This window comes from Rhinopithecus roxellana, chromosome 2 (assembly GCF_007565055.1).
Source record: "Rhinopithecus roxellana isolate Shanxi Qingling chromosome 2, ASM756505v1, whole genome shotgun sequence".
Taxonomy (NCBI): Eukaryota; Metazoa; Chordata; class Mammalia; order Primates; family Cercopithecidae; genus Rhinopithecus; species Rhinopithecus roxellana.
Genome location: NC_044550.1, coordinates 170010854 through 170082942, shown reverse-complemented (window position 1 = coordinate 170082942; position 72089 = coordinate 170010854). Strand labels below are relative to the sequence as shown.

The 72089-nt window shown below is 39.1% G+C and overlaps 1 protein-coding gene and 1 non-coding gene across 4 annotated transcripts; one reads left to right on the top strand and one right to left on the bottom strand.

Moving 5' to 3' along the window:
- Positions 1 to 16172: 16172 nt before the first annotated feature.
- SEPSECS (Sep (O-phosphoserine) tRNA:Sec (selenocysteine) tRNA synthase) lies at positions 16173 to 56518 on the bottom strand. 3 transcript variants are annotated; one of them, XM_010362984.2, is made up of 11 exons: positions 56193 to 56518; positions 54879 to 55033; positions 52794 to 52912; positions 52303 to 52461; positions 51271 to 51424; positions 48229 to 48331; positions 40959 to 41088; positions 40736 to 40827; positions 22853 to 22946; positions 21297 to 21387; positions 16173 to 19534 (listed from the first exon to the last, which is right to left on the bottom strand). In XM_010362984.2, exons 1-11 carry the CDS (start codon positions 56304 to 56306, stop codon positions 19240 to 19242), a joined length of 1506 nt encoding a protein of 501 aa, XP_010361286.1. In that variant the 5' UTR covers positions 56307 to 56518; the 3' UTR covers positions 16173 to 19239. The 3 variants fall into 3 exon arrangements, with proteins under 3 accessions (XP_010361286.1, XP_030780082.1, XP_010361287.1); XM_010362985.2 differs by lacking the exon at positions 56193 to 56518 and adding an exon at positions 55368 to 55536 and having other exon boundaries at positions 18890 to 19534; XM_030924222.1 differs by lacking the exon at positions 54879 to 55033 and having other exon boundaries at positions 56193 to 56457.
- Positions 56519 to 70334: 13816 nt separating this feature from the next.
- On the top strand, positions 70335 to 70396 carry LOC115896154. The gene has a single exon (XR_004056098.1). It is a non-coding gene; the product is annotated as a U7 small nuclear RNA (small nuclear RNA).
- The last annotated feature ends 1693 nt before the right edge of the window (positions 70397 to 72089 follow it).

Here is a 72089-nt window from a genome sequence, read left to right as displayed (position 1 = left end):
AAGGTAAGCTTCTCTGAAAAATCTAAAAGCAGACTTAGTGTGGTTCTAGTCTGTTCTGGGCTTCAACACTTACACTCTAAATGATAACAGAGCAGAGTGTGTCGGGCGCTGTCCTGAGAGCTCTGCTTATAGGACTCACAAGGAATCCTTGCAACAACTCTGTGCAGTAGATACAGCTGTTTACCCTCTTGTGCAGATGAGAAAACTGAGGCACAAAGAGGGTAACTTTGCCAAGGTCACACAGCTCTTAAGTGGCAGAGCTGGCATGCAACCCCATCCTGAACCGCCATGCTACACTGATCTGTTCCTTGTCACTTTTTTTGAGCTTAGCTTGAAAAGTCCTTCATGATTGGCAGGCGGAATTATGGGAAATGATTTTCTCTTTTCTGTTCAAGTGCTTTGCATCAAACGGTTGTTTTTAAAGCCCTTCGAGATAGCTCTAGCACCCCAACTGGCCCCAGCCTTCATGGAACCCGAGCCTTCCTCTACCAGCCCCTGGCCTCCCTGCCTCCTTCAGGCTCTCCCTGGTTGAGAGTGTCAGTCACGGGACTACTGCCTCCTTCACTCTGCAGTGGCAAAGCCCACCCGGCTCCTTGTCTGCCTCCTGACTCATCCCCCATCAGTCCTTTTGGGAGCCACAGGCCCAATGGAGCTGGATGGTAAGGACCAAAGACTCTCCCCTGGAAACATCATGACTCCAAGAAAAGACTTGATATTATGAGTTGAATTCTGTCCCCTCAAATTCATATATTGAAGCCCTAACTCCCAGCTCCTTAGAATGTGACCTTACTTAGAAATAGGGTCATTGCAGATGTAATTAATTAAGATGAGGTCATAGTGGAGTTGAATGGGCCCAGTCCAATAAGACTGGTGTCCTTAGAGAAAGAGGAAATTTGAACACAGATCTACACACAAAGAACTCCATGGGAAGATGAAGGCAGAGATGGGGTGATGCTTCTACAAGCCAAGGAACACCAAAGACTGCCAGTAAACTACCAGGAGCTAGGGAGGGGCAAGGAACAGACGCTGCCTCACAGCCTTAGAAGGAACCAGCTCAGCTGACACGTTGACCTGGGCTTCCAGCCTCCAGAATTATGAGATAATACACTTCTGTTGATTATACCACCCAGTTTGTGGTACTTAGTTACACAACCCTAGGACAGGAATATACTGAATATCACATGATAAAGAGGAAAAAAGAAAATTCCAGCTAACAAAATCCTCCAGCTCTCCTCTTAGATTCCCTTCTTTTGGGAAACCTTTCCAGAGCCCTTGACCGTGGCCCTACAGAAGAGGGGACTGGTGGAACTTGCTGGCAGACGAGAAGACCAGGATGTGGCATTGATATGGTGTTGCAGGGATAACATGCTAGTGTGTTTATTTGCGGTGCCTTTGGTGGAAAGCTTGTGAGGCTAGGAGGAAATAAAGGCACCTCCGAGGCCCCCATTAGGCTCCATCCTGCCCCAGGTCTGGGTAAGGTGCTCCTTCCGCTTGTTTCCTGCCTTAGCTTCTTAGGCTTCTTCCATCCTCCCTCCCATCGCGTGGCCTGAAGATCGTCTCTTTCTTGGCTCCCCCACTAGATTCACCCTCAGGACCAGACTGAGGTCAAGACATGCCCACTGGCTTCCCATTGTATCTGCATGGCCAAGCGACATGCCGGGGCCACTGTACACATCTGTTAGGTGGATGGATGGATCATATGTGTATAGGAGGAAAACAAGAGCCAAAGAGCTATGAAGATGAAGCCAGGTGTGGTGGCTCATGCCTGTAATTCCAACATTTTGGGAGGCCAAGGTGGAAGGCTATTTTGAGACCAGGTGTTCAAGACCACCCTGCGCAACAAAGCAAGACCCCGTCTGTGCAAAAAGTAAAAAAAATAAGCCAGTTGTAGTGGCATGCATCTACAGTCTCAGCTACTTGGGAGGCTGAGAAGGGAGGATTGCTTGAGCCCAGGAGTTCAAGGTTACAGTGAGCTATGATTGCATCACTGCACCCCAGTATGAGTGACACAGTAAGACTCTGTCTTAAAAAACAAACAACAGCAACCATAAAAACTATGAAGATGAAAAGCAGAGAGGGAAGGTAAAGAAGCAGAATGTTTTAAAAATAAGAGGAGGAGTGAATAGGGAGAGAAAAGAGAGAAAAAGGACAAAGAATGAGAGAAGGGCAAGAAGAATATGCATTTTTCTGATATGGATTCACAATTCCTGGTCTGATCCTCTTGGGACCAGGTGTTTTCCATATTCAGAATCTGGGGATTTTTAAGGAGGGTCCTGTGGGGTACAGTACCCACATGCGGCAGCCTCCTGTACACAAACACGCATTGGCATTTCTGCAGCAAAAATGTACGTATATTCACACAATTGTGAGATAAACAAAGACTAGAAAGAGCCTCGCGTAGTTGGAGTCAGGTCAGATTTTCTTAAGCTTTAGGTTTGCAGAGGATTTTGGACTTACGAGGATGTTCATGGAGCGTGGCTCTGTTATGGCTCCTCTGCAGCCCAAGCCTGGCTAAGATGGAGTCTGCTCACACTTCTCGTCTCTAAGAAGGAAAAATGCCTGGGGCCGAGAGCCTTTCCCCTGCTGCTGTGTTCTCAGGTCTCATCCAAGGTGAGTTTTGGGCCAAGGGTTCCCAAGAAAGCATTGAGGACAAACCATTTGTTCAACCTAGAAACAGACAGAGCTTTGTTCACAATCAGAGCAAGATGAAGAATGAGAGGGAGAGAAGTCTTCGTATGGAAAATCCAGTCCTTCTTTTATTTCCATACTCCTCACTTTTCCCCACTAATAAGCCCCATTTTCCATTGTTCTTCTCTGGGAAATGGTTCCACAGTCATTTTCCCAGCGGCTGGCCCCAGCTGTCCCAGCTGCTGATGGTCTGGGCAGTGTCTGGTGGAACCCCCATGGGGCCTCCAAGCATTGAGAGTGCTCCCCTCCTACAGGATTTGTCCTGGAACCAGCTGAGCTTACTCTTGAATGGCCTGAGGCAGCCGCAGACATATTTCTGCTGTCACTCAAGGATCCTGGAGCGTGTCCAAGCCCAACTCCCAGTGCTGTATCTAGAGGTGAGAGTTAGGATAGGGCAGAGAAAAGAAAGTAAGATTCACGGCCAGGCAGGTTTGGCTTTCAGGCTTGTCCCTGACACTTGTCATGTGATCTTAGGCACATGACTTCATCTTTCTGAATTTCAGTCTCCTCCTCTGTAGAAGGTGAATAGTGATATTCTCTTGCAGAGCTGTTGTGAAGGTGAAAGGAGATAACGTAGGATAATACAGGAAAAGCCTAGGCCCTTACTGAATAGCAAGTGTTCCTATGTTTGCTGTTCCATGAACCATCTGTTGACTCTTCTTGGGGGAGTGGTTTCCTGTTTCCTAGGTGGTGGTTGGGGTGACGGCTGTGGGAGAAATCGGAAGACTTTTGGAGCAAGTCCCTGAGTTTCTCCTGCCCTGGTCCATACTCCCCAGACCTCAGGCAATTCCACAACTTTTGGGACCCTCCAGAAAGCTGTCCTGCAATTGGGCCGGTTCCTATAAAGGGAAGTTGACTTCAAAACCTCCCTCTCTAAGATGTCAATGGTTAGAAGCAATCCACTGAGGATCCCACCAGCTCTCTTGACCTGGCCTACCTAGGGGCCAGTGCAGCTCCAGGGCCGCCCCTGCCCCACGCAGACACCTCCACCTGCCTGGGCACATCTGCCCTGGACCAGCCCCTTGGTGCTTCCCAAGTCAGCCGCTGCAATGATCGGCAGCTCACAGAGCCCTCATAGACAGGGAGGAGACCCAGCCAGCACTGACCACTGGTATGGATGCCCAGAGAAACACAAGGCCTCCTCAGTTCCCAGCCCCTAGGACTCAGCCGCATCAGGTTGAGATTCCACTCATCGTGCGTGGTCACTACTGTCTGTGCAGTGCTGTTGGCTCCTGGTGTCTGTCTGTGGAGTCCTCATGGTCCAAGATGGTTGCTTGAGCTCCAGCTACCATGTCTGTGTTCCAGTTGCTTTCTAGGGGCCTCCCTACCCAGTGACCATCACTGAGAACATGTCTGATTCATGTGATGGTTCTAAACAAATCTATACATTCTTTGAGAAAGGCGGGAGTCTGTGTCCCCTCCTCCTGAGACTGGGTCAGCCTTTGTGACTTACTTGTTACCAATAAAAGGCAATGGACGAAAGGCCACGTGCCTCACCCCAGAAAGGTCATGCAGTTTCCAGCTGGTACTCTTGCCAGGCATGCTCTTGGGGACAGCTACCACTAAGTCTCATGTCCCAGGATCATCATGGTTGAAAGGTCACACCTGAAGGGAATAGTGTTGTTATAAAGACTACTGGATAGGGTCAGGCGCAGTGGCTCACGCTTGTAATCCCAGCACTTTGGGAGGCCAAGGCAGGCAGATCACTTGAGGTCAGGAGTTTGAGACCAGCCTGGCCAACGTGGTGAACCCCCTGTTTCTACTAAAAATACAAAACTTAGCCAGGCGTGGTGTCATGCATCTGTAGTCTCAGCTACTAGAGAGGCTGAGGCAGGAGAATCATGTGAACCTGGGAGGCGGAGGTTACAGTGAGCTGAGATTGTGCCACTTCTCTCCAGCCTGGGCAGCAGAGCCAGACTCTGTCTCAAAAAAAAAAAAAAAAAAGACTACTGGGTCAGAGTCAATGGGCCCAGCGCTGGTCAGGCCATAGTTTCTGAGAAGTAGTTCCTTTCTCTACCCTGCTATGGAAGCAGTTGGGGGAGCTGCTAGGAGTGTGAGCTCTGAAGGTTGAGTGCTGGGAGTCACATGCTGCTTCCTCTGCTCATTGGCGTGTGTCCTTATGTAGGCAGTGTTACCCACCCCCCAGGCCTCCTTTTTCCTCTGTAAAATGGGTATGATATCACCTCACAGAACTGATATGAAAATTAGATTAGTTAATACATGAGACAGTCTCAGAACTGTGTCTCACTCAGTATCACCTGTTTTCTTTATTCCATGCCACTGATTATTTCATAGAATTACTGTTTCCTCATATATAGCTTTCTCTCCACTAGAATGTGGCTGTACAGGGCAGGCACCATGGTCACTGTGCTGGGGACCATCCTATCCTCACTGCTGGGTCACCACAACCTCAAAGAGTGTCTGTCACACAGCACGGACTTGAATCAGTTTGGATCAGGTTTTTTGCTTTTTCTTTTATTTTTGAGTTTGGATCAGGTTTGACTATGTGTAACAGATCAACTCGAAACAACAGTAGCTTTAAAAGGGAGCAGTTTATCTGCCTCTCAGGAACAAGACGTGTCTGGAGGTGTATACCCCAGGAAAAGTTTTGTGAAACTGTCATCATCAGAGGTCCTGACTCCTTCCACCTTGCTCCTGCAGCAGGTTTAGTGTGTCTACTTCACGGTCCATGATGGCTGCTTAAGCTCCAGCCATCACATTTGAATTCTGTGTCAGGAACAAAAAGGCATAAAAAGGCATACCACGTTTCTTTTAGGGAAAATTTCTAGCAGTTCTATACAATCATTCAGTTTACATCTCATTGGCCTAACCTTAATGCATGGTTACATCAGCTAGGAAGCTCATCCTACTGAGAAGGCTAGTGTTATTCCCCCTGGGAAGGGCAGTGTTATTCCCAGTTAAAGTTAGGATTCTAAGGGACAGGAGGAAATACTGAGAAGAAACGAGCAGTCTCTGGCCAGTGCTCAGTACATCTCAGACAGATAGATAAATGGTCCAGCCAGCCTCCACCCTTTCCACCCATGCCCTGGGGGTTCCCACTGCCCTCCAGGCCAGCTGACCTGTGATTTGTGCCAGCTTCGTCTCCAGAAGGCTGTGACTACTGCTTGAGAGGGAGTCAAAGGGTAGGAAGGAGGCTGGCTCAGGAGAGGGGGATAGTGCAAGGCAGAAGGAGCCACTCTTCCATCCTTGGCATACCCGTCCTTGACAATGACAGTCATCAGTCATCCCTCATGCCCAGGGCCTGCTGTGGCAGGGACTTTGGAGGCTTGCTCCAAGGGAGTGAGGATGGCTAAGGACAAGACCAATCTTCTTTATTTCCTAGGACTTCATCACCCCAGGACTTCATCTGCTTGGTTACCAGATGGTTATCACCATCTACCCCCACAGGACACAAGCTGTCACCTTGTGGCCACCGTCAGTGGGAGTCAGCAGTCCTCTGGGCAGGTGCGAAGTTTCCAGCTGATGAATGGGAAACTTCAGGCTGGAGAGGGAGGGCAGGAGCCCTACTCAGCCTCTTGGGTCCCAAGAGCCCTGCATCCTCTTTGGCTCAAGGTGCAAAATCTTCTGAGAAGGTTGGGCCATAGTGGGTTCCAGAAACAGGTGCCAAGTCACAAGCTTCTGCTTCTGAAAGGGGAGCGCAGGGAGCCGGATTTGGGCAAATCTAGGCCAGGTTCACACATGCTGAGTGGACAGACTCTGGCTACTACCTGGATCCTGCTCCTCTGCAGCTTGCTGTGCTCGCAGTCATTGTCCACCTTGCTCTATCCTGGCCTCTTCTGCTGACCACCAGAGCCCCACAGACCATGACTTCTGGCCTGGGCTGAGTCTTCTGGCTGCTAGGAGTGGAGGATGCACAAAGTTCACAGTCTCATTAGTCCTCAGGAATAAAAGGTTCTTCTTGGCTACTAGATGATTCCTCACCGCCATCACCAACACAAAAGCCAAGATCAAGGGAAGACCGTCACGGGTCTCTTGAGGACCTGAGCATGGAGGCGGGCACCAATGACGTGCAGAACACTGAGTTCTTCATCGGCCTTGGCAGAGTGCTTGTCCCATATGCTATGTGCTTTGCACCTAGCATCCTATTTCATTTTCCCCTCAACCCTGTGCTGTCGAGACCATTGTTATTATCCCCATTGCACAGATGAGGAAACTGAGGTGTAGAGAGGTAGACTTGCCCAAGGACCTCACCTACAGGGAAGCCTCACTGACCCTGTGCGGAGGTAAAAAAGGACATCTAGAAAATGTGTGATCTCCCCTTGGTGGCAGGGGCCTTGCTAGCAATAGTAAGAGCCTTGCAGACATGAATTCTGGATCTAGATATTTTGGTTATCACCTGGCATGACAGAGTGTTAGAGGGGGACTGACCTGGGGGAGGACCGAATCCAAAATTCTCATTATACAGAGGAGGAAACGGAGGCCACAGTGGGGAAGCACCTTGCCCTGGCTTCATGTCAGCAGTTCCAATGTGCAGCCTGCTCTCATTTAGTTTGGGCATTTCTTGTCCCTGATAAGTTGCTATTTTTAAAAAAGGCTTTTCTTTAGTTTTAAAAAAAAAAAGTATTTCTGTCCTGTTGGCATGGTTGGATTTTCCCTCAACTTCTCACTAGCAATATGTGCAAAAAAGGCTGAGGTTGTTATACAGTGACAAGCCCCCCTGTCAGTGTATTTTGGGAGGACAAACAACTTGAAAGGACTCAGCATCATCTTATCATGACACCTCCCACTCCCAAGAGCGATCTACGCAAGTATCATGCTAAACACTTCACAGTTATTCCATGGTATCCCTCAGTCCCTGCCGGAGGAACTCCTCCTTACTTTTCCCCTCTTGTAGCTGAGGACACTGAGGTTTATCCAGGGAACCTATCCAAGATTACACACTTGATAAACAGCAGAACCAGCTCTAAAGGAGGTTGGCAAACCACAGCCCACAAGTGAGATCCAACCAGCCGCCTATTTTTGCATGGCCCGTGAGCTTAGAATAGTTCTTACACTTTTAGAGGATTGGGGGGGAAAAAAGCAACCAAAGAAGAATATTTCACGACTCATGAAAATTATACGAATTTCAAATGTCAGTGTCCATAAATAAAGTTTTATTGGGACACTGCTATGGCCATTCATTTACAGATTGTGGCTGCTTTCGAGTAGTTGCAACAGAAATGGTATGGCCAGCAAAGCCTAAAATATTTACTGCCTGGCCCTTTACAGAGAAAGTTTGCTGACCACTCCTGCTCTAAAGCAAAGGCTGCTACCCCATGTTTTAATGTTCCAAGAAAGCTCCAAGGCTGGCGTCAGAGCTGTGAGTGTCAGGGTTTCCAGACCTTACCCTCGGAATGACGCCAGACAAGCCAAGCCATGGAAGTCACCAAACTTCTCTGGGGCTTAACTGCAAAATAAGGATAATCATCACGCCCTGCCTGGCTCCTAAAACTGTCAGAAGATGAAAACAAAATAATGTACATGAAAGCATTTTGTAATCCAGACAGCACTCTACAGAAATGGGAAGGATCACCTGCATTATTTGATTCAGAGAAAGAGGGCTGGTATGAAGGAAAGAAGCCAACTGGAGGAGGTGGGGGGGGGGGTTGCCTTGCTTTTGCAGGATTCATTAATAAAACAGACCAAGCCTGTTGGGAATGGCCTTTGTCATAAACCCTGTGCCCCTTGCTCCCCCATGGAGTGTATTCTCTGACCCTGAAGCATGGATTCATCTCTTAAACATTTACATGTGGGGCCAGTGTCACTGTCCCAGAGAAATGGCTTGCAGGGCATTCACAGGTTTGGGCTTCTTTCCAAGGTGTGGGCTTCCTCCACAAGGCAATTTTAATATACTAGGAAGACTTCCCTGTCCCCAGATTCACTCTGCTCTTTTCTGCTCACTGATTTGCAAAATTTCACAGAGATTCATTTCTATGATTATTCCAGATCTGTTAAAAAAAACAAATATTTCTGGACTAGGCTATCATTAAACCCTGTTGGTTACTTCTAGAGTGTGAACAAACCGGTTGATCATTTGTTCAAGAAATATTTGCTAAGGTCCCACAAGATGTAGGAGACCAATGGGCATTCGAGGGACAGACAGGGGAAGCTAGGAGGGTGAAACCGAATCAGGTGTTGTCACTCCTGTGTCCAACCAGCTCCATTTTTCAAGGTGTTTAAGAAAGGGAAGGGAGAAAGAAAAGAAGGTGTAGCAAGAGTTCCAGCAGGCACGGTTAGGGCTGGAATCCTACGATGGAGAAGGGTGAGAGGCAGCAGAGCCCCAGAGCTAAGTTTTGTGGAGGCACATTTTGATTGTGTGTGAAGGGGTATTTGGAGCTGCTGCCTGGTAACTCCGGGGTGGAGTCCACTGCTGCCATGAAGCCCCTCCCATTTACAGGGGAGCCTGCTGTTTTTGACTGTCAGCACAAAAGCCAATCTGAACCCGACAGCTGCCCAGCTCTCCTATCGCTCCCCACCCCCAGCCGCAGCCCCCCTGCTGGCACCATGGATGCCTGACACTCAGCTGATCTTTTAAAAGTGAGAAACAAACAAAACTGTGTGCAGAATTGGATGTTTATTTCCACCATCTGCGTGGCAATACAAGTTCAAGTTATAATGGCATCCGCTCTCCATCAGTATTAGGCAACCATTTAAACATCTACAGCCATTTACTGATTATAAACACACACTAAAAAAAAGGCGGCAAGTGGCATGTGGCCCCGCACCTGCTGCCTCTGTGTGCGTCAGTCAATTTCATGCCTAGGAAGCTCTGTGCTCCATGGGGATGGATCTATAAAGCAGTTTGGTTGGTTGTGGGTTTTACTTTTTTTTTTTCCCTGTGAACAGCATAAACCAAGTTGGCTCTAAAATACACTTATTGCAAATAGATAGGAATAAATGGAAAATAGACAATGATCATAAATGCAAACCCAAAAAATGCTGAATTTCCTAATGTTAAAAGGTCCATTTGCTTTTCATTAGAAGATAAAAACTGATGAGTGTTTTTACTGGCCTTCAAGAAAAGTTAGCAGGGATTACTGTTCAAAAGCTCCTGCCGGCCACCACCCCCACCTCTCCCACTCCATGAAGGTCTGAGTCACCAGGCAAGGACAGAACAGCACATCAACTGGATGTGGTGAGAGAGGCACTGGAAACTAAAGAAATCAATGAATTTTATAAGGAAACAAAAGAAAAGTTGATCTGAAAATGGGGAAAACGTTTTCTGGATCAACTTTTTGTCTTGCAAAAGGTTTCTCTACCTCCTTTAGACCTGCCCCTGGCCATCACGGGCCTGTGGCTGGCTGCAGCCTGAAACCTGCCTCAGTGCTGTCGTGAAGGGGCTGTGTGGCTTTGGGTTGTCATTATTAGAATCTGTTTTATTACCTGGGAAAGCTAAAATGGGGGATTTCATTAGACCAATGGATTCCTAGGGACTCTGGATCTTACACTTCCAGGTTAACGTCTCCAAGGTGAGGTTTGGTTTGGTTTGTTTTCTAACTAAAAGTACCTTCTGCCACTGTGGTGTAAAGGACCCACTTATTGCCCATGACCAAGTTTTTTGGAGGGAGGAGTGGGAATAGATCTCTCTCAGCTTCTGATCTGGTCAGAAGCTCCAAGTTCTCCCAGAAAGCTCCTTCATCTCTCTCATGTGATCCATGAAGCGCATCAGATGGACTCTTCCACCAGGAGCACCACAGTCAGCTCCTCTGCTCCACCCCGGGGGTGCCTCTCTGCCCCCGTTTGCTCTGAATGCTGGTTTTGAGATGGCACTCTGCCTTCTCGGCTCATTGAGCCTAGCTGGTGGGAGCCCAGCACAGCTTGCTTTGTCTTCAACCCATTTTAGAATAAAAGTTAGCTCTATATAGCTACAACGATTACTACCCCACCACCAGCATATTACAGACTTAATCCTATTTGGGGTTCTAACTTAAAGCCTCATGTTGGGAAACTTGGCATTGAAAGTGAATTATTACACACCAGTGTGGACTCAAGTTCATTTCTCATGATAACCAGCGAAAACTTGAAGCATGTCAAACTGTAATTTCTCCAGCATCCTGAAAGATCTTTGGGAGCCTGTGTGCAGGTATAAACACCTCCTGTAAATCCAGTATTAACCCAGGAGAAAGCTGTTTAAAAACAAACAAACACTGTCTCAAGTACTTTCAATCTCTCCTCTCTGCACTTCTCTAATTGCCACTGGTTCCTAATGCTTCCTGATTCCCTCCTTTTATACTTTTTCCACTAAAATCTACCCTTAGGTGATCTTATTTGGATCCTGACTAAAGGGTAAAAGAAAGGTCGTTACAGAAATGAAACTGACAGCATATTTTATGACATCAAGACATTATTGTTAAATTTTTCAGGTGTGATAATGGTATTGTGACTTAAAAAACAAAAATTAGTCCTTTCCTTTGGTGACATGTATTGAAATGTGAGCCACACCCAGAAATGATGAGATTTGCTTGAAGCGATAGAGGGGAGGACTGGCTGGTGCTGTAGGTGAAACAAAATTGGACTTGCTATGTGCCCAAGCTGATTAATGGATACTAGGCGTCATCACATTTTTTGGCATATGCTTGAAAGTTTCTATAATAAAAAGTGTTTTGTTTTTTTTTTAACAAAAAGCCCACTCTTAAGGAAACATCTGATAAATACATCCAAAGTAAGATGTCACCAACTAATAAGGATAAATAGCAGTTATCTATTTCCAGAGGCATGTGCATTTAACAGGAGAAAAAGCCTTAAGACAAAGAAATGAATCCAACAGTGCAAGTCAGGCAGGAGCAAAGAGGAGGGGAGCGAGTGGCCACCTCTAAAAAGGCCACTGAAGCCAAGCGCTCTGAAGACAGTTCCAGGCTCAATTTTCTTTCTTTATCAGAACTAACAGGATTTAATAAAGATCAGGCCAACAAACACAACTACATTTTCCAAAGACTGTTTATGGTGCTATTTTATTGAAGATCTTTCCCAGCTTTGTTATTTTTTTAACAACCATTTAATAATTTTAAATAAGATTCATTTAATAACAGCTACTATCAGACCACTTGCTATATATGAGACTTTTTGCTAAGTACTTTATATACGATAGATTCTTCCATTTGATCTTTATTTCGATCCTGTGAGATATTATCCCCATTTTACTGATGAGTCAAAAGTAACTTATGCAAGATCACTTGGCCACTAAGTGGCAGAGCCAGGATTGAAGTCTGGCCTCTCACTTTGTGATCACTGTAGTGCCCAGGAGAACCCTCTTCCTGAAGGGTGGTCACTGAACAACTGATTCACCGTCTCATGGCATATGACCACTTACCAAAGGTGTGCTAAATCATTAAGTCATGAACCATTCCTCAAAATAGTAGTATTTAAAATCATAAAATAGCTTAAAAAAAAAAAAAAAAAGCCAGATGAAAACAATGGCATTATCTGTGATAGCCAACACAGAAAAGATTCATGAGGCTAATGAACCTTACTGAGGATTGGTGTCACTGGAATAGTACCAAGTGGGTGCGATTGGGTTTAGCAGACATGTTTAGAGCAAGGGAGAGAAGAATGAGTAGAAAGGTGTGTAGAAGAATGTAGGTCATTCTGTTGGCCACGGTCATCGAAGGCTGGATTCTCTGGGAGGTACATACTGAGACAAAGTTAGGAGAGCAAAAGGTTTGTTGGGGAGTAACACCTGAAAAAGAAAAGAGGGGACGCAGGCCAGGGCAGGGGGAGCCCTCGGACTGTGAAGCAGACCCAACCAAGTGTCTGCTAGTCCAGCAGGGAGTTCCAGAGCCGCACTGGGTGGAAATGGCTGGGTCCTTGTATCTGGGCCTTGCTCAGAAACTGGCTGAAGGCCATGACTTTGGCTCAAAGACAGGCTTGAGCTAACCTTGAAGGTGCTGAGAGCAGGAAGGCTATCAGCTAAGCACACTCCTTGCAACTGGGTAGTAGTCTTTCTTTCTGTGCAAGATCTGAACAGAACCTCTTTGTGTCTACCACCCAAGTAAAATTTTCAGAGCTCTATTCTAGGAGAGATGGAAAACCACTGAGTAGTTTCAATCAGACATGATGGAATTTCATACATAGTTACATAAATATTTAATAATACCTATTGAATCATTCATGCAATAAATATTTGAGGGTCTGTCATGTTCCAGGTGCTGTTTAGGTGCTTGGGATAGAGTGAACAAAACAAAGATTCTGCTTCAGTGGCGTTTATGCTATAGCCAGAGAGGGAGAGACAAACAGTACAACATAAGAAGTACGTAGATGACACGGTATGTCGGACCTCTGCTTCTCTGTGTGCTCATGGGCCAGCAGTGTGGGCATGCCCTAGGGATTTGCTAGAGATGCTGCCCCACCCCAGACCTAGTGAATTTGAATCTGCATTTTAACAACTCCAGATGATTCTTATGGGCCCCACCCTCTATTTTAAGACCATTTTTACACAATGTTAAGTGGGAGTAGGGGGAGGGGGAGACAGCTACAGTATTAAAAAGGGTAGTCAAGGTAGAGCTCATTGAAAAGGGAGAACTCCGGTAAACAGTATGAAGGAATTGAGTTAGCCAAGCATCTGGGTTAAGAGATGTTTCCAGACAGAGGAACTAGCTGGAGCCAAGGCTCTAAGGCAAAGCATGCCTGGAGTGTCTGAGGAACAGCAAGATGGCCAGTTTGGTTGGAATGGAGTGGGCAAGGATGAAGAGTCGGTTCAGAAAGATAAAGGGGGAGTGGTTACTATGGCCAGTGCTGTGGGGCCTTAGGGGACACAGCAAGGCCTTGGGCTTATTCTGAGTGACATGGGAGCTACTGCAGGAGTTTGAACAGACAAGTGACAGGACCTATGTTTCCAGAGGATCACTCTGGCTGTGAGAACAGATGGTAAAGGGACATGGGTAGAACCAGAGGAACCAAGGGTACTGTCATAATCCAGACTGGGAGTTCAGAACTGGTTGGTTACAGAGTAGGTGGGAAATGGCTTGATTCTGGATAAATTAGTAAATTGATACAACATGATCTCTTGATGGATTTGGCGTAGGATGTGAGAGAGAAAAGTGGAGGATAACTCCAAGGTTTCTGGCCTAATCAACTGAAGAGAAGTGTGATCTGAGGTGAGGAAGGCTGTGGGTGAACAGATTTTTAGGGGAGAAGATCAAGGAATAACCTGTGGCATGTGGAGGTTGAAATGTCCATCAGACACGCAAAAGATGTTGACTAGGCAGTTGCATACAAGTGCGGGGTTCAGGAAAGAAGTCTGCTAAAGATATCCATTTGGGAGCCATGATCAGCCATTCTACTATAAAGTCATGTAAGAATAGGGCTATATATACTGAACATTTGCCATGCCTGTAGCTCTACCTATTACATCATACATTTTGGTCAGATAATATAATCAATATGGAAGGGATTGTGATGTGAACTTCTTCTGTATATCTTTCCTGGGTTGTGATCTGAAATTTCAGGTAATTAGTCAATGCACTTTAAATACGGGTTTAAAAAAATTCTCAAAAATGCAAAACAAAAGGAAATCTATAAAAGCCAAAATAGAAAATCCCTGAAAATAAAAAATAACGGTCATCTAAAATCAACCGAATACTTTTAACTTAACTTCCACTGGCAAATGGACAAAATTCATTGATGATTCCCTTCGAAAAAAGTTCTACTGAATAAACTACACAATAATGAATACATTTAAATTTAAATATAGTACCACTTAGGGCAGTATAGCTTTTTGTGGAGTATAATAGCAGTTATTAACAGTAAGTACTTTATGCATAGATACTGAGTTAATCACGTTGCCATATATTATCTCATTTAATCTTCACTTCTATAAGGTTGTATCTATTTTACATTTGATGAGACTGAGACTCAAAGAGGCTGAATATGTGACCTCACATGGTTAATAAGTGCTAGTGCAGAGATCAAATTCCAAATCAAAGGCTACTACCTGCAAAATTCAAATAGCACAATTTAGATATGAAATCTAAAGGAGAAAGTGATATTAATCTACTTTCAAATAAAGGACAGTATTTCTTTTAGAAAAGATTAAATGCTTCTAAGTACTTTCTACAGTCAATAGATCCTTTGCAAAATGGTTGCTGGAATATTGTCTCTTTTTTTTTTTTTTTTTTTAATTTAACCCCCAGCCATGACTCATGCTTCTCATTAAGGTATGACTTTTCTTGCTGATTTCTAGACAAGCTGATACTGATGACTGAATCAAAAATGGGCAAGTAATTTAGTGTCAGTTATCTGTACTTACAGATTTTATCTATCATAATGATTAGGTAAAATAATGTACTGTCAGTGACTTATTAAAAATTTATTTCATGTAACAAATTATATAATTTATTTTTATCTTTAAACAGTCTACACCGAAAACATTTTTGGAAACATCTTTTCCTTTTGGTAAAACAGGTTAGCAGGCTGACATCAGCTTCATATTCTCATGGCTAAAATCCCCCACAATTATACAGTTAAGCATAGCTTTTCTTTGTATTTCTCAAGTTGACACCACTTGATAAAAAACAAAACAATATAAACATTTCTAGATTCTGCCTAAGGCCTTAGCTTGAACTGCAGGGTAGTGAGTAGGAAATTATAAACATATATTCATTAGCCTTAAACTTACCATCTTACATGTGCACATACCAAAAGGGCAAAAGGAAAAGTAAAAAGTAAGGCACAAAAGGATGCAGTGAGTGTTAGGTCTGTCTCCTAAGATTGGCCATAAGAGACATTAACCAACATAATATGACAGACAAGGAAAAAAGACTAATAGAACCTTTTCTTAAAAAGCTGTTAATAGCATATTCAATTATTATCAAATTATTCAGGTTATGAGACTTCTAAAATGACCACATTTCTGTGCATGCAAAACTGGACTTTTTTTCAGTTACAAAATAAGGTTGGCCTCAAAAATGTAAAACATAACAAAATCATTTAAGGGTTTGGCAGAAGTTAGTACATCTCAGAAAGTGGGAAAAGGAAACCCAACTCTTACATGCACCAAATGTGTATGTATTCCAAAAACTTTCTCCGAGTATGACTCAGACTCACAAGAGTTTTATTGTTGTTGTTTTCAGCTGTTGGTTATTTTTTTTTTTTTTTTTTTTTTTTTTTTGGAGACGGAGTCTTGCTCTGTCGCCCAAACTGGAGTGCAGTGGCCGGATCTCAGCTCACTGCAAGCTCCGCCTTTTCGGGTTCACGCCATTCTCCTGCCTCAGCCTCCCAAGTAGCTGGGACTACGGGCGCCCGCCACCTCGCCCGGCTAGTTTTTTAAATTTTTTTTAGTAGAGACAGGGTTTCACCAGGTTAACCAGGATGGTCTCGAGCTCCTGACCTTGTGATCCGCCCGTCTCGGCCTCCCAAAGTGCTGGGATTACAGGCTTGAGCCACCGCGCCCGGCCTTGCTGTTGGTTATTTTCTTCTGTGAAATATAACTCTCAGGATGAACTACTAATTCAACATTAAAGTAACATCAGCAGTAAACACAAATTATCTCTGTTTAAATTTTACTAAAATCTATGGAAGCCATAGACGTAGTCTAAAAATACAAGCACAATCTGTAGCCCAGTCCTCAATGACAGTTCTTATTATGAGGTGGTGAAAGACACAGAACCACAGTGAAGTGCTGACCATAATATTAGAAAAATTTAATTCATATTTAAATTTACCATTCTGTATATCAAGTGCCTACTGGCTGAACAGAACTGTATTCAATAATTCATATTCTGTAACTTCACTCAACGAATACAAAAAGCTAAATAGAAAGATTTACAGTTGAACACCAGGTTCCTAAGGCTGGCGTCACATACTATTCCCTGACAGAGCAAGAATTCATCAGCAGAGGACCTAAGAACCAAACTGCGAGTTTGATTTAAAATTCCTTTCCCTGCCATGTATAAGTAACACATTGTGTAGTGACCAAAAGAATATTCTGTTACACAATTTTCTTTTCTAGGCAGGCTGCCACAGCCCAATGACTTTACAAACCTAACTCCAATATTTTACCTAATAGTTTTAATAAGGGTTGTTGGGTCACAAAGATAGAAGAGGTTATCTTCGGATATGATTGGTAATGTATCATCCACTGCCTTCGTCACAGAACAAAGACAACAAAGGCCAATTATGAGGCTTACCAATCAGTACTAGCAAATTATAATAAACACATCCTTTTTAATACTTATGTGTGGAAATGGGAGTGAGTGAAAATGACACTAGGATGGGGACAAAGGAAAGCCTGAATAGACAGAACTCTTCAAAAACTTGTGAATTTTATGCCCTCAGAGTCAAATTTTAAGCCAGGAGGAATAGAGCTAGAATTCCAAAACCACTGAGAAAGAAAGGGTTCATAATAAAAACCACAGCTGATTTTCTGCATCAGGAATGAAATGTTGTAACATATCTATCATTCACATGTGAGTTCATGTAATTTATCTTCAATTAGAATTATTACCTATTCAGCAGCTGAAGCCCAAGAACTGCTGATACACTGAAGATGAGAAAACATTTGCTACTTTCCCAGCTCTGGCCTTTCTTAAGCTAAGTGATGATCACAACAACATAGATCACTTGTTCTATGAAACAATTTTGGCTTACATGTACAGCAAGCTGCGCTGCCAGCATTTACATTTGCAACAACATTTCATCCCTTTTTTTGAATCTAGAGGTTGCAACTCTTCAGCTTTACTGGTCCTGCAATTTAGTCCTAAATTCTCATTAAAAATGTACACTTTTTAATCCAGCATTTATTCCCTTGAAATGAGTTACTATAGCTATGTAAATTTTTTTAATGTTTGAACCCCAAAGATAAAATAAATACATTTTAAAATAACCTTTATGATATTCATAGTTAAATCCTTCATCTCAAAATAGTCACTGATTTCCAAGGTGCTCAAGCCAGTGACTACAGGAGTCTACCTTACACATTAAAGGAAGTAGTGTCTGTCTGAGTTCATGTTTACAGTTACAATGTACAATGTCGCCAAAATACCAGAAAATCCCTTTCTCATACATAGGTTACAATGCCAAATCAATAAGAAAAATGCAGCCCAGAAGGCAACACAGCATTCTCTACCATAGTGTTTTTAAAAGTATGTTCAACAGGCTGTTAACAAGTATTTCACTTAAAAAAAATGAGTTTCTCTTTGGATAAGGATATATTAAAACTGGTTATTTAGTGAAAGAATTCTTAGAGCCTTCTATATGCCAACAGGCAGGTTTGCAAAGGCGGCTCCCAAAATTATTTGTCTGTAAACATTTTCTCCCCATGAGCATCTTTCAGGAACAGGAGCCACAGAGCTGGTTTTGAGAAACACAGCTTTGGCATGGTGGCATGTTTAGAAGCTTCAGTAAATCTTCAGGCTACGACATATCAGTCTATTTCTTAAATTAACTACAAAATTATTGTTAAAGCCAGTAAGTCTAGAATTTCAGACTCAGAAAAATGAGCACATGGGCAAGGGGGGGAACACACCTGTTTATTATACTATGTGATTTTTACCTTCCTAGCAAAAATATGTTTAAAAATACTCATGTTAGCTAATTTTGATGATGTCTGTGCACAACATCTGAACAAACTAACCAATATACGTAGACTGCTTAAAGCAAAAACAGTAAGTGGAATAATGTTTTCCCTTACCCAAAAGGAAAAATGCACCAGTGCCATATAAAACAACTTACAATGACATGTTTGGAACCTGTGACTCTGGTTATCACTTAAGATTCTCCATATAGTATAGTTTGATGACATTTATAAAGCTATCTTCTTTGAAGTACTACTGAAAGTTGCTATGGTAACTTTCTCTTTACTCAAGGAGTTTATCTACTTTAGAGGTGTATTTCTCAGCCTCAGCACTAATGACATTTTGGGCTGGATAATTCTTTGTTGTGGAGAATTGTCCCATGCATTGTAGGATGTTGAGCAGCACCCTGGCCTCTATCCTCTAGATATTAACAGCATCCCACCAGTTGTGACAACCAAAAATGTCTGCAGATGCTGTTTAGATAAGCGAATCAACCCCAGTTGAGAGCCATTGCTTTTGGGTCAAAATGGAAGTTTATACCTTGACTCTGCTTCCCTGGGGAATGTCCATTTTACAGGCACACTGTGACTTACACATCTCAACAAACAACTAGTAACTAGTGGCATAAGAAATCTTTCTCAATTCTGTGTGATCAGAAAAGGTAAAGAATGGTTAGGAGGAAGCACTCTACATTTCAAAGAGAATTGAAGGTAATTTTACTGTCGTTACACTAGTAAAAATTATCTGAGTCATGATGCTTAATTGACAGATATTCTAACAATTAGAAAAATGCTAGTTGTATATTATAACCTGTTAAGGATCACAAGGATTGATGCAGTCTAAGAACGGGAAACTTAACAATCATCAATGGCTAGTTCAGACCACAGTCTACTCCTTGACTGAATATTCTCCATGAAATTCTCAATTCAAAAATCTCAAGTCTTATCTTTAAACTGCTTGCTTGTACTACAGCCTTTATCATCTCTTTCGAATACACCTTTGCATGTGTATTTGCAAAGATCAAGAAGAAACTGTTCGCATGTCACGAAGAAGCATCCTGGTATGTGTCAAGAAGTACATTATCTGGTTTTAAAGCCATTTCTTCAATATCCACATCTTCAGTTTTGTCATAATTGTCATCACTCTCTTTACCTTGTTCTTTCCTTACTGCCTTTAAACACTTGTCAAGTCTCTTTATGAACAGGTCTACATCCTGCATCTTCATTCCGATGGCTGATGCAGCATTTAGGTAAGCACAAGGGTAATTATTTGTATGTGACATAAAGCCTCTGAAAGTATAGCCACTCACAGTTTGCACAGACCCAAGAGGCACAACCCTGAAAGAAGAAAGATTTACCAATTTAATATGTCTGGTAATGGTAACACAATGTCACCCATAAACAAAAGATATGCGTTACAAAGTCTTACACCACTTATTAAGAAGTTTAAAACAGCCATAAATCATGGCCTACGAAAATAGACTGTATCAACTTTAAAATGAAATTCTATAATACACTGCTTTTTTACTGCTTTTTTACATAGAAAAGTCCTGCCTATCGTTTACTTATCTGATTATCATTTACTTATCTTCTATTAAAGACCTATAAGCTCTAGGAATCTCTTTTATTTTTGCCAGTATATTTTTCTCTTTACCTGAAGCTCTAGGAATCTTAAACATCTCTACAACTTCTTTAAAGAGGTAAAAAGAAAATGATTTGGTTTTGTGTCAAATCTGGAATATGACTTCATATATACACCCTTTACTGAAATACTGAAATTTGCAAGTCAAACCACTGTAATTATCATGTGTTACCTTAAATAATCAACAAACTAAAAGTCTAACTATCTGATCAGTGCTATGCAATGGATAGTTTTAAAGCAAAGACACAGAAGAAGTTATGTAACTGTTTATAGTGGGGTGGTGGTCAGCAAACAGTAATATTCAGCAAAGGCACCTGCATTTTTAAAGCTTGATTTCACTGGCATGTTAGATATAAGCAGATTTCTAATACTCTAATCATTTAGCTATTTTTAAAAGAAGTCAATGAGGCTCAACTTAAACATAAAGACAAATAGTGGTAATACTAAAAGCAATGTCAAGAAATCCATTTTAGAAGTGTTCAAACTATATTGTATATAGATAAGAGTTCATCAGGGTAAAAAGTAAATTAATCTAAGATTTTACTTTTAAAAAGTTGTACTGTGATATAAAATCTCTATCCTCCGGTAGCTACAAATTCTTTTTTTTTGAGACGGAGTCTAGCTCTGTCACCCAGGCTGGAGTGCAGTGGCGTGATCTCCGCTTACTGCAAGCTCCGCCTCCCGGGTTTACGCCATTCTGCTGCCTCAGCCTCCCAAGTAGCTGGGACTACAGGCGCCCGCCACCTCGCCCGGCTAGTTTTTTGTATTTTTTAGTAGAGACGGGGTTTCACCGTGTAGACCAGGATGGTCTCGATCTCCTGACCTCGTGATCCACCCGTCTCGGCCTCCCAAAGTGCTGGGATTACAGGCTTGAGCCACCGCACCCGGCCCAAATTCTTTAATAGAAGCACGTAAAGTATTTACAGCAACATATTTTCAAGTCATTTTTCTCTGACCTCATCAAATCTAAAATGAAAAACGGGATTCATTTTTCAGGCCATATATACAGAAGAGGAAAAAGTACAATTTTCTGAGGCAGTTACATAGGCAAAGATTGCATACTCTTTTTTTTTCAGTTTAGGAAGAAGGCTTTTCCTTAACAACACTTTCACTTCAATTTAGTGATGAAGATGGCTTATTTCTAATACCATAATGTGACTCGCCGAAGATCATCTAACAAAGGAAATAAAGACAAAAAAATCCATATAGAGAGGTAACAAAATTTTGTTTCTGTACATCTATGAAAACAAACAAGATTCATGTCTTTTTGTGACTATTTCAGGCATAAGCAGTCAACAGGTGGGCATACAGTAGCCTTACAGATTCTCTAACTTATCTTTCTTTACTCCATGATGAATTCGCAGCATATACTTGGGGGACTATTGTTGAGGAAAGGTATTTTATCGGAGTTAACTCTGAAAAGCCAAATAAACCCACATCTATTTTAAACATACTTACCTGGCTCCAGAAACCTGTCTGGTAAAAAGCATCGAGCCGAGCTGAGTGACAGCTTCCTCATGGTGTTCATCTAGTGTTTTAAGTGTCACAGCTGAAAAAGAAAAAAGTACCCTAATAAGCCTTGGTTTACTGGCATAAAAATCATTCAAATAATAATAATGATGATGAATACACTACTTTTGATTCATTGTCAAGTGGCACAATTTCACTTTAACGTACTTAATACATCATAGGGATTTCTTTATATATCAGACAAAAATATTTTAATGTAAATTAACATCTCAGAATATGAAACAGAATTTCCATATCATCCTTCAGGAGAGTACATTTTTCCAACTAAAGAGATGGAACAATAACATGATCAGTATGGCTGTTTATTCAAATTCAACCAAGTTTTAAAAACTTGTAAAGTGAGGATGTGGGATTTATTTCAGTACATATACAAAACTAAGTAAGATCAACTTCTACATATAGAAATGGAATTGATCATTGAGGCTGTGTGGGTAAACTGGATTGCATACATAGCACTACTCGTAGCTACCATTTACTAAGGACTCACCATACTAGATGCTTCACAAACAATCTCAACCAATCATTAAACAATTTTGCATGTGAGGGAAAAGGAGGTCAGAGGCTAGGACATGGAAGATTTGGAATTCAAGCTACACAATATCACCTTCTATAACATCTACATAGATCATAAATTAGCAAAGGACTAATTGGGGTGGTTTTTATTATATATTGGTGTTCAAACGGTATTCCACAGAAGCCCATTCCTAAAAAAGGCTTCGGCTACAAATGATTCACTTTCCTTTCTTCAGATATATGTGAAATATGAAACATTATATTACATATATTCACAATTTAAAAGGGGGTAATTATGAAGCTTAAAAGATAATTAAGTTCATAAAAGTCAATATTCACATTATTGTTTTTAGTAACCCCTATATTACATGACAAAAACATAGTCCTTATATACACAAATGAAAATACCATAAATACAAATTTCTTTAACATCCATAGGCTAAAGAAAACAAGCAATAATGACATTAAAAACAACATAAGACTTAATTTCTGATATGTTGGGGTTTTGTTAACTGCAGAAAGTTCTGTTTGTTTAGTTTAAATAATAGAGACAAGGTCTCACTATGTTGCCCAGGCTGGTTTTGAGCTCCTGAGCTTAAGTGATCTCCTGCCTCAGCCTCCCAAAGTGCTAAGATTACAGGCATGGGCCACCACACCCGACCTGGAGAAAGCTTTAATTATTTATAAATAGAGTTCTGGTTAGAAACAGGACTTTAAATATTATTTTCTGCATTTTCATTGTAATACTTAATATTGACTCTGATTCTCTCAGTGTATAGGCTTTACCTTAGAAATATATTAAAGTATTTCAAAAGCCTAACTAAACTTTTTCAATTTACAAATTAAAATACTGTGATGAATTTAGAAATATCATTATAACTAGAAAGAGTTTTCTCTCTTCCTAGAAGTACCAGCTTCCTCCTAGAGATGGATCATAAGTATTTGTTTTTCTTTAGGAAAAAAGAAATTACCTAAAGATATGGGATTGTGAGGTGTATGCAACAGTCTTTCATTGTAGGCTTCTGACAACTTCTTTATTTGGTTGGACAAATATGAAAACATTTCCTGCAACAATAAAATGTCACATTTAAAACAAATCAAATATCTACTGCCAGATTTAATAAGACAAAAATCTGATTAGTATGAAGTCTACACTGTAAATGAACTCATCCATGTGCCTTAACACCAATTCTCTCCTTTGCCACAATACAGTGAAATTCAAAGCTGCCACAACTATCAGAAGCCACAGGATTTTAGTAAAGGCAAAGAACCAGCACATTTTCTCTCTTCACTAGTATGTATCTATCACAAATCCATCTTCTTCTCAGAACTTCCAGATCTACCACCCTGGAACTCGTAGCTATCAACCTCTCCCCTGGACACAGCAACAGATCCTAAATGATTTTTCTGCCTGTTCTCCACCCTTCTATAATCTGTTCTATACTCAGAGACTAGAGAGGTCTTTCAAAAGCATACCAGTTCATGCCTCTCCCCTGATGACTTCCTCCAGTAACTATCAGAAAACCACACTCTTCATTTCTAAGGCCCCACATAATGTGACCCAGCCAATATACTCAACCTAGTGACTATCATTTCCCCTAGACACACCGGTCACATTAGCCTCCTTTCCAATCATTCTAGTGTTCAAACCTTTGTGCTTGCTTTCCCTGAATTTCCTAGATCATTCCCCAAGTGGTCCCTCTTGTCAAATGCTAAAGACATCCTCCTTTGTTAATTTCCCTATTAAAGCAGCTTTCCAACTCTGCCAATCTCCTTCCCAATCCCAATCTCCTTCCAACATATTACCTATTTTGGTTCCTTCACTATACTTGCCACAATCTGAAATTATCTCATGTATTTGCTTAAATGAGTATTGGCTATTACTATGTATTACAGGGGAAAAACTCCTTGACCACAAGGACTTTGTCTTCTTCACCACCGTTGCCCCAACACCAAGAAAAATGTGCCAGACTTTAGTATACAAGTTATTTAGGAAAAGGTAGTTTATAAATGTATTTCCTTTAAATCACACAACATTAAAGTGAACAATTCCCTTACTTCAATTAAAAGAATACAGCAACTCCCACAGTCCAAGCTTGAGCCCAGGAGGTCAACACCAGCCTGGGTAACAAAACGAAAACAAAAACAAAAACAAAAGGCAACTAAAACTAAAAATTGTCCCACTCTGAAAAATAAAATATATTCAATAGTAGAAAATATAATAAAAATATATTTCACAAGTATCAAATGTCACATGTATATAAGTGGCAGTTTAACAGTTACAAGTAAATATTAAGTTGGCAACTATTTGACCTAAAATTTTACTTTCTTCTCCTCACAAGACCTTTAAAAAGTGTTGAAATCAGTATCTGCCCAACTACATCTGCAGCTAAACAAACCCATTTGCACTGAGCTCCTCTAATCACAGACAAAACATATAAACTCTAAGGATACACCAAACAGCCAGGGGCTAACAGAGTACCCAAGCAGAGACAGCAAGAAATGACACTTCTCCAACCTCAAAGGCCAAGATACTCTGATCCCACACTGAGTCCCAGAGGAATTTTTTCATGTCTGAAGCACACAGATGATTAACTCCATCTTTTGTTAGGTAAAGATTAAGAGGAAAACTCCTACCAGGTTTATGAATTATTAATGAGACTACTTAAGACCACAAACAGTTTCACTTCTGTCAACCCAGTACATATATTTTATATTCTCACCTAAAATTTTTGAATAATCATTTTTAAATGTTAGGATACTTTGTAAGATTAATTCTAAGAACGTTGGAATTACAAAAATCTTAGATCACTAAAATAAATTCATTCCTTTTATATTCAAAAAGTTAACATCTACAGTGGCCATACTTAATGAAGCTATTAATAAATGTTACTGTTACATGAGATAAGCCTTTCTCTTTTGTTATTTAAAGTATAGAGAAATATTTAAGGAGACAAATGGCATTATCATTTCCAGAAACAAACAAAAAAGCATCTTTCCTTAGACATATAAAAATACCTTGGGCTGAGTGTGGTGGCTCACGCCTGTAATCCCAGCATTTTTGGGAGGCTGAGGCCGGTGGATCACTTGAGGTCAGGAGTTTGAGACCAGCCTGGCCAACATGGTGAAACCCCTTATCTACTGAAAATACAAAAATAGCCAGGCATAGTGGTGTCAGCCTGTAAACCCAGCTACTTAGGAGGCTGAGGCATGAGATTCACTTGAGCCCGGGAGGCAGAGGTTGCAGTGAGCCAAGACTACGCCAGCTTCACCATGTTGGTCAGGCTGGTCTCGAACTCCTGACCTCAGGTGATCCACCTGCCTTAGCCTCCCAAAGTGCTGGGATTACATCTGGCCCTGGTCCCTCCTTCTTAACCCAATATTCCCATATTGGGAATACTGTGAAACAATAAGATAATCAAATGGAACAAATCAACAGTTTTTCCAGCAATTAGAACAATTCATAATTTTTTAGTAACACACCAGGGTTAATAAAGAGGAGAATTCCTGGGTTTCATCCATACATTTTCGTCTCCTATAAAGTAATTAGGTTACTAATTTAAATGCTATTTTTTTAAAGCAGTCACATATTTTCATTTAGATATTAAATGCTGATTTTTCTTCACTTACATTATTCACCAAAGTCTTAAATGGCCTCCGTCTTTCCAATTTACTCTGAAATTCATCAAACTCCCATAGGCACAAACAAATCTCATAGGCAGGAAATGCCTTTTACAGAGCCCTACCCCCTACAAACCACCTAACAACAACATAACCCACATCCATCCTTCATTTATCCTCAAGCATATATTCATGAAGCAAAATTTTCTCCAGTTTACATATTTCAGTGGTGAAGACAATTTAAAATATTATTCTATCTACTTTGGCAGTCACATTAAATACCAATGTGGTCACATCTGTGAATAAGCTGAACCTGATGAGTACTTAATTTGTACTCAGGTTAGCTATTTCTGAAAAAAGAGAAAATGTTTCCTAAGCAACACCCCTAGAGGGGGTGCTTTTAAACTTACTGATGCATACATGGCTATTAAAAAGTGAATTTGCCCAATGTTCAACTTCTAGTACTTTAACAAATTAGTTTTTACCAGTTCTATCAATCACTTGCTAATGCCACTAGAATTCCATTTGAACTGTAGGTAATATTAGGACACTATTTTTAGACTACGAAGATAACACTAAAGTAATTGAATCTTATATCACTAGTATGGGAGTAATTAGATATAAAAAAATTTGAAGCAAGTTCACATCCATCAACAAATATTTATAATATGTTTACTCTGTGTAAAGTGTTATAAGTAAACCAATAAGCAAATATGTTTTAAGTATCTTAAAGCACAATATGCTAAATTCTATAATATTCCACATGTTAAGCTCCTAAATGCTCTCCTATTAATATTACTACATTTTAAAAATATCATTTAGGAGACTATACCACTATTCTACACTTATACTTAGCTAAGCAGTTTTTTACCTGATATATTAAAGCTACTACAGAACCTGTACTATTTTTTGCTACACTTAAATCTATAACTGACATTTATTATAAAATACTTCTGTAAAGAAAGAAATTTATAAGCAACCCAAGCAAATGTATATAGAAAGATCTTACTTAAAAGAAATGAAATATTATTGATTTTCCATGTTCTCTGTACTGTATTTAACCTAATTTTAAGAGACTTTTCACTAGAGATAAACTGAACTATATACCTGAATGCTAATGTCAGCTATATTTCTAGAATAAAAATACAAAACTTTACACCATAGTTCAAGATGTTAATGGAAGAGAAGCTGAATGATATTAAGCATTATCTTTCATACGGCCTTTTGCAAATTGATTTGCAGTCATGAAATCCGACATTTAGCCTGTCTCTCCCAGAATCCAAAATCCAAAGATGTGCATAATTCACTAAATTTTAAGTGAAATGGTCTTATGTAATCATGTCTTTGGAAACATACTGTTTCAAGTTAAAGGATAAAATAAAGATGGAACCTCACATGTTATTAAAATATGTTTCACAAGGCAGGTAACAAACCAAAAGAAACATACCCACTAGTCTACTATTTCAAAGATAACATGAATGGATGGATGGATGACCGACAGTTGGTAAATACTGAAGCAGACAGATGTCCATATTGGAGGAAAACAGTACTAAATATGACATGCTGCTGTCTATAACTGTGGTCAGCTAAAAGGATCCAGGCACACTTGGCAAATCTTGCTTCAGAGGCTACATCCATTTGCATTCAAGTTGTTAAGGCCCCATATGTAGGCCTGAAATCAGTTGCTTCTGCAGAGATTGAACCACTCCACTTACAGGGCTGCAGATCTAGTAGTGTTTCCAAACTTAGCTCTGCTATAAGGACACTGAAGTGTATAATGTTCTTTTAAAACTTAGTTTGTCCCCCAGTTTTCAGCTCACAAATTCTAGCCACCGAGCAGCCATAGTGCTGTTATTCTTCTTCCACTTATCCAATTTAGCAGATATTTGCAACAATAAATGATTACCTGCCTTCCCTGTTCAGCAAAGCACTCTTCTAAAAGGAAAGCTAAATGGAATAATGATCTTCTCTAGAAGCGAAACAGAAGTGAGGATAAACTTCTAAGACCATAGACTTTCTTTCTGCATAGACAAACTGAAAGATACGGCCCTACGTTTTAACCCCTTTTTTTAAAAGGGGTTAAATTCATGGTTATTTCTCCCCTCAGTGAAGCAAATGTGTTGATCAGGAAGGGGATAAGGGCAAAGAGGCTCAATTCACACACAGAGCTCCACTCTCTCTGATCCTTTCACACTTCAAAAAAGAAAGCTTAAGAAGGAATGGCTTCAAGCTGAGTTCTTGTCTGCCACTACCGTGAAAAAGATAAAGCCTTTTCTGAAGAGATAAAGCTAGATGAAATAACCTCTAAAAATATCATTGTGGTGAATAAGGGCATAGAATGAAAAAATTCCTAAGTTTTCTACTAACATTCCTTTTTTTAGTACACAATAACACCAATAATATAAAAAGGAGCTCTCAGTGATGGTATATAAATAGCTCTAGCTGGAGCAAAATAGCTTTGCCTCAGCTTCTCCAGAGCTGAACCAATAAACTATCATGATTAAATTTTCACAGTTCAAAACCAAGTCCATTTAAACAAAAGAGGCCCTTACTTCTGCAACAAATCCAATAAAAAAACAATATTTATGCTACATATATGCAATTATGGTTTATGGAGGACATCCACATTTTTCAACAGAAAAACTTGCCTACTGAATGAAGTTATTAAAAAAGCAAACTTTAACTTACAATGACAGAGTTCTCAAATGGGCATCTTAATACTTTGAAAATTACTCCTAGAGATATTCTCTCTTATAAATTATAAACACAGAATTTTAAATAAAACCAATTAGTACATTAGAGAGCCTTTGGGATTTTACATACCTCCACTAGATAGAGTGGGAGGGTCACAAGATCACCATCTTTATGGCTCAGACGCCTAGCACAGAGCAAGTGATCACTCCCTCAACAATGGATGAGTGACTGGAAGTAGTGAGAAGAGAGTAGTAAGACGGAAAGCGCAGAGACTTTAGCATCACACAGACCTGGGTTTCAATGGCAATTCTGGTACTTATATGTGGTACTTGGGGGAGTACTTAACTCCTCTGGGCCTCAATAATTTTATCTGCAAAATGGGGATAATTCCTACCTCATACACTTGCTCTGGGTATTACAGGAAATAATAAATACAATGAATCAAGCACAGTTTCTGGCATACAGCAGAGACATTCATAAAAATGTTAGCTCCCCACCCACCTATTTTTCCCCTAGCCTAAAAGAGTTTTCAGGATAAAACTAAAGTTAGCTAGCAGGACTCCTACAGACACATGATAATACACTGTAGCTATAATCCTGTTCTTGTCCTGCTCCTGTTTATTCTACTCTACTCCATGTATCTAGATAAAAGGAAAAGAACAAAGTTCTGAATGTTACAAAGAGAGTTACCTCCTGACATCTGAGATGAAGGCATCCAATTCATGAATACTACTCCAACATAAAATTTCTCCCATAAAGTGTTTACCCAGTGATAATAAAGAACAAAATCCCAATGAAACTGAGCTGCCTGCTGGATTCATTCACTAGCTGAGCTACAATTCCTGCAGGTCATCCTCAAAGGAGGTGGATTTTCACTCACGCTAAGCAAAATGTACACATGTATGGGCCTTTGGAATCAATCATATACAAGTTGTCAAAACTCTTAAAGTCAAAAACCTAAATGTCACAAGACAGAACAATGAAGACACAACAGAAATTCCAAAAAGATGACAAAATCTCTAAAATCAACAATTCCAAAATCTTAAGGTTAGAAAAGTGCTTCTTCTGCTAAGCAGGAAGTACAATGCCTGTTACATACAACAGGTAATCACCATTCCTTTTCACAAGTTTTCGACTATATCCATATAGTTGAATATTTAGATAAATGTTTCTATAAGAACATAGAAATATACAGTAGATTATTCCCTTAAAAAAAAAAAAAAAGGCTAGGTGCAGTAGCTTACGCCTGTATCCCAGCACTCTGGGAGGCTGAGGCAAGAGGATTGCTTGAGCTCAGGAGTTTGAGACCAAACTGGGCAACATGGCAAAACCCTGTCTCTACAAAAAGTAAAAACAAACAAAAAACATTTAGATGGGCAAGGTGGTGTGCACCTGTGGAAACCAGTTACTCAGGAGGCTGAGGTGGGAGGATCATGTGAACCCAGGTGACACAAGGTTGCAGTGAGCCATGATAATGCCAATACACTCCAGCCTGGGTGACAGAATGAGACCCCATCTCAAAAAAAAAAAAAAAAAAAAAAAAAAAGAACATATAATTCACAATGGAAACTGATATCAAAATATTACTTGCAACTGGACACAGAGGTACATACCTATAGTCTTAGCTACTTGAGAGGCTGAGGTGAGAGGACTGCTTGAGCTCAGGAGTTCAAGTCTAGCCTGGGCAGCATAGGAAGACCCCATATCTTTAAAAATGTGTGTGTGTGTGTGTGTGTGTATGTGCGTGTAAAATTAATTTTCCAGAAAGATACTTATTCTATATAAAATATGAGATTATACAACATTTGATCCAAGTGTTCTTAAATACCCTGTGTTCATACATTCAACAAACATATGATGAGCATCTACTATATATCGAGTAAGGGATGCTAAGAATAGAGGGATGGATGGCAAATTCCAAGGGGAGCATTAGTCTACCAAAGTACTCATAATTAAGGACCAAGTTTCATTTCAGACACATAATAGTAATTTTTTAGAAGAATACACTCAAACTCTTAGTTTAATTTGCTAATTAAATAAGTTTAACTACAAAATTACTCAAGACTTATATTAGTTTATTGTAGTAAATATTGCATATTATTATTTATGGTTTCGAATTCAAGAACAAAAGCAAGAAACACTAAATAACATGCTTATTTGGAATTATAATGACAGCATATAGAAATCTTAAAAGTTTCAACCTTATACAAATGCAAAAAAACTGAAATCATAACAGTCTCTCAGACCACAGCACAACTAAATTATAACTCAATGTTAAGAAACTCACTCAAAACCACGCAACTGAAACTGAACAACCTGCCTTGAATGACTCCTGGGTAAATAACGAAATTAAGGCAGAAACAAAGAAGTTCTTTGAAACTAATGAGAACAAAGAGGTAACATACTGGAATCTCTGGCATACAGCTAAAGCAGTGTTAAGAGGGAAATTTATAGCACTAAATGCTCACATCAAAAAGCCAGAAAGACCCCAAATTGACATTCTAACATCAACTAAAAGAAGTAGAGAACCAAGAGGAAACAAATCCCAAAGCTAGCAGAAGACAAGAAACAACCAAGATCACAGTGGAACTGAAGGAGACAGACACGAAAAACCATTAAAAAAAAAAAAAAAAAAAAACTCAACAAATCCAGGAGCTGGTTTTTTAAAAAGAATTAATAAAAAATAGGTAGATTGTTAGCTAGACTAATAAGAAAAGAGAGAAGAATCAAATAGACACCATAAAAAATGATAAATGGGGTATCACCACTGACCCACAGAAATACAAACAACCATCAGAGAACACCGCTATGAAAATAAACTAGAAAAAGAAGAAGAAATGGATAAATTCCTGCATATATACATCCTCCCAAGACTGACCAGGAAGAAGCTAAGTCCCTGAATAGACCAACAAGTTCTGAAATTGAGGCGGTAATAGCCTACCAACCAAAAAAAGCCCAGGGCCAGATGGATTTACAGCTGAATTCCACCAGAGGTACAAAGAAGCTGGTACCATTTCTTCTGAAACTATTCCAAACAATTGAAAAGGAGGGACTCCTTCTTAACTCATTTTATGAGGCCAGCATCATCCTGATATCAAAACCTGGCAGAAATTAAAAAAAAAAAAAAACTTCAGGCCAGTATCCCTGATGAACATCAATGCAAAAATCCTCAATAAATTCCTGGCAAACCGGGAGCACATCCAGCAGCATATCAAAAAGCTTATCCACCACACTCAGTAGGCTTCATCCCCAGGATGCAAGGCTGGTTCAACATATGCAAATCAATAAATGTAATTCATCCAATAAACAGAACTAAAGACAAAAACCACATGATTATCTCAATAGATGCAGAAAATACCTTTGATAAAATTCAATATCCCTTCATGTTAAAAACCCCCAATAAATTAGGTATTGAAGGAACATATCTCAAAATAATAACAACCATTTATGACAAACCCACAGCCAATATCATACTGAACGGGCAAAAACTGCAAGCATTCCCCTTGAAAATCAGCTCAAGACAAGGATGCCCTCTCTCACCACTCCTATTCAACATAGCATTGGAATTTCTGGTCAGGGCAATCAGGCAAGAGAAATAAATAAAGGGTATTCAAATAGGAAGAGAGGAAGTCAACCTGTCTCTGTTTGCAGATGACATGATACTATATCTAGAAAACCCCATGGTCTCGGCCCAAAAGTTTCGTAAGCTGATAAGCAACTTCAGCTAAGTCTCAGGATACAAAATCAATGTGCAAAAATCACAAGCATTTCTATACAACAACAAAGAGAGAGCCAAATCATGAATGAACTCCCATTCACAATTACTGCAAAGAAATTAAAATACCTAGGAATACAGCTAACTAGGGAAGTGAAGGAACTCTTCAAGGGAAACTACAAACCACTGCTCAAGGAAATTAGAGAGGACACAAACAAATGTAAAAACATTCCATACTATGGATAGGAAGAACCATTATCATGAAAATGGCCACACTGTCCAAAGTATTTATAGAGTCAATGTTATTTCCATCAAACTACCATTGACATTCTTCAAAGAATTAGAAAAAAACTATTTAAAAATTCATATGGAACCAAAAGAGTCCGAATAGCCAAGACAATCCTAAGCAAAAAGAACAAAGCTGGATATATCATGCTACCCAACTTCAAACTATACTACAAGGCTACAGTAACCAAAACAGCATGGTACTGGTACAAAACAGACACATAGGCCAATGAAACAGAATAGATAACTCAGAAATAAGACCACGCATCTAAAACCATCTGATCTTTGGCAAACCTGACAACAACAAGCAATGGGGAAAGGATTCCCTATTTAATAAACGGTGCTGGGAAAACTGGCTGGTCATATGCAGAAACTTGAAACTGAAACCCTTCCTTTCACTTTATACAAAAATTAATTCAAGATGGATTAAAGACTTAAATGTAAAACCCCAAATTATAAAAACCATAGAAGAAAATCTAGACAATACCATATAGGACATTGGCACAGGCAAAAATTTCAAGACGAAAATGTCAAAAGCAATTGCAACAAAAGCAAACATTGAAAAATGTGATTTAATTAAACTAAAGAGCTACTGCACAGCAAAAGAAACTATCATCAGAGTGAACTGACAACCCACAGAATGGGAAAAAAATTTTGCAACTTATCCATCTGACAAAGGTCTAATATCCAGAGTCTACAATGAACTTAAACAAATTTACAAGAAAAAAAATCGAATGACCCCATTAAAAACTGGGCAAAGGGCCGGGCGCGGTGGCTCAAGCCTGTAATCCCAGCACTTTGGGAGGCCGAGACGGGCGGATCACGAGGTCAGGAGATCGAGACCATCCTGGCTAACATGGTGAAACCCCGTCTCTACTAAAAAAATACAAAAAAAAACTAGCCGGGCGAGGTGGCGGGCGCCTGTAGTCCCAGCTACTTGGGAGGCTGAGGCAGGAGAATGGCGTAAACCCGGGAGGCGGAGCTTGCAGTGAGCTGAGATCCGGCCACTGCACTCCAGCCCGGGCGACAGAGCGAGACTCCGTCTCAAAAAAAAAAAAAAAAAAAAAAAAAAAAAAAAAAAACTGGGCAAAGGACATGAACAGACACTCCTCAAAAGAAGACATCCATACAACCAACAACATATGAAAAAAAGCTCAACATCACTGATCATGAGAGAAATGCAAATCAAAACCACAATGAGATACCATCTCATGCCAATCAGAATGGTGATTATTAAAAAGTCAAGAAACAACAGATGCTGGCAAGGTTGCAGAGAAATAGGAACACTTTTACACTGTTGGTGGAAATGTAAATTAGTTCAACCATTGTGGAAAACAGCATTGGGATTCCTCAAAGATCTAGAACCAGAAATGCCATTCGATCCAGCAATCCCATTACTGGATATATATCCAAAAGAATATAAATTATTCTATTATAAAGATACATGCACACATATGTTCAATGTAGCACTATTCACAATAGCAAAGACATGGAATCAACCCAAATGCTCATCAATGATAGACTGGATAAGGAAAATGTGGCATATCTACACCACGGAATACTATGCAGCCTTAAAAAGAGATGACATCATGTCCTTTGCAGGGACATGGATGCAGCTGGACGACTATCCTTAGAAAACTAAAGCAGGAACAGAAAACCAAATTCTGCATGGTCTCACCCTAAGTGGGAGCTGAACAATGAGAACACACGAACACTGGGAGTGGAACACTACACACTGGGGCCTGTCAGACGGGTGCAGGGAGAGGGAGAGCATTAGAAAAAATAGCTAATGCGTGCTGGGCTTAATACTTACGTGATGGGTTGACAGGTGCAGCAAACCACCATGGCACACGTTTACCTATGTAACAAACCTGCATGTCCTGTACATGTACCCCAGAACCTAAAATAAATTTTTTTTAAATCTTAAAAGTTACTATCTATATAATAAAGTATACTTTTAAAACGACTTATAACTTTGTATAATGGTCTTATTGTTAGAGTTATAATATATTCTATTTATTTGGTTTAAAAATAAACTTAGGCCTGTAATCCCAACACTTTGGGAGGCCAAGGCAGGAGAATGGCTTCAGTCCAGGAGTTTGAGACCAGCCTAGGCAACATGGCAAGACCCTATCTCTACTTAAAAATAAAATTAATTAATTAATTAATTAATTTATAATTTTAGCCAAATCTGAGGAGTGCTCAACATAAAACAAAAAGCAGCTAAGAAAAAAGAAAAAAAAATCTAAGAAAAAAAGACTACAAAAGATCAGAAATAAATACAGACAACTAATGTTCTATTTCCAAGTTTTGGTATTTGGGATATTTATGCATTCCATCTCAAATGCCATAAAATATTATCCACCTATGTGTGTTAAAATGCTATGACACTGTATGTTTCCTCTCCAAGTTTCTGTTATATATACAAGTGACCTATGTGCCCCAAAACAAAGGGTATCAAACATGAATCTGCACCAAAATTCATTAGGAAAATTTTGTTAAAAATACAGTTGTCTAAGCCCTCCTTCTGACCTAATGCATCTGAATCTATCCTAAAGGAAAGCTAATTTTATAAAGTGACTCAAAACATAAACTCTCAAATAACTGCACAGTACTCGGCTTTCTAGACTCAGTTTAAAACACCCTTTCATAGTTCTATAGTTGTACTAGCCATCAGTACTACCTTAGGACCGCACCACGAATGTCAATGAATAAATGCACTGTCTTTTCTCCAGGGAGATTTTACCTGATCCTTCCAGAGCTGGAGTAGGTGTCCCAGCTGGGTTTGGTAATAGATGCTCTCACACACTCTGCTTTCCTTTCATAATTCTCATCAGATTTGTAACTATTTAATATCTAGATTTCCTCCCAAAACTGTAATTTCCATGGAGGTAAAGACTAAGTCAATCTTGTTTGTGGATTTAGCTTTAGGGCCTACACACAAATATTTGTTCGAATGAATAAACGAACAAGCAGGGGCCAATACTGTTTTTAAAAAAGGAATCAGATTATAAAGGATCAGATTATGGTAGGCTAAGGAGTTTGAACTTTGTCTTGTAGGCAACCAGAACCAAAGCAAAAGAACTTGAAGAGTTGTGTCTTTTTTTTTTCTTTTTTTTTGAGATAGAGTCTTCCTCTGTTGTCAGGCTGGAGTGCAGTGGCACGATCTCGGCTCAGTGCAACCTCCGCCTCCCAGGTTCAAGTGATTCTCATGCCTCAGCCTCCTGAGTAGCTGGGACTACAGATGTATGCCACCACACCCAGCTAATTTTTGTATTTTTAGTAAAGACAGGGTTTCACCATGTTGGCCAGGATGGTCTTGATCTTTTGACCTTGTGATCTGCCCACCTCGGCCTCCGAAAGTTGTGTCTTTAGAATATTAACTTGGCACTGTTCTACAATGTGACAAATTAGAGTAGACCAAGGTGGGGGAACAGGTGAAGTGTGAGTAAATTATTGTAACCATCAAGTGTGATGTGTTAAGGACTTAAATTAGGGAGGGGTAGCAGTGGAAATGGAAAGAAATGAATGTTGGAAACACTGTGAAGGACTTAATGATATAAGGGCTTAAGGTATAAAAGGAATCAAAAGTATCAGCATTAGAAAGTTTATAACAGAGAAAGGAATTTACTGCTTCATCTCACAGCCCAGTCCACAAGCAGGCATGGCTGGATAGAGTCTCAAATGACTTAATTCTGTTTTCCTTCTTATAGTCCCTAGTGTTGAGAAGTCTCTCTTGGCATGGCTAGAAATATGGCAGCTGACAATTGTAAGATTATATCCTTACAGCTTACTATCTGCAAAGCAAGAGGTCCTGTCTCTAAAGGATCAATCAAATCTACTGGAAGGATACTATCTCCACATGCCTGTGAACCAGGCTAGCCAGATCATCTGCCCAACCTATGAAAGAGGAGGAAGGGACACTGTAATTGACAGACTCAACAGGACCACCTGGAGTCAGGGAGGAGCAGTTCTCCAATGACAGCGATTATGCACAAGTAAAAAAACATATTATCCTCTCTAAAATATAACTGAGCTTTTTTGGCCAGAGTAGCTAGATTTATTCACTGTTTTTGTCTCCTTTAGATATCAGTAGACCCATATCTTGAGATTTACAGACATATAAACAGCACTATAGCCACCAGGCTAGATTATCATCTATATTTAAAAAGGCAAGTAGAATTTAGAAGTTAAGACAGAGAACAGGAGACCCAATTGCCTAGATTTCAGTCCATATTCCACAATTCACCTCATACAAATCTCGATTTCCTATGAAAATGAGGATAACAATATCTCGTAAGAATATTTTGAGGATTAAATGTATACATAAAAATGTACTTAGAAGAGTGCCTTCCACATAGTAAGTGCTCAGTATTACGTGTAATTATTTCATATGTATATAAATGTATAAGGACGTATATGGTATTTGTATAAACACAAACCTGGCATGGAAAGAGTATGTTAAGAACGAATTTTACATGAAACCTTTCTAACCAATGGTCAAATCTTAATGCTTACACTACTTGACCTACCAGTGCCATTAGTTATGCTAATCGCTCCCTCCTCCTCAATACAGTTTGAAAATATTTGAAAAAAAAAATTACATCTGTGCTGAATATGCAGTTTTTCTCGTCATTATTTCCCAAACAATCCAGTATAAAAACTACTTATATAACATTTACATTGTATTCAGTATTACAAGCAATCTAGAGTTGATTTAAGGAATACAGGAGGATGTGCATAATTTATATGAAAATACTATGTCATTTTATATATGGGACTTGAGCATCTACAGATTTTGGTATCTGAGTGATACCAAGGGATGACTTAGGACACCATTCTTGGTCTTCCTCCTAACTGAATGTTCCTTCTAAGTCTCCTTTGCTGGTTGCTTTTCTCAGACCTCTTAATGCTGTAGTGCCCAGAGCTCAGTCCTTATACCTCTTTTCTGTTTAGACTTACTCTCTTGCAATCTCATCTAGTCTCTTGCCCAATTAACTCCCAGATTTTTATTTCCAGCCCAGTTCTCTCTCAATCCTAGACTTGTATATCCTACTCTCTACTTTGCAACTCTATCTTAAGGTCAATTCAAATTCAATTTTGTCCAAAACTGAACTCCTAGTCTTCCCCCAAAACTTATAGCTTCCCCATCATAGCTAATGGCTGTTCCATCCTTCCAATTGCTCAGGTCAAAAATCTCAGAGTTATTCTTTACTTTTCTCTACCATCCATCAGGAACTCCTACTCGCTCAATCTTCAACACAAACCTAGACTCTAACCACTTCTTACTACCCTCCATTGCCACCATCTAGCTCCCAGCCAATATCACTTCTTAACCACTATAAAAGGCTCCTAACAGGTATCCATCCAGCTTCTGCCTTTGCCCCCCAATCTATTATCAAAACAGCAATCAATGTGAGCATTCAAAGCATGTCAGATCATTCTACTCAATTCAAACCTCCAGTGGTTCCCTATTTCAGTCAGAGTATGAGGCACGGACCTTACGGTGGCCTAAAAGGCCCCACATGATCAGCCCCACCCTCATTACCACCCTGACCTCAACTCCCACAGTTCTCCTCCTTGCTCTTTTTGCTGCAGCCATAATGGCCTCCTTGCTGCTTCTCAAATACACAAGGTCCACATCTGGCCTAGAGTCCTGATACTGGCTTTCTGCCTGAAACGCACTTCACCATCATATGTGTACACTCCCCTCAAACTTCAAGTTCACTGAAATGTCAGGGTATTGGGCTAGGCATGAAGGCTCACACATGTAATCCCAGCACTCTAGGAGGCTAAGGCAGGTGGATCACATGAGGTCAGGGGTTCAAGACCAGCATGGCAAAACCCTGTCTCTACTAAAAATACAAAAACTAGCCAGGTATGGTAGCACATGCCGGTAATCCCAGCTACTCAGGAGTCTGAGGTGGGAGGATCTCTTGAACACAGGAGGCAGAGGTTGCAGTGAGCCAAGATCACGCCACTGTACTCCAGTCTGGTGGAGAGACTCTGTCTTTAAAAAAAAAAAAAATACAGTCACCTTCTCAATGAGCCCTGCCCTCACCACTATATTTAAAAATCAGTTCCCACTACCACCTCATCATCCCAAATTCTCCTTAATCTTGCTTTTTACCATAGCATTTATCACCTTCAAGCAAACTTTGTAATTTCTGTATTATGTTGCCTGTTTATTGCTGGTTTCCCCCATAGGCAATGTGTGCTCCCCAAAAGCAAGTATCTTTATCTACTGTATTGACTGCTATATCTATCTATATCTATATGCCTGACACATTACATGTGGTCAATAAATACACAGTTAAGTTAAATATTTACTCAATGAATCTTATCCCACATTCAACTCTACCTTTGCATTTCCATACTTTAGACTCCGCTATTTAAAATGGGCTTATTCAGATGCAGGGAGGAAACCCAAGACAACTTGATAAGGGTAGAAATGGGTATGAGGTAACATGAAACTGAAGAGACCATTGTGTTAAAAAGAGAAACTCAAATTTACAAAATGTCTAATTTATATTACCAATATGCCTTATACTGGATTACTAAATTACAGGCCAGTTCTCATGATTACTATGTCCAAAGTCCAGAAAGTAACTCTTTTAAGAAATATTCCAGAGTCTTTTAAAACTAAAAGTGGCCTGAGATGTCAATTGTGTCTTTCACAAATGAAATGGGGAAATAAAATCTTTAAAACTTTTCCAGGACGCAATGACTAGTTATAGGAGAGCTAAGAACCACTGGCATCTGAAACAACTAAACTCTCATATAAGCAGATGACAGAGTTTCCTCATCTATAGAGAGTTGTCATCTGACATATGGATCTGGTTCCTTGAAAGATTTGCCACAGTCTTCTCTTGGCTACAACAATCTACGACCATGAATGATTACAATTTGGAGTTCATAAAACCAGAGTTTTATTCTTATTGTATAAAAATTCATTGTCAGACTTCCTGAAGTGTAATTCATTCACATATAGTAAAATTCGGGGTGTCTGTTTTTTTAGTGCCCACTTCTTTGAATTTTGACAAATGTATACAGTCATGAAACCACTACCACTATCATGACATAAAACGTTTCATCACCCTAAAAAGTTCCCTCCCCAATCCCTAGCCTTTAGCAACCATTAATCTTTCTTCTTTCCTTATATTTTTTACCTTTTCTAGGATGGCATATAAATGAAACTGTACAATATGTAGCCTTTTGAGTCTGGCTTCTTTCACATAGCATAATGCATTTGAAAGTCATTATCTTATTGCATATTTCGGTACATTAGCCATTCTAAAACGTGTGTAGTGGTATTTCATTGTGGTTTTAAATTTGCATTTCCCTAATTACTAATAACATTGAGCATCTTTTCCTATATCACACAGATCTTAAGAAATGTCCTCACAATTAAACAATTACTTTCCCATGGAATGAATTAGTAGGGGAAGGCGGACTGGGGTAAAACAGAGCACAAGATTTTTAAACTTGTTATGTATTCATCCTAAGGCTATGAGAAGATCTATGAGATAATACATATGAAAATGCTTTAGAATATATAAAGTACTATTATAAATATAAGGGACTACAATTGTTATTAAGTGCTGGAAAGTTATCAGATTTAAAAACTGCACCAGAGGATTCACTCTCTCCCTGATAGAAAATGAACAAAACACTGCCTGCCCTAGCTATACGATCTCTGTCTTTTGGAGGTGTCCTGAATTAAGCAAGCTGTGTTGGAGATAAAGTCCTGTTTTCAAGCATAAATGTAACTTCTTTTCACAACCAATATAACCAATGAGTTCAGCATTCAACAGTGACAAGAAATAGGTCGGGAGCGGTGGCTCATGCCTGTAATCCCAGCACTCTGGGAGGTTGAGGCGGGTGGATCACGAGGTCAGGAGTTGGAGACCAGCCTGGCCAATTTTTAGTCTCTACTAAAAATACAAAAAATTACGCGCCTGTAATCCCAGCTACTCGGGAGGCTGAGGCAGGAGAATTGATTGAACCCAGGAGGCGGAGATTGCAGTGAGCCAAGATTGTGCCATTGCACTCCAGCCCAAGACTCCTCTCAAAAAAAAAGAAAGACAAAAGATAAATTTACTATTTTAGTATAAAAAGATAGAGCTAACTTCTGACCTGGTTCTTCCTCCTGTGACTGACATCTCACCCCTAAACAATTTTCACGTTTCTAAAAACTAAAAGGATGACTTGTCCATTTGTCTTTTAAGAGCTTCCGCCTTTAAGTGATAAATGAATTGAATTTTACTGAATAAGAGTCCCTAATGCAGGAGTTTCTAAAAAGTAAATAAATAAAAGTAAAATCACCTAACCAAGATTCCTCGTAATATCTGGATAGACAGGCTGACAAAAACTAATAGGAAACTGAATAACAGATCTGAATAAATCGATCTGAATAAATAGTGTCGGACCATACTAGATGTCTCCCTCCCAATGCAAGAAACCAATAGGCAGAAACATCAATGATTTGGAGCACGGTTCTAGTCGAGAGTGTTATCTGATAACTGAAGGGAAAGCTTACCTTTCTTTCTTTTAGTAGCTTTTTGTAGCCATTTGATCCAAGTGACAATAAAGTAATAAGCACATCTAAAGAAGGTGAAGCTGAAGCTCTTCCTGAAATAAGAAGGATAAGTTACATTAAGAAGATGGGGGGGTAGCTATGGAAATTAAGATTTATTACAGTAGCCTATGTACAAATGGATTTTTGTTAGTTACTTTTTCTGAAAAGCAACTTATTTATTTACCTGGATACATCTTGCTGATTTCCTGAATGAAGGAATCATTAAAGCCAGCAATTATAGCGCCACCTACTGGAACCATAAAATTTTTGTCCAAGCTCTGAACAAAAGCATCTATTCTACCAACTCGAGCTCCCTAGAATCAATACAGTATTACATATTAGTTGCTAGGAAAACAGACAACTGCTATTAACAAATAAATACCACAACAAAAAATTATAACTATTTGAGTTAATTAATATATTAGCCTGATTTAACCATTTCACGATATATACATGCATCAAAACATCAAATTGTACACCGTAAAAATACACAATTTTTGTCAACTCTACCTCAGAATAAAAATAAACAACATTAAAACAACGCACAGAAAAACCAACTGAAAATTTTTATTTTTATTTTCTTTGTAATAGTGCCAAGAAAACGTTTTTAAGTATTAAACCAAAATTTTTAATGGTGCTGCTTATATATGGAACTTCAAGCTTACAACGTGCTTTCACACATAAATCATTTAATCTTCACAACAACTCTGTGAGGCAAGCATGGTTTCAGTATCAGCTCAGGTGGGAACTTTAATGAAACAAAATTTTACACCTTAAAATTTGATAAGAAAGAATGGATTCGGCCGGGCGCGGTGGCTCACGCCTGTTATCCCAGCACTTTGGGAGGCCAAGGCGGGCGGATCATGAGGTCAGGAGATCGACATCATCCTGGCTAACACGGTGAAACCCCATCTCTACTAAAAAAACAAAAAATTAGCCAGCTGTGGTGGCATGCACCTGTAGTTCCAGCTACTCGGGAGGCTGAGGCAAGAGAATGGCGTGAACCCAGGAGGCAGAGCTTGCACTGAGCCGAGATCTTGCCACTGCACTCCAGCCTGGGCGACAGAGCGAGACTCCATCTCAAAAAAAAAAGAGAACGGATTCATCCCATTCGTCTCATCTGTGCTCCTTTTTGACAACAAATGTCTACAATGGGTTCTATAACTATTAAGTGGTTTTAAACACCCTCTGTAAGTTCGAGGGTGGCCACCATAACCTAAGGGACTATAGCCATCCGAGTTGCCAAACAGTTAATTATACGTGTGCCTCTCTTTAATGCTTGCACAATCAACTACCTGTATGACCATTTTAAGCACTCAGATAACAAAAAAGAAATGCAAAGTTTTACTTTTAACATCACTTAACGGAAATTTTATTTGTATACTCTTGGCAAGTTTAGAAACAATGTTTCTACATAACTCATGCTCCCTAATATTGGAAACTTAGATGACTTCATTCCACTGCAAATGAACTTCCAGTGAAAATCTAATATTCTGGTGAAAACTGAATACTTACCTACTAGAAATGTAAAACTAAGTTCGGTCCTCGTCCAACACAGTCTACGACCTTCTGTCTAATGTGCTTCAATTTTCTCCTCTTAAAAATAGAGATACTATCTAAATTACAACTAAGATAGTCTTTTCCTTTATCTGTAGCCACAGATTTTCAATCTGTATTCACAATCTGCATTCCTATTAATATTATAACCATATTTGACCTTCACTTTCACACCTTTCTATCTGAGGGAGAATAGAAGGAGCAGATAGCTGGCCTAATCTAAGAGTCCAGATCCAGGCAACAGGTGGAAGCAGCTGAAGCAGGGAAGAGGAGCAGCTGCTCTGGAGGCCATTATACAACTGTTCAAATCTTAACCTTCCTCTTCCTCTTCTAATTTCCTAATAAACCATGATCAGAGAAAATCTCACCATATCACAGGAAAACAGAGAGACGCATATAAGACTAACAGAAGAAAAAAAAAAAAAAAAACACTGGAAAACATGCGAAGTAGCCAGCACATAAAAATAAGTGGAACAGTGAGAGTTGCCTTTGTATTAATATTTTAGTACTGCCCAAGGCCTCCTGAGAGAACCACGAACCTAAATTGGAAGCAGAAATACTAGAGGAATCAGTGCACCAGACTTTGTTAGAACCCTTCCATCACTAAAACACAGAAAGCATTTAAAAAGCAGCACATTCTATGGCAAGAAAACAAACAGGCCAGACCCAATCTCAGAAATGGTACAGAGCCCCCTTTTTTCAGCTACATCTAAGTCACCAGTACATGCTCTAAAATCCACTCTCAAAATCCATCTGAATAAAAGCATTTATTACCACCTTCACGACTACCACCCTGGCCAAAGCCACAAACAAATCTCATATGAGTTGCTGCAACAGTTCACTCTTGCCTCCCTACAGTCTATTTCCCACATAGCATGTCGTTCTTTCCTGCTTGAAATCCTTCCATGGCCAATGATCACACCAAGAATAAAATCCCAAACCCTTAACACACCTCAAAGCTCTACAACCACTGTTCACCTTGTTCATTATGGTTCAGCCATACTGGCCTCCTTACTATTTCTCACATTCCAAGCACACTCCTCCCTCAGAGTCTTGGCTATTAGCTTCTGTCTAGAGTCTCTCTCTCTCTAGAGAGCTGCAAAGCCTCCTCCTTCATGTCATTCAGAGCTCCATTCACATGTACTTCTTGAAGAGCGCTTCCTAGATCACTCCATCTAATGACATCCATCCTCCCCAAATACCAGAGCATTTATCCAAGACTTGTCATACTCAAGGTTTACTCTCTGCTTTCCCACAAAAAATAGAATGCTTCATGAGGGTTCAAGATTTTGTCGCATTCACTACTTCATCTCCAGTTCCTACCCTGGTGCCTGGTACACAAGTAGGAACCCAGAAAGTATGTTTTTTTGTTTGTTTGTTTGTTTGAGACGGAATCTTGCTCTGTTGCCCAGGCTGAAGTGCAGTGGCCAGATCTCAGCTCACTGCAAGCTCCGCCTCCCAGGTTCACGCCATTCTCCTGCCTCAGCCTCCGGAGTAGCTGGGACTACAGGCGCCCGCCACCTCGCCCGGCTATTTTTTTGTATTTTTTAGTAGAGACGGGGTTTCACCGTGTTAGCCAAGATGGTCTCGATCTCCCGACCTCGTGATCCACCCGTCTCAGCCTCCCAAAGTGCTGGGATTACAGGCTTGAGCCACCGCGACCGGCCTAAGTATTTGTTAAATGAAGAGGCAATTAGGTTTGTGAATAAACAGTAGTAATACCTACTTCTCTCAAATTCTTAATAGGCAAAGTTGCCGCTTCCCACACTTTTGGAGCTTTACAATCTATTCTGACTCAAAATAATTAGTCTTATACACATACTTTTGTGACTCTACTATATCCCTCTCCATTAATCTATCTTAACATCCATAATACATGAATCTCTTAAATTCATTTTAGTAAATATAAACAAAAATATAGGTTATTCAAAACTAATTTCCCTGGGGGGGCTACATGAGCATACAGAATACTCTATAGGCTCAGCATTAAGCCATTCTAGGGTCTCACCTTAAAAATAAAAAAGTTAACAACATAATGTTAAAACAATAAAAATAAAAAAATTTTATAGTTTTCCTTCATTGATTGATTATTGCAATATTATTTCTCAACTAATACTTACAGTATTAGTACTTCAGTACTTTGTTTTTTAAAAGAAAAATGGGACTTTGGAGTCGCACTGAACTAGATGGGCTATTTTGTAGCTATAGGACCTTGGGCAAGTCACTTAATCCCACTTATTTTATTTCTCCATGTGCAGAATGGGAATAAGAAGTACACTTAAATTGTCAGGATTCAGTTAATAACTTTAAAAGCCTAGTAGGATGACTGACACATGGAAAGTGTGTAGTAAATGGTATATATCAACAATAAGGACTATTGAGGTGAATTAAAGCTAACTTTAATTTTTTAAAATGTCATGAAACAGCAACCTGCACTCAACAAGACTCAAGTATTCATTTGATTTAAATCAACAGTGCCACAACCTCTTTTGGTGAAGGCCAATTTGGGAAAAATAGAATGTTTATATATTTGCTTTTTTTGTTTTAAAGAAATGTCCATTTTAGTAAGTTCTAATGCTCAATAGCACAGTACAGTGACTATAACAACGCAATTGTATATTTCAAAATACCTAGAAGAGAGGATGTGAAATGTTCCCAACACAAAAGGAGGTAATAAACGCCAGGTAATGGATAGCCTAAATACTCTGACTTAATCATCCCACAATCTGTACATGTATCAAAATATCATATGCACTCCATAAATATATCTAAATATTATGTATCAAAGAAATTTTTTAAAGAAATATCAACTTCAGAAGGTAATACATTATCTGCAACAATATCTGCATTTAAAAGTTTATTCACCCATCTTATAGTTTTATTTTTTGGTTAAAATTTTAGTACAACCACCTCCCAAATGCAGAGAGGTAATGACAAAGCAGAGTATTAGGGATATGCAACTCCAAGGGCACCCTTCTTATTGTATTCTGGAGCTCTTTTTGTTTTAGGCGGAGTCTCGCTCTGTCACCCAGGCTGGGTACAGTGGCACTATCTCGGCTCACTGCAAGCTCCGCCTCCTGGGTTCATCCCATTCTCCTGACTCGGCCTCCCAAGTAGCTGGGACTACAAGTACAAACCACCACACCACCCAGATAATTTTTTTTTTAAATTTTAGTTTTGTAGAGATGGAGTCTCGCTTTGTTGCCCAGGGAGGTCTCAAACTCCTGGCTTCAAGTGATCCACAAGCTTCAGCCTTCCAAAGTGCTGGAATTACAGAGATGAGCCACCACACCCAGCCTCTTTTAGTTTTAACGTCTTCAAGTGCATCACCAAATTTTCTAGTATTTAAAAATATGTTGTATCATTAAAATGATCATTATGAAAACTTTATAGGCATCTGAAGGGTACAGAAATATAACACTAAAAAAATTAAATGTACACAATGAATATAACTATGTAAAAACAATATGCATACAAAAAGAGAAAAAGTAAATACATAGATTGTTAAGGATATTTGTTAGGGTAATAGCGTTATGAGTGATCTTCTACTCCTTCCTCATTTTCCTAAACTTTTAGTAATGCTGATGGTATTTGACTTTTAAAAGAAGAGAAGCTGCTAAAAATTACAGAGAAGAAGAGCAAGGGGGAAAGGGAAAGGAGGAATAAAAATCAATCACTGAAATAAAATGTTTTTCAAGATTTCCAGTGTAGAAAATAGTACACCCTTCCTCTATGACTATACAAATTAGATACAACCAGTCTAGAATAAGTGAAGAAGCCTTAAAAAGTTAAGGAATAACGAAAAGAAATACCAAGGAAATGGTAAACAGTCTTTCTCTAAAGGTTTTAAGAAATCCCGACACACCATGCCTACAACCCACTCCACCTCTGGACTTGCTACATAAATTAATCCATTTCCTTAATGGTTTAAGCCAACTTGAGTTGGGTTTCTGTTACTTGCTGCCAATGACATCCTAACTGATATAAAGTTGAGTAAAGAAATTAAGCAAATCAGCGATTACTACTTCATATAAACCACATTTATGTAAAAGATGATACTAGTATACGAAAAATAACATAGAAGACAAAAAAATGTACTAGATAGTATCTATTGTGCTTCAGAGCATTTACCATATTGGAGCAGGCCACAGGTAATCTGTGAATAACTTATGCCCACATAACACAAATCACATAAACTGAATGCGTATATTAACATCATTATGCACACAAACTATGTAGTCCATATCATACATGCATAAATACAATAATTCATTTATTCACTGACTTTGTTCAGTAACCAGTTATTAATTGTCCATTGTACCAGATACTGTCTTAAGTATTGAGGGCACAGCAGTGAACAAAACAAAGTTCTATCCCAACAGAACCTTAACTGTAATTACTGTCAATAACAAACATTATATCAAATGGTGATAAGTGTTCTGGAGAAAAATAGCAAGAAGCCATCAATAATAAGAAACATCATTATTTTATATGTCACTACGTAAAAAAAAAAAAACATTGCCTATTAACGTTGTAAGACACCACTGATTATAAGACATCACAATTTCAGATGTCAAAATGTAGAGCACTGCATCTTAAAATCAATGAACATGGTAAAAAAGCAAAAAGAGGGATAGAAAACGCTAGCAAGGGCTGGGCACAGTGGCTCACACCTGTAATCCAAGTACTTTGGGGGGCAGAGGTGGGAGGCTGGCTTGAGCCCAGGAGTTTGAGACCAGCCTGGGCCACATGACAAAATCCCATTTCTAGAAAAAATACAACAAGTTGGCTGAGTGTGATAGCGCACACCTGTGGTCCCAGCTACCTGGGAGGCTAACGTAGGAGGATGACTTGAGCGTGGGAGGTTAGGCTGCAGTGAACTGTGGTTGCACCACTGCACTCCAACCTGGACAACAGAGTGACACCCTATCTCAAAAAAACAAAAAAGTAGAAAACGCTAGTGAGGAAGGGGGAGGTGTTAGATAGGGTTTGACATGTTTGGCAAAACTGAGTATGTATATTAACAAAATTATGCACACAAACTATATAGCCTGTATCATACACGCATAAATAAATACAATATTTCATTTATTCGTTCACTTTGTCCAGTAACCAGTTATTGATTGTCAATAATGACAATCATTGATAGAGTTTCTGAGGAAGTCTCACTGACGAAAAGAAAACTACGCAACTCTCTAGAAGAGCAATCCAGTGAGTGGGATGAGCAAGAGCAAAGGCCTGGAAGTGCAAGCATGTGACAAAATGGAAAAAAAGTAAGGCAGCAAGGGTGGTTGGAGCACAGCAAGCAAAAGGAAAGCAGAAAATGAAATCAGCAAATCAGCAAAGGCCTGAATACATAAAGCCTTGCAGGCCATAGTTCTTACAAGTGACATGGGAAACAAAGACATACTTTCAAAAGTAGAACCTCAAACAAATGACCAGGATTCAGCTGATGCTTTAAAAAAAAATACAAAAATCTGCCAATTCCACAGCTATATACTAGAATGTTTATAAATGAAGTCACTTCTAGTCTAAGATAATAAGGTACAATAATTCCTTATATACAGAATAAATAACATATTTTTAAAAATGATATAATCCAGTATATTAGAAAAATGAGAATCCTGGTAATGAAACAGTCTCAGAAAGTTAAAAGCTAAACTACTAAAGTATTTCTATGTTGATTCTAGCCTACCAAAGCTGTCAGTCCAATTACCACCACAGTACCAAAGAATAATGACTTTTATTGAGATTATCAGATGTAAGTTCCTAACACAACCTGAAGCAGATGGTCATAAATAACTGTTTTTACTGTATCAGATTGCAAGAAAAAGTAAGAATCCTATAATATGTTAAAATGAATTTTTCCTTGACATATATATTTTAAACTCTCTTACCTGCTGAATGAGGTGCATACACTTTGAAGACTGCACTCCATAAGCATTATTGACTATATGTGGAATGCCATAATTAGCACAAATCACAGCCAGTTCTTCTAATCTATAAACATAAATATTCAATAGAAAGACATACTCACACTGTGCTTTATAAATGCTAGTGCAGAAACTTCTTAAAAAATTTAATAGTTACCCTTAATGTACACCAAGGGAAAAAAAATGACAAACACTGAAATTTCTACTGCAGTATTTTGACATGTAATACAGCAGCTTGGAAATACAGAGCAAGCTCTTTTGAATAAACCTTAAAAGGCTTTTAAATTAATGTTATCAATATATGAAAAAAATACAAAAATTTATGTAGATGGTAAATCATTTTAAAATTAAAAATTCCCTAAATAGAAAGCCAGAAGATTTATTTATAATGACCCCTCACAAGGTGGTATGCTCTTTTTTTTCACTTTTGTTTGCTTACCATACCGAAGCTAGTATCTGCAAAATAATTAGCATATCTGGAATCTTAAGAAATCTTACATTAAACATCTCATAAAATAAAAAATGCATACTCAAATAGATGTTAATGTATTAAAAAATACAGAACATTAAAATGTGTCATTACCAAAATAACTAACATTTTCCAACAACTTGGATACTGAGGAATCTTTTAAATAGCTCCTGGTTTTAAATCCACCCTTATCTACTCCTACTTTTTCATTTTACACCTCTCATATTAATCTGAGTCTAACTTTATGCAAAGTAAGGTAACAAATTTCAGTGGCAGCATAATAAATAGATGTTCTTTCACAAAGCCAAATACTTCTTGTGACTGAGCTCATCTTTAATAGAAATGTCTTCATGCTATGAAACTAAAACTAAATCCGATGTTTTAGTAAAACCATTAAAAGTTTTCTTTCTAAAGTATAAAGAATTTGAAAGCATTTTTATACAAGTAAAGTCCTTTTTGACAGGATATATTTCAAATACACAGTCTGAATTACCGATTTATGCATAATACATGTACTATTTCTAGTAGATGTCATTAATATATTTTTAACTGTAAGTAGGAACACCATTATGTTCATCTGTTACAAGTTTTCTTTTTTTTTATCCAGTTTGCCTCTGACCAAAAACAAGTTATCAATTTGCTTCTTATGAATTAAAAACTCATTTTATCACTCATTTTCACAAACCCTACAAATTGATACAGAAATCCTTTTTGTTACTTCAAACGAATCAGATGATGTTTTTAACAAAATAGACCTTCTGGGATACACACAAGTATTTTCTTCATAAAATAAAAGGCACTTTCATATGTGTGTGTTCTAATGAAAATATTCCTTAATAAAAAACTTTGAAAATAAGGCTCCATAACATTAAGCTCTATTTTTAAAAGAAAAAAAATAAATAACTTGAGAGTACTTTTAAATAATCTGAATTACTTAAATCTGTTAATGGTTAGGGTGTGTTTAAAAAACAAATGTATTAAATGAAAGGAGAAGCAGAAAAAATATTTTTCATATGTATCGAATTGTTTTCTAACTTAGAAGCCAATTTAATGTGTTTATCAGTTAGAAGAAATAATACCCTTCTTTTTTGCAACATTTCTCTTGTGAATTTCCTCTACTTTTTGTCTAATTAACTAATAAAAACAAAATGTATACTGTACCCAAAAGGAATACTGTACCCAAACGTATACTGTACTATAAAGGAATGAAGCTTGATGTAAAAAAAATCAAAATGTAGTTTTAAAATTTAATAAAGTCAGAAATTCAAACATTACTGTGCACCACCTTCTTCCTAAACTTCACTCTTATTCAGAAATATTCATTACACAACAGTGACAAACAAGAATTTTTCTGACTGATAAAAAGCTTTATTAAATTTTTTCTAAAGGAGATAATACGGGTAAAACACTTAACACTGTGCCAGGCATACTATAAACATTCAAAAGACGTTAGTCATAATGAAACAAAAGCAAAGTATCCACAAGGATAAATAATCCAACTAATACAAATATCCATCAGATGTTTTGCAAAATGTGATTTCTATCACATTAAAAATTTTATATATATCAAAACCACCAATAAAGAACAATGTTTATTTAATATTTCAATATAAATTTGAAATCTGGTAAGTAATGAATAAACCACAGCAGCATATGCAAAGTAATCTTAAAATAGAGTTCACAGGCTCATGAATGTAGCAAGGTAAATTTTTAAGAGCATAGTTAAAAAGTTGTCTCTTACAATCTGCCTATAAGATAACAAAAGCCAACATGGCATTCATTACTGCCAAATAATGTACTTCCATGAATTAAAACCAAGGTATAACTTGATGCTACAAGAAAAGCCCAAAGTCAATATAGTTCCTACGAATTATTACTTCTTCCATTCAAAATATTAAAATGAAACCAAAAAAAATTGTAGTCAAAAACAGAAATCTATATTACTAGACCTGAGCCTATTACATTTTCAGAATAAAAATGTGTGGCTATCCTTTAGAAGAGTAAACCTTTGCTTTTTCTTTCCTTTTTGCTTTTATTTTCTTAAATATTTGTATTATTCTCAAAATGCAGACAATGACAACCACTATGCACACGTAAGTATACATCTGTTAATCTTCCAATTATAGAAATTTGAAAGTAAACAATCCTAAATTTTTAATTTATTAATACTGATGGCAATGAAAAGAAGTCAACTCAACATTTAGCTTACAAAAGAAACTTCCATTAAATAATAAGAAAAAACATGCTAAGAGATCAGAAACAGGACAAAGAACAAGAAAACAGAGACGGTCTGCATCTACTCAACTGATAAAAGGGAGCTCCCCACCCTGTACTAGTTGTTTTCCCTTGTTCTATTTCAAATGGTTGTTTTCCCAAGCCATTACGCTATTTCTTCACAAGGTCAATCTATTCTCTTAGAACAGACCATTCACCTATTTATTATGAAGTGTTATTTAAGCATATTTGAGAATTAGTATATCGTATTTTATTTAAAAGACGGATAAACAGCTAAAGGACAATATCCACAAATCATTTACCTATCAGGCACCCTTGGAGCAAAACAGGATGTAGTAGAATGAATACACAGAATGTAATCAGGCCCAAGTTCCTGGACTTTAGCCTCTACTGCTTTCAGGTCTGTACGCAGCTCGTCACCTTCCAAAACATTTTCTATCACCACAGGCTCAAAACCTAACCAAACCAACCAGAAAAAAAATGTTAGGGTGAACTAAAATAAGGGAAGATCCTGAAACTCTAGGAAGCATGCTATTCTACACAAGAACTCTTAATATTTATTTTGGTAGATTAACCTTCCTCTGGTAATAAATACACAGCTCAGTACTGGTATTAGTCAAAGGCAGGTCAAAATAATGTGACGGATGACTACACAATTTTAGGACTATAAGTCTATTTAACACTAGGATATGACAAGAATGAATTCTAGAAAGTAAGGAAAACAAATGTTAGATATCTAGAGAAGTAATAACATGGACACTGATGACAAAAAGGATCACTTTAATCCAGTTCAATTTCAATCCACAGAAAAGTAAGTCCACTCATTCTCTGGCAATACTTCTGTTTTATTTTAAAGCTCACTTTATTTCAGAGATGGACATTAATAATAATACAATTCACTTGCTGAAACAAATCACACTCATCTACTCAATGCTAAAGAAAAACATAATAAATTTCAGCAGCCTAAGGATCACTGATCCATCGCATAGCCTACAAAACCCTCCTATGAAAACAAAATGTATACAGTAAATTTTGCATAAAGATAAAAAGTGCTTTTACATTTTTCAATTAAAACAGCACACTTAACTAGTATATAAGCAAAGGCCCGGCAACAAATAATAATTATGGAACCATATATATTTAGGTATCCATAAACTTAAAAGTTGTATAAAGTAATACAAACATTAAATTTTGTCACATTTATTTTACCACAATTTTTTCTTTTAAAAAAGCAATAGGGAGCAGAGTTAGTTTATTTTTCATTTATCTTTATATAAGAAATTTGAATTTTCTAATTGTGATGTTTAAAACATTATACACAACACTTCTCTTACCTGCAGTGATCATGGATTTAAAGCAGGACTTCTGGTCTATCCGTGGCCATATAATATACTTTGCCTTTGGTCTTTTGTGTCGTAACGTTAAGAAACACAGAGTTAGACTCATGCCAGTTGCCATAGGAACTACAAAGCAGTTGGCTACTGTATGGACACCTACAAATAAGAAGCCAAACAGAAATCTGTTATCCCGCTAAGCACCCAGCATCCTTCTTGAGGAAATAATATATTTCGTCTATAAAATACTAAGAGTCGTAGCCCTAGTGCTTCTGTTTCTATACTCACTCTTGGGAAGCTCAATGCCAAATTCAACTTCTGGGCTTATGGCTCTGATTTTCTATCTTATTCTAAGGACTTTTTATTTTTAGAAAAAGTCTTTTCAAAAGTCACTCATACTCTTTTTGGAAAGGGGCAATAATAAGGAAATCATCAATAGTGTGTGTGTGTGTCCAGTCAGCCAAAAGCATTATGATTAAGATCGTACATACCAGCCAGCTTTATAATGTCCAGGACCAAAGAATTGGTAATTTTGTTCAAAAGGCTAGAGCCTGCAGCTTTTGGTTGCACAGCAGAAATATCACCCGATCGTCCAATGCCATGAATGAACCTAAGCAAAAAATGGGCCAAAAACTGGACAAATACATTCAGCATTCTAAGTAATACAACGTACAAATATGCAAATATAATAACCCAAAAAACACAGGAGCAATATCTGGCTGTTACAGATATATGTCACAAACTATTAACGATGTGGAACTCTCCTACTTAAACTGTAACAACTTCATCAATTATGCTGTGATAGCTAGTTTCCAATGACGGCCACCATCAATTATTTTTCTCCCTGTGCCCATATCCTACTCCCACACCAAGAGATGGAGTCTACTTCCTCTCCACTTGAATCTGGGCTGAACTTAGTGACTTGCTTGGCCAGGAAGAATCTAGCAGAAGTGACTGTGTGAAATTTTCATGCTAGGCAAACCTTCAGATAACTAAACTCTCAGCTAGTATCTGACTGCAACTACATGAGAGACCCGAAGCAATACTCACCCTGCTGAGCCCAGTTAATCCAAAAAACTATGAGAGGTAATAATAAGTAATTGTTTTAAGCCACTTAATTTTAGGGTGGTTTGTTCTGTAGCAATAGAAAACTGAAATATATGAAACAATAAATTATCTTTTTTTTTTTCTTTTTGAGACGGAGTCTTCCTCTGTCGCCCAGGCTGGAGTGCAGTGGCCCGACCTCAGCTCACTGCAAGCTCTGCCTCCCAGGTTCCCGCTGTTCTCCTGCCTCAGCCTCCAGAGTGGCTGGGAATACAGGCGCCTGCCACCACGCCAGGCTAATTTTTTTGTATTTTTAGTAGAGACGGGTTTCACCTTGTTAGCTAGGATGCTCTGGATCTCCTGACCTCGTGATGTGCCCGCCTTGGCCTCCCAAAGTGCTGGGATTACAGGCATGAGCCAACGCGCCCAGCCAAATTATCTTTTTTCTTTCCTTTTCCCCTAATCACACAGTGGGCTAAGTTCCAATGATGGTTCAAATATTGCCTTAATTTTAAAAGAACTATGTGCTCCTAGAAAATCAGTGTGCAAATCTACTCATTTTAAATTAGACGATATTATACATTGTTTAAAGATACTTCTCAATACTCTTTAAAATAAAAAACCCTTTTGTAACCTGAGTAATTTCTAATTGACAGTCAAATATATCATAAATTCTGTATAGGGGATTATTGAAGAATACTAATGTACTTCCTCACCACTGAAATCTCATGTACAAAACATTTCTTACATGTATTATCAACCATGTTATCAGCAAACTGTTAACTGAAATTTTCATCCAAGTTAGGCATTATCATCAGTTTTGACTGCAGTGATTTTTACTGAAATACAAATTCTACTATGCCCAGGAAATTTTCATTATAATGTAAAAGCATGGAAGAGAGGAGTTTTATTTAAAAGAGTTTACACTTCACAGAAAGGTTAGTGGACAGAGCAATGAGTGATCATATTTGGAACTACCAATTAAATCATTATCAGAATTGATGAAAAGCTTTCTGCAATAATGCAAAAAAAAAAGTCACTCAATAATCTAATACACCTTTCTCTGTATCTATTGCAACAGAGAGGTATTTATAAAATGGGATTCAATTTAAAACAAAGTTTAAAGTTCTAACTACAAACCATTCTTAAAAAAAACAAAACAAAACAAAACACTGCCAATGTTAGAAAAGAAATACGGAAAACTATAAACAACCTTAATGGATTTTAAACTTTTACAACCAGATATGTTTATTAGGGTAACCATTCCTCAGAAAATGTATAGCCTGTGTTAGTCACCCAGAACCTGACGGGGTAACCCCCACATATTTTTACTCTATTGTCTTTGAAAAGCACCTGCTGAAATAAAATTGTTTCCATCTCCCTGTTGCATTTGGTTTACATATCCATTTGAGCAGGGAAAAAGTGGTTTACAAACAGACATTTGATAATCTAACAAAATGAAAACTACTGCCATTATTTTGAACCAAAAATAAATAAACGATATGTCTCCCATACTACTTACAAAAAGATACCTGTAATGACGACGAGCAACTAATGAGGATGCCACTCTCCCTTCCCTTTCTCCCACACCACAATTGCCTAAGAAATTGTTGCTGTCCATGATTGCAAGTTCATGTAAAAAGAGTTCAAGTGTACTTTCATCCCAGCCATTCTCTGGACACTTGCCCTTAAAAAACAAACAAACAACAACAAAAAAAAACATGATTATATTTAATAAAACTATCGTTCTCTAGAAGACTACAGGAATACATTTTCACTTTTTAATGTGTATTTTGCCATGCTCCTTGTTTTCTAAAATTCAGGCATAAATTCAGCACTATATAGAGACAGCAAGGAGATAAAAAATTTGTACATTTGATTACAACTATTTATAGATTTCGAGAAGTGATGATAAATGCATACAATGAGATTTACTCAGATATTTAAATTTCCGTAAGCTAAACTAATTTAATACCAATACACCACATCCCCAATGAAGATGCTTCAAACCAGGGCGTTACCATTGGGGCGGGAGGACGTGGAGAAGGGCGGCAGTTGTCAAACTTCAATGAAATATTGGCCAGGCTCGGTAGCTCAGGCCTGTAATCCAGCACTTTGAAAGGCCGAGAAGGGCGGATCACTTGAAGTCAGGACTTTTGAGACCAGCCTGGCCAAAATGGTGAAACTCCGTCTCTACTAAAAATACAAACATTAGCCAGGCGTGGTGGCGGGCGCCGGTAGTCCCAGCTACTCGGGAGGCTGAGACAGGAGAATGGCGTGAACCCGGGAGGCGGAGGTTGCAGTGAGCCGAGATCGCGCCACTGCACTCCAGCCTGGGCGAAAGAGCGAGACTCTGTCTCAAAAAAACAAAACACAACAAAACTTTTAATGAAATTAAAATTCAGGAACGCTGGCAGGAGGCAGACCTGTGAGGGTCGGCAGAAACCTCGTGGTTCGAGTTAACATACAGTGGTCTACAAACTCCCTACGTGCTCTGGGTCGTTGAGCGTGGTGAAAGACGGAGGTGCGAACTTCGCTCTTTCCGCGAATAAACAAGTACACTGGGACTTTCCCTCACTTCCGCATCCCGCAGTTAGAAACAGCGGGACTCAAAACACCGACCCCAACAACCCCCTCCTAAGAACACCCTTTGGCTTTCACTGGCTTTGGCAAGGCTGAGAAGGCACAGACCGCAGTCGGTCAGCTAGGGCAAGCCAAGCTAAGGCAGACTTGGGACTAGTCTCAAGCAGCAAAGAGCTGCCGGTGGGGCGGCACCAGCGGGAACGGCGGGCGGAGCCAGAGCCCCGGGGTCGCGGCGGCTGGGGAGGGGACCGACAGCTCGGTACCTTCTCCAGAAGCAGCCGTATGAGGTGTTCATGCGAGCGGCGGGCCTCACAGCCCTGCCGCACGTAAGCTGGTGACACCAGCCGCTCGCCTGCCGCGAAGCTCTCGCGGTTCATGACAGCGGTGGCGACAGTGGCGAATAAGCGGGAGCACCAGCTCCACACACCAGACTCACGACGGAACCAGAATGCAACTCGCCTCCTGGACTGTACGGCAGCGCCTTGGGACAAAAAAAAACAAAAAACAAAAAAACAAAAAAAAAAAAAAAAACTTATCGCTCTTGCACATGCGCAGACCGTCTCAGATGGCGCTCCAGGAGGAAGTTGGCGTATTTGAGCATGCGCGAGGGAGTCCGCGCTTTTAGGTGACTTCAGGCAAAGGAGGTACTGAAATTAGCCCCGCCCCGCTGCAGCTGATTGGTCTGGTTAAACCCTGGTGTTCCTAGTGGGAACTTCAGGAAAGGATTTTGCACTTGTGCAGACCGGGCGAGCAGAGTGAGAACTAGGTACGTGGGGTTTTCTAAGTTCTGTGTTCCAGTCCGGTTGGATGGTTGAGATCTGTGCAGGGTCTGTGCTTCCGCCTTATTCAAACCGTTTGTCAGATGCCAGAACCTTCAATCTTTACTTTGATACGTTTCCACACTTATTACTGCCACACAACCCCATAGGAAATAGCAGTGCCCCACTCCTTTTCCCCTTTGCACTACTGAATGTTTAGCCATAGCACTTACCACTCACCACGTGACATCCCAGAAGTTTGTTTATACACACACGCACACGCACCCATGAATGTAAACTCTCTAACCTAACGGCAGGGCCTCGGTTTTTGCTGCGGTGCCCCCCTCCCCCGGGCACCTAAAACAGTGCCCAGAATAAAGTAGGGCCTAAAAAAAGAAATTGATATTGAATTAATGAATTAGTTTGACCATTCTGAAACTATCCCCAAGAACATTTTGTAAAATTGATTAAGGGGGAAAAAAAAATCCAACTAGGCTTACAGCTGCTGTTATTAAGCCAGTTTGCCGTATGGCCGACTTAATTGTATCTGGTTGATACTTAATACCCCCAGGAGAATGTGGAGCCTATCACAAGACTCTTCATTCTTTTTCTGCTCTATAGATAAAATCTAAGACATTGTGAGAAGATAAACTTTCGTTTGCATTGCTTCTTTAGGTCCTACATACCAACAAAACTAAGGATGCCAGCTTGTCTGGAAGGCCCAATAAAAAACTGATTCATGGAGGAATGCAATTGTCACATCCTGATGATTTCATCTTCCTTACCCCAACAAATCGATAACCCCAAATTTTCCAGCCCCTCACCCTCCACAAATCCCCTTAAAAACCTTAGCCTAGAACCCCTTGATGAAACGAATTGAAGCTTGAGAACTCTTCCTGTTTCCTGGCTTGTAACTTGTGATTATTAAAATTCTTTCTCTGCTGCAAGCCTGCTGTCGGAGTATTGGTCTGTTCCTGCACAGCTGACATAGGAACCTGGCAGTCCTGTAACAATTCAACAACCTACAGGTTCACTGCTGGAGATCCCTGCATTCAGTTTCTTTACAATCTTCATCTTATGTGAGCCTACAGTAATTCCTGACATTACTTTCACCTGGTGGTATGCCCACGTGCACTGATTCACACCCACTTGCGAGAGCTGATTGTTAAGTGTTCTGGAATTTTGTGAGCCAGTTTTTAAATACAGCCACTCAAATATTGTATTAAAAGCCAAAGTAAAAATACTCAAAATTCATCACTTCCTAATTATTTTACAGTTTACAATTATCTATGCTCTTCAGGTTATTTACATGCATTTTATCTATATGGTGGAAATTCAATATAATGTTATACTACTGCACATCTTCCAACTCCCCTTTTGATCATGTCACGTTGGCACTGGCGGAAGCATTTACACCATGGAAATCAGTAAACACTGCAAATCAGGCCCTTACCCTCCAACTCACTCCCCTAGAAGTCAGTTGTTCAACATGCACGAGCTCATCACTGTTTCTACTGCATGTTCCCAGGGCATCCAGCTATTAATATATATCAGTCTTTTTATGGTATTTGTTGAATTGCATTTCAGTTGTTAATTTTCTGTCTCAACTAGACTGTGAGCTCCTGGTTGACAAGGGCTATATTGATATCTGTGTTCAAAGCACAGCACTAATTACGTAATAGGTGTTTGATAAATATTTGTTGAATGACATAGACCATTTAACTACTTAAAACTAAACAGAAAGGTAAACCACAGAACAACAAGAATTTAGCTTTCTTTCTAAAATGAGTATTATCTTTCAAACTTTTGGAAACTTGAGTTCTTATTCTCAAAATGCAACTATTTTTGCAACTTTGTCTTTGGAAAAGCCTTCAAAGCTGCTTTGTCAATCACATGCAAAATGTGCAAAAATCCAAAAATTAATCTCATTACTGAATGGACACATCAGGTTTTTGAGCCAGCTTGTTCTCTCACCTTATTCACTATCTTCAGAAAAATGTTTGTCTGTTTCCAAAAATTAATCATTGTCAAGATATGCATTCATTAAAGGTATTCAAAAGATACCAGCTTTGGAAGCAATTTCAAGAGAAGTATTCTAAAATTACTTTCATCCATTCACTCATCCAACAAGTATTTATCCATATCCCCATTTTACAGATGAGGAAAGCAAAGGTCAGGAAGTTTGAGTAATGTATTTAAGGTTATACAATTAGTGACACTAGCAGAATTTGAATCTGTGTGTTCTCGACCTATTTTAAATGATGCTTCATCTTGTAAAGACCATGAGGTTATTCTGATGTTGCCTATCTATTAAAAATACTATGTAATTACTATTTTAAAATAGTAAATAGTTTGTAACTACTATTTAAAATAGTATGTAATCACTATTTTTAATAATAGTATGTAATTACTATTTTAAAAAGTAAATAGTTTGTAACTACTATTTAAAATAGTATGTAATTACTATTTTTAATAATAGTATGTAATTACTATTTTTAATAGATAGGGCAACATCAAAATAACCTCACGGTCTTTACAAGATGAAGCATCATTTAAAATAGGTCCAGAACACACAAGTTTAAATTCTGCTAGTGTCACTAGTTGTATAACCTTAAATACATTACTTAAACTTCCTGAGCTTTGCTTTCCTCATCTGTAAAATAGGGATATGGAAGAGACAGTTACAATGATTAAATGAGAGGTAATTGCTCAATGACATCTTCCCTTGATAGACTGACTATACAAATGGACAATGGCCAGATCATATATGATAACAGAACTCTCACCCACAACCTCTGTAGCAACTAACCTTCCAAACCACCACCTCTGCAGCAATCAGCCAAGAATGGTTAAGACTTGGACAATGACTGCCAGCTTCTCTCTTTTATTACTCGCTTCTAACTTAAGACCAACCAGAGAAAGCCAAATATCCTCCTTAAACAAATTACATAAGATGCCCTGTTTCTACTTAGCCAGACTCTAGCTTCTCCTTGCCAACACCTCCAATCGGCACACCTGAATTCTTCCCTGTACCTGAATCTTTCACTATAAAGCTTTCCCACTCCCCTGCCTGTCTTTGAGACTCTGACAAATGCAAATGATGGTGACTGACTCCTTTCTCTAGCAAGCTCTGAATTTCCAGTTTTCCCAGAGACTTCACGGAGACATGGTCTGTGCTGTCCATGGCGGTGGACCTCAGCCTTTGGCCACTTGTGGTGCCCACAGGGGCTCCTTGTGCCTTGTTGCCTATGGCTTGTCAAGTCCATGCCAACTTGGTAAGTCAGTGCTGGCCTGGAACTCCTCCCTGTTTGCCTTGAGTTCCTAAGCTATTCATTTGAAGTGTGGTACTCAGATTTTGTTACTGGTTCCTATTTGCATCCTTAGTGGAATCAGGCAATTCCTTTTCATCCTTGGTGCTGTCCTTTGTACTTCTATTTTGTATTGTGTTATCTAAAAGTGGTGTTTTCCTTAAGAAGGAGAATCATATGGTAGAACATGGCCATGGGCCCTACAACCCTGTTGTTTAAGCCAGTTTCACAGACGGATGAGTTTGCAGTTCTCACCAGACTACATCCGTTTGGACAAATTTTGTTGTGGGTCACCAATAAAACTGGAGGAAGTTCTCCCTTCATCTTGATTTTTTGTTTTGAGGGCTTGCTTTTGATCCAAAGAAAGAGGTCATTCTGATATTCTGCCCGCCAGAGGGCACAGATTATCCGGTCTGTGTTCAGAAGGGGCAAAAATCAGGCTGGGGGCTGAGACAGGATAAGCACGAGCATAACTTTCAACACCATAGCCAGCATTCATGGGGTGCTCCAAATCTAAATCCTCTCTACCAGGAAAAACTGCTGCTGCTTATACATACTCTCATTACAATCCTAATGCTTGTGCCTATCTCTCTAAGTGGGATAACTTCGTCAATGCGGAGTTGGGCCTTCAATGGCCACTCTGGGAAACACTTGACTTGACAAAATTTTTTATTTGATGGGCAACTTAGAAAAGAAAGGGAATTCAGATTTCTTAGGTCTGATGGGCAACAGGTTTTGAGTGATACATAGAGGCCTCCAAAGGAAATTCTGATTCAAGAATTATTCCACTAAAAGATGCTTTGGCTAAAGCAAACAAGCAATTTGACAACTTAAGCAACAACAAACTAGACTCATTTCCTAATAAATCTTCCCCTTTGGGTTGGCTCCCTATATCCAGATGTCCCTCTTATCCCTTAGCCTTCTGACATCTCTCTTTCTTCACTTCCATCAACACCCCCCTTCTCTTCCTCTTGTCCAGGCCTCCTGCATTTTCCCAGCAACTCTCCTAAAACTCGAAAATGTCAGTTGCTTCTAAAGATCCATCTCCCCTCAAAAGCCAAGTATGCAGGCAACTGCAGAATTTAAACTTTGTACCCAAGATGAATTAAGAGCAATAATCAAGGATTTCCCTACTTCCAAACAAGACCAGCAACTATTTATAGAAGAATTTAGGATTCATTTGAATGCATATGATTCAGGGTTACCTAACCTAAATATATCAATGTATACATATATTGGCCAGATCCTCAGGTGTTAAATCTTGGATTTAAAGAAAAGCTGATTGGACCGACATGAGAAGGGATCTACAAGGATCGCTCTTTCCCCAATAAACTTAGAGTATGAAAAAAAAAACAAAAAACAAAAACAATGCCCTGAAAAGTAGGACAAAGCCTCCTAAAAGCAATATCCTTTCTATAAAAATCTGTTGTATATAATTCAGTAATGTAAACAGAAACAAGATGAAACTATAGGAGATTTTCAGGATAGACTATAATATGCCTCCTGACAATATTCAGGAGTTAACAACAGTGCCAGCGTAACAGCAGCCCTTTCGTCTTATTTTGTCAATGGAGTTAAATCCAAAACTAGAAGGCTAATTCAAAAGTAGAAATTAGAATGGAAAATAGCTCTTTACCTGAACCAAACACCTCTCAGAACATTTTGAAAGGGCTTTAGAATAAAAACGACACAAGGCCCAAAATAAACTATGGTCTTACAGATCAAACAGCTAAGTGGCCCTCTTCCCATCAGCCATTTTGACAAGGACACTTACAGATATTGTAAACCAGAAAAAAAGATTGTCTTATCTTATAAAAGAAAAACCAAGACAAAAAAAAAAAATCCCTCAATTCCAATCGATGAGAGTGCTCTCAGAAGAAGAAAAATGCTCCCAGTATCCTGCTTTGCTCTTAAACACTCAAGTGAATTAACTGTATAGATGACGGTATAGTCTGAATGTGTTCTCCAGAATCTATATGTTAGAAACTTAATCCCCAAGGCAAATGTGTTGGGGGATGGGGACTAATGGGAGATATTTAGGTCATGAGGGTTCTACTTCAGGAATGAATTAATGCAACTATAAAAAGAACTCACAGAGTAAGTTCATTCTTTTTTCTCTTCTGCCATGTGAGGGCACATTTGCCCCCACTTGCCCTTCCACCTTCTGCCATGTGAGTACCATAGCAAGAAGGCACCCACCAGACTACCAGATACCAGCGCCTTGATCTTGGACTTCCCAGCCTCCAGAACCATGAGAAATACATTTCTGTTCTATATAAATTACCCAGTATTCTGTCATAGTAGCATAAATGAATGAAGACAGATGGTCAATCTCATCAATTCCTGGTAGGTACATGTGCTACTCTTTCTGCATTAAACTTCACCATCTTTGCTGAGCCTCCTCCTCAGAGCAAACATACACACAAGTGGTAGGTCTCTCAAATAACCTAGAGATTTTTTCTATATCCCAGCCCTTAATTGTAACCCCTGGGCCCTTGAGTGAAAATATCCCTTCCTGGTCTGTGAAACTACCCCTGCAAATTTAATAGCCTCCTCTTTGCAAATGGAATCATAATATTAAATGTGCAAGAGAGGAATTGTTTCTTAAAGTTCCAGAAGACTCCTCTATTCATAATCAAGTTGTGCCTACTGTGGATATACCTTTGCCTCCTGCATTATGTTTGATGCATACCCCCGCATGAAGGTCTTGACACTGTACCTGACATTCTGTGGCCTTAAAAGTCCATGGACATAAAAAAAAATAACTGGAGTAGAAACCGAAGAGAAGATAGGTTGTACCAAACTGTTACCCAGTCATCCCCAATATCCCTTGAAGACAGAGCAAAGGAAGATTTCAAAGCTATATTTGAAGGCCTTATATCTAATGGTCTTTTCATACCCTGCACTAGCGATTGTAACACTCTAGTCTTGCCAGTAAAGAAACCAAATAAGTGAGAATATCCATTTTTCAAGACCTCAGGATAATCAACAAAATTTTTGTTCCTTGCTTCCCAGTAGTACCTAACTCAGATACCATCTTGGCATCAATTCTACCTGAAGCCACTTGTTTCACTCTGCCTTTTTTTTTTTTTTTTTTTTTGCTCTGCCTTTTTATTTATTTATTTATTTTTTGGATGTGCCTCTAGACCACTTCTAGGGCAGTCAATACCTTTTAGCTTTCACCTGGAGAAGATAACAGTATACCTGGACAATCATGTCCCAGGGTTTTACTGAAGCCCCCTCCTGTTTTTCCCAATTCCTCAAACAATTCTTAAAAGATCTGAATTTCTCTTGTGATTTAGTTCTGATATCATATGTAGATGATCTATTTTATTCAGAGAACAAGAAAACTTGTAAAAGGGTTCCATTTACTTGCTCTCAGCCTTAACAGAGAAGGAACAAAGTTTCAACAGATACATTTCAACTTTTCCAAAGTATAATCCATTATTTAGGACAAGGTATGTCTAAGGAGGGAAAAACATTCTCTCATTAGGCAAAAGATTATCCAAACTTATTTTAGACCTCTCACTAAATGACAGTTGATAGGACTTCTAGGTTTAACTAGATACTGCATACACATTTTCTGAGATCGTGATATCCCTTTATGAATTGACTCAGACCTCAGGAAGAGACTTTTTCTTCTGGGAACCCAAACTTGGAATAGGCTTTCTGCAGCCTGAAGAAAGTTCAACAGCTTCTTTCACTGGGCATCTTTAACTACAAAAATCCCTTTGGTCTATTTATGCATAAGCTATATGGATAAGCCCTTGGAGTTTTAACTCAACTTGATGGGAACCATCAAAACTCATGACTTACTATGTATAGCCTTACCTTTGATCTGGTTGTAAAGGCTTTCCTCTCATCTGTGTTGAAAGCTGCAATTAAGAAAAAAACAAAAATTACTTATTCATACTTCTGCTGAAATAGTTCTAGTTTCCCCACTTGATCTCATGGTCCCTCATATAGTACTGACATTACTACTGACTGAAAACACACAACACTTTTCAGCCAGCTGATTAACTTCTTAGGATATTGCTACTCTCCCTCTCACATTACCATTCACTACTGCAGCACCCTGAATCCTGCCACTCTTCTGCCCCTAACCAGAAAGGGAGCCTCACAATAGTCTCACCTTAGCTAGGAAATTTTCTGTATTCATATTTATCAGGGACTCCCACTGAGAACCCTGACCTAATACTATTTGTTAATGGATCATACCTCAAAACTGAAACTGGCCGAGGTGGGAGGATTGCTTGAGCCCAGAAGTTCAAGACCAGCCTGAGCAACAGAGTGAAATCTTGTCTCTACAAAAAGAAAAAATTAGCCATGTAAGGTGGTACATGTTTGTAGTTTCAACTACTCACAAGGCTGAGGCAGGAAGATCTCTTGAATCTAGAAGGTCAAGGCTGCAGTGAGCCATGATCATGCCACTGCACTCCAGCCTGAGTGACAGCGCAGGATCCCATCTCAAAAACAAAAACTAATACTGGAGGTTATCAAGCAGGTTATGGTATCACTAATTTCTCTTTAGAATATAGTGTTCTCTACCTGGGTAAAAGTCAGCACAAATGCCAGAACATAATGCATGTATTACACCTTGCCAATTAGTTGAAGATCAGAGAGTAAACAAATGTACAGAAAGCAAATATGCTTTTGGAATAGTACATGACTTTGAGATGCTTTGAGAAAAAAAAAGTAGGGAGTTTCTCATCTCTACCGAAACTCCCAGAAAAATAAAGACAATAAGTTAATATACTTTTCGATGCACTCCTGTTTCTTTGAGTGGTGGTCATTATAATGTAAATGCTCGTGCAAAAAGAGAAAATATGAAACTTAAAGGAAATGCTCTAGCAGCTCATTGTGACAAACAAGCAGCCTTAACCAGTATATGATCCTATCTCAGCCCTCAGAGGATAAATTTCTGGAGGTATCCAAAGAGACAATTATAAAACATCAATGTTGGTAGGTGCAGTGACTCATGCCTATAATTCTAGCACTTTGGGAGGCCAAGACAGGTGGATCACCTGAGGTCAGGAGTTCGAGACCAGCCTGGCCAACATGGTGAAACCCTGTCTCTACTGAAAATACAAAAATTAGCCAGGTGTGGTGGCAGGCACCTGTAATCCCAGCTATTCAGGAAGCTGAGGCAGAAGAATCACTTGAACCAGGGAGGCGGAGGTTGCAGTGAGCTGAGATTGTGCCACTGCACTCCAGCCTGGGCGAAAGAGTGAAACTCCATCTCAAAATAAAATAAAATAAAATATCAATGTTTAGGCCAAACCTTTGAAAAGGAAGAATGAAAAATATCTGTTTGTGTCATCGCTGGAATTCCCAAGACAGTGGTTTGGTGACATCAGATGACTTCAAATGGAAGGTAGCTAAATTTCGCCATGAAAACTGCTCATCATGGCACAGACAAATTGCCTACTCCCTTACATGGACATTAGTTGGGAAACTTGAAAAAGACAGCTGAGGTTATTTTGGAGTCATGTGTCACCTGTCAACACATAATCCTGAAAAATCTGTAAAGGTGAGACATGGCCAAGAACCAAGGCCTCAACACCCTTTTGCACACCTTCAAATGGATTTTTAAAATGTTTTTATTGTATGTCTATTTTCAGAGTAGACTGCAGCATTTTTCTGCCAAAAAGCTATAGTCCTTACAGTCTCTAAAAAAGCTGCATGGTTTTATGTTTCCAACCTGGGGCATAACAACTTTTATATCAAATGACTAAAGCAAACACTTTATGGGAACTATTATAAAATAACTACGCCTTACTCCAAACTACACTATCCTTGCCACCCACAATCTTCTGGACAGGTTAAAAACACCAATGGCATTCTTAAATTTAAATTAGCAGAACTTTCAGAAATCTTTGAGCTCCCTTCACCAAAGCTACTCCCGTTTTCACTAGCCTTTATGGTTACATGGTTCATTATTCCCTTGGGAATATATTCCCCTGAGAACTGGTAACTAGAAGACCCATGCATTGAGATATTTCACTTTAGGTAATAGACTCTGTCCTACTGCACACAAAAATGACAAGATATTTCAAGGAACTCATGTACCATACCCAGTTCTATCACCAAGATCATTATGCCAGTATCCCCACAACATCTTCCTAAACAGCCTCTTCATGATCTTCAACAGGAAATTTTACGTATTTGGAAGTGATAACAGAAAGAAACTGTTCTTAAACCTCATCAAAAGTAGCCTTATCTAGCAGTGTTAATAGCAAACACAACAATTAAACTTCAGGAAGTCAATCCCTGCATTCACATTTCACAACTAAAGAAGCAATTTAGAATTCTATACAATTGAAATGTTAATCTAAAAATATGCTTCAACCTGAGGATGCTTAGAGATCCTCTAGAAGTAGGGCAGTCTTCTAAAGTTGGTAGCTGACCCTCAGAAACCAAGACCTTCAGAAGAAGTTGATGACCTAAAGTAGTGGACAGCTTCCTCCTAAGACATTGGACCAAGATCTGTAATTCCTGTTTTGTTTTTTACCTGCTTGCTTATAATCATTCTTCTCGTTTTATACAGAACCCTAGCTTTGTCCTCCCCTTATGGTCCCTTTTCCTTTTTTTAATTTTTTTTTTAATTATTACTGTTTTTGAGAAAGGGTTTTGCTCTGTCACCCAGACTGGAGCACAGTAGCACTATCTCGGTTCACCGCCACCTTGACCTCCCAGGCTCAAGTGATCCTCTTGCCTCAGCTCCCTGAGCAGCTGGGACTACAGGTGTGTGCCACCACCCCTGGCTAATTTTTGCATGTTTTTGTGGAGATGGGGTTTTACCACATCGGCCAGGCTGATCTCAAATTCCTGGGCTCAAGTGATCTGCCTGCCTCAGCCTCCCAAAGTGCTGGGATTATAAGCATGAACCACTGCGACTACCCTCACTATTCCTTTTATCCTCTCCTTAGTATAATTGTAAGCTCAAAACATACTTATCATAATGCCATTCTTTGGGTATTCCACACAGTAGCCACTTCTCTCAATCTTACTGACTGTTGGATATGGCTTCCATTACCACACCTCCATGATAAAAATCTCAGAACTCTTTAAGGCTCATCTCATTAAACAAGACCATAGGGAATTATTTTAAAAATGATGTTTCCAATTGTAATTACATAGACAAATGGTCTTCAGGAAATCAACCTGCAACTGTGCTAGTGTCTCTCCCTCTCCCTGAACAAGAACCAATTTTTATCTATTGTTCAGACCCTAGGTATTTCTAAATTTGAATTCAGTAACCTTAATATGGTGATTGACCACATACTGGAAGAGGCCAATTGAGATCCAAGTATGCATCTCAGCTAACACAAGGCCTTGGTTCTAACCTTGTATCATGAGCAACTCCTTTTCTCTTGTATCTCCATGCACCCCTACCAGATACTACTTCCTTGGTGGCCAGGATACCTGGTCCTGTTTGCCTCCAACTGACACCTCATACACTATAGGAGTGGCATTCCAAGTGGTACTGTCTGTGCAAAGAGACTTTAATTCTATAAGTCACCAAGACTGGAAATCCTAACTCACATGAACTCCAAAACAAAGCCACTTGTGATTATTCAGGCACTTTCCCCTGAGGAGTTAATGACTCATTGTTCATGCTGTTCCCAATGGTGAGAATACCAATAGAGAAAAACTGTAAGAAAAGTATCACCAGCTGAAGAATTATAAATGATGCTGCCCCTGAACTAAATGGAATACAGATCAGTTACAATTCCTTAGCATGAGTAGTGATGGACAATCACATTGCTCTAGGTTCCTTGTCAGCCAGTCACAGCAGAATCTTTGCTATTGCCAAAATGTTTTGCTGTACTTGGATCAATGAAAAAGGCAACATAGAAAAGGCTGTATGTTGCCTTAAAGAAAAAGGTACTGGGCTTTCTTAAGCTGACTGGCATAGCCTGTGATTTTGTTCTCTTTGCCTGAGTTGGGCAATGAGGTTCCTGGTTCTGAAGCATCTTAAAAGAATTATTACCTGTTTTTGTTTTCATCATAATTGTCATAATGCTGGACCTTTGCATTCTATCCAGAGTCTTAAATTCTTCTATACAGGTACCCTCTTACCAGATTATCACCATAATGGTAAAACACAAAAAAGTCCAAAAGATCTCACAATAAGATTGATTGTGGAGGTGACTAAACAATCCCCAAGATCTGGAGATCTGGATCACTAACCTTCCTTCAACTGGTCACACTCTTGCAAGTAAGACAGTGGCCAAAACAGAGACTGAGGGACTGAATATACAGGTGAGCAATAGCCAGGCGATATGACAGTAGAACTCTGACCCATAACCTCTGCAGCAACCAGCTCTGGAAGCCAAACCATACTCTGCAGTGATCATCCCCAAACAATTAGGACTTGGCCTGTAACCACCAGCTTCCCTTTATTTCACCTCCACTTCCAACTCAGGACCAACCAAAGAAAGCCAAATGTGCTCCCCAAACCAATTGCATAGGATGCCCCATTTCTAGTTAACCTGCCTCCAGCTTCTTGGTGCCAACAGCCTCCATATGGCACATACCTAACCCTTTCCTTTTTTCTATCATAGAAGTTTCTCCACTCACCTTGTCCTCATTGTCTTTGAGCTTCTGCCAAATATAAATGACAATGACTGATCCCCCTGCTATAGCAAGTTCTGAACACAGCCTCTAGCTGCTGTCATTTGCATGGTCTTCATTAATTTCTGCACCTTCCATAAAATTAAAAGTAACCAAGGCTGGCCACAGTGGCTCACACCTGTAATTCCAGCAGTTTGGGAGGCCGAGGTAGGCAGATTGCTTGAGCTCAGGAGTTCAAGACCAGCCTAGGCAACATCTCTACCAAAATACAAAGCCCATCTCTATCAAAAATACAAAAATTGGCTGGGCATGATGGCCTGTATATACTTGGGAGGCTGAGGCAGGAGGATCACTTGAGCCTGGGAGGCGGAGGTTGCAGTGAACCAAAATCTTGCCACCACACTCCAGCCTGGACAAGAGAGTGAGACTCCATCTCAAAAGAAGAAAAAGTGACTGAAAGCTAAAATGCATTGTGTATGTAGCTAGAGGATCTCTCTCTAGTACATTGAGAGTGACAAAGGAAAAAAAATCAATCAATATAAATTTATTAACATAATATGTGCCAAACACGGGTTTAAGTACTGAGGCAAAGGGTTAGGTGCTGAAAGGTATAAGACATATCTTTCCTTCAAGTATTATTATTTATTTGAAAAACAAGGCATAAACATTACAAGATAACTAACACTACAAGCTAACATACATTAAGTAGCCTGCAGAAGTCCCTGTGCCACTGGTCTAAAATGATCAAAAGTGGCTTCATTGAATAAGGGGCATGTAAGCCAAAACTTTGAGGATTAGCTCAGTAGAGACAAGGGGAAATTAGCACTTCGAAGGAGGAAATGATTTCAGTTTAGAATCAGAAATAAAGATGTATTTCACAAAGATATGAGTCTAACTGGTTGGTCTTAAATCATAGGAGGGAAAGCTACAAAGTAAAACTAGAGCCATATGTCAAAAGGCTTCCCTTGCCAGTCTGAAGAATCTAGACTTTTTCTGTAAGCCCTGAATTTTCACTTGAGCTTATCCTCCTATCCCCCCGTGGATGTCCTCCAGTCACTTAGGCTACTTAGACTCAACAAATACTCTACTGTACCCTCAAATCTGAATCAAAAGATAGCCAGAAGAAACTATCCAGAATAAAGCATGGCAGTTAAAAATGAAGATGGAAATATAGAAGAGAGTGTAAGAGAATAAAAAACATATGGAACACAGATGAAACAATGGAAGCCAGAAGGCAATGAACTAAGAAAAGTGCTGAAATAAATAACTGCCAACTTAGAATTCACTATGCTGGGACACGTCTTGCACAAATGGAAAAAAAAAAAAAAAGCATGCTTTCAAAGCATGGAAAGGTGTATGATAGGGTCTGAATGTTGGTGTCACCCCAAAATTTATATGTTGAACTCCTAACCATCAGTACCTTAGAACATGACTGTATATAGAGATAAGGCCTTTAAAGAGGTAATTACGGTAAAATAAGGTCCTAAGCGTGGGTTCCTAATCCAATATAATTGGTATCTTTATAAGAGGAGATTAGACACAGACACACACAAAGGGAAGACCACGAAGACAAAAAGAGAAGACAGCCACATACAAGCCAAGGAAAGAGGCCTCAGAAGAAGTCAAACCTGCTGATACCTTGATTTCAGACTAATCTCTAGAACTATGAAGAAATGAATTTCTATTGTTTAAGGCATCCAGTCTTGTTATGGCAGCCCTAGCAAATTAATACACAGACAAACTCCAATTGAAAAATGTTCTAGGGTGTTACAGCCTTTTCAGAATTTGTCTAGTAGGCTTTCCAGTTTATGCCGAAGAGCCCCTTTACAAAAAATGCTTTAGAAAATACTTGGCTATTTATACCTGACTAGTATATCTCAAAACTGTCATAGTCATGAAAAACAAGAAAAGACTGAGAAAGTATTACAGACCAAAGGAAACTAATGAGACATGATAACTAAATGTAATGCAGTATCCTGGATTGGATCCTGAAGCAGAAAGAAAATATGAGTGGAGAAATACAAATAAAATCTGAAGTGTGTTCAAGAGTGTGTAACTATGTTGATTTCCTAGTTTTCACAAATGTATTATGGTAAATACGATGTTAACATTAGAAAAAAGAGTAAAGGATGTATAGGAATCCTGCTCTGTCTCTGTAAATCAAAAAATATTTCAGAATTAAAAGTTTAGAAACATTTTCAGGAAAAAACAGAATTTTCACCAGCAGAACTCCACTAAAAGAAATACCAAAAGGTATTCTTAAGCCAAAAGAAAAATGGTTCCATGTGAAATACCAAAATATCAAAGGCCGGCCACTGTGGCCCATGCCTGTAATCCCAGCACTTTGGGAGGCCAAGGTGGGTGGATCATTTGAACCCAGGAGTTCAAGACCAGCCTGGGCAACATGGCAAAAACCCATCTCTACAAAAAATACAAAAATTAGTCAGGCATGGTGGTGCACTTCTGTGGTCCCAGCTACTTGGGAGGTTGAGGTGGGAGGATTGCTTGAGCCCAGGAGGTCGAGGCTGCAGTGAGCCATGATCATGCCATTGCATTCCAGCCTGGGTGACAGAGTGAGACCTGTCTCAAAAAAAAAAAAAAAAAAAAAAACCCAAAAAGCAAAAACAAACAACAACAACAACAAAAAAACCCAAAATATCAACAATGCAGGACGGGATAAAGAACAATAAAAATGGTAAGTAAGTATGTGGGTGAGGCTGAGCGCAGTGGCTCACACCTGTAATCCCAGCACTTTAGGCGGCCAAGGTGGGCAGATCACTTGAGGTCAGGAGTTCCAGACCAGCCTGACCAACATGGTGAAACTCCATCTCTACTAAAAATAAAAAAATTAGCTGGGTGTGGTGCTGGGTACCTGTGGTCCCAGCTACTTGGAAGGCTGAGGCAGGAGAATTGCTTGAACCTGGGAGGTGGAGGTTGCAGTGAGCTGAGATGGTGCCACTGCACTCCAGTCTGGGTGACAGAGCAAGACTCCATTTCAAAAAATATACATTAAATAATAAGTGGGCGAATCTAGATTAATATTACCTATATAAAAAATCACAGTAATGTGTTGTAGAGTTTAAAATATAGAGAAAGGACATTATTGGCATTTAAATAGAGAGGAGCTAAAGAGAGTAAAGTGTTCTAAAGGCTTTCTAATCATAGAGTGGCTCAGAGAGCTTATTAGAAGGCAGCATCTCAGAATTATCACTGTATCAGAATTTCTGTTTTAACAAAATCCTCTGTGATTCATATGCATATTAAGGTTTGGGAAGTATTGTTCCCAAAATGTGTGTATTATCTGAAAAGGGAGTAAAAGAACCAATTGATACTAGATTTTTGCATATCTAGAATTTATTTTGTAATCTCTATGGTAACCACTCAAGGAATGCTAAAAGATTGCATAATTTTCAGACACAGGGGGAGACTGAAAAAGTAAAAAATGATCGGCTCAAAATAAAGCAAAGAAAGAAAGAAAAAGAAACAGAACAGATTGAATACATAGAAACCAAATTAA

What these genes read in the sequence shown, in the direction of transcription:
- SEPSECS (XM_010362984.2), bottom strand. Translation starts at nt 56,306, where the DNA reads ATGAACCGCGAGAGCTTCGCGGCAGGCGAGCGGCTGGTGTCACCAGCT. An exon ending in GGACATTATAAAGCTGGCTG is followed by an intron (nt 52,462 to 52,793) that starts GTATGTACGATC and finishes TCTTATTTGTAG; the next exon opens with GTGTCCATACAGTAGCCAAC. An exon ending in AGACAGGTTTCTGGAGCCAG is followed by an intron (nt 19,535 to 21,296) that starts GTAAGTATGTTT and finishes TTCTTCTTTCAG; the next exon opens with GGTTGTGCCTCTTGGGTCTG.